The 72,089-nt window shown below is 42.0% G+C and overlaps 1 protein-coding gene across 1 annotated transcript; it reads right to left on the bottom strand.

Annotated features, from left to right (window-relative positions):
- Positions 1-25,054: 25,054 nt before the first annotated feature.
- On the bottom strand, positions 25,055-71,807 carry NUAK1 (NUAK family kinase 1). Its single transcript, XM_041416610.1, has 7 exons — positions 71,519-71,807; positions 48,554-48,674; positions 37,903-38,054; positions 36,555-36,620; positions 30,617-30,736; positions 30,194-30,326; positions 25,055-29,116 (listed from the first exon to the last, which is right to left on the bottom strand). The coding sequence occupies exons 1-7, from the start codon at positions 71,804-71,806 to the stop codon at positions 27,963-27,965; spliced, it is 2,034 nt and encodes a 677-aa protein (XP_041272544.1). The 5' UTR covers position 71,807; the 3' UTR covers positions 25,055-27,962.
- Between the last annotated feature and the right edge of the window lie 282 nt (positions 71,808-72,089).

The following is a 72,089-nucleotide window of genomic DNA, read 5'->3' as shown; positions in this document are numbered from 1 at the left end:
GTGTCTCCTTGGATCATTTACATCTGTGCAAACATGAGGAAACACAGTGGCTGTGACACAGGACCAAAAGTGAGTAGCTGTAAATTGACAAGGGACATTTGTCACACTGCCTCCAGATATTTCCTGTGTCACAGCTATTTTTAGTTCTTCACAAATAAAGACTGTAGTCTTCAGTTTGCTCCTGCTCACATCAGGCTTGACTCAAGGCTCTGACAAGGAGAATGACACAAGGAAACTTGCCTCAGCACAGGTTGGAAACTGTACCCTACGTTCTGGACAGTTTTGAAATTATTACAAAACATATGTTGGTGCTGGAGTACTAATCATCATAAGAAACTAACGTGATATTAACAGTCCCTTGTAGACAGATTGTGAAAACACTATTGACTTGACTATTTCAGAAAGACTGGATTCTAGGTTCAGGGTTGGCTTTTCTTCTTCTTTTTTTTTTTTTTTTTTCTTTTCATTCACAAATTTAATGCTATCTAACATCAAAGGAAATACTTTCAAGCATTATCCCAAACAAATCTCTGCAGCTAAGGCACAGCAGACATCAGACAGGGCAAAGTGCAGTAGCCTTGAAAGTGTGTGAGCCATCTGGACCTTTGACATTAGCCTGAGGTTTGCTAAATCACCTATTTAGATGCATGGCATAATGCTTTACACTGAAGCAGCTCTTAGTTGCTTTCCACTGGCAATTGATGGCAAAATAATTTGTGTTTGTGTTATTTATATGGAAGGCTTTTAAAATATGAACAGGCAGGATTTCGTTAGGACTAGGGGGAGTGTACTTGTGGAAGCAAAATTTAACCTTTCTCTCAAAATCTTATAGTACATTTTAAATTTAAATTGAGAGCTTTACTAATTAGCATTTGGTTTGAGATCCCTAGACCACAGAGTACAAATGTGAAGACAGAGAAAATCAGGATTATTGTTCCTTCATATAATAGGCTTCAGATTAGGCAAGCCTGGCATACATTGAATTGCAGTGACCTGGAGCCCTTATCTACCTCCAACAATACAGCACAGCTCAGACTAATAAAGGTTTCTCAAACTCAGGCACCAAGTACTTGGTGAGACAATGATAAAGAAGGCGCCAGGACATGCCTCATATATACCAGGATCATTGAGTCACAGGAAGGCATAGCAGAGTGTTAGTGACTTGGGTTTACAGTCCCGTGGTTACATTCACCTGCTCAAGTGATAGTCTTCCTTTCCTCAAATGACAAGTGGCCTCTTGTCAACTAATGACCGTAGAAAGAAAAACATCTCAAAGCGGGAACCCAAAAGAAAAATAGAATAGTTTCACTCAGTGCTTTGGGATCTTGGCTGAAAAAAAAGTTCAGTGAACACTCCCAGGATTGAAAGAGATCAGATGAAAATCAGCTAGTTCTGTCTCTTACAGATAAAAGGGATTCTTCTTCCTCACCAAGGCAATTTAACAGGTTTTTTAGAGAGTCAATAGAAAATTGTTTTCTAGAAATGGCAGTTTTCTGGCAAAATACTTTATTCTAGTTAATCACTCTTTATGTTCTCTGGAAATCTGGTGTGATATCATGTCTGGCTATAGCTCTGTTTTTTTCTCTCTCTTGTGAAATACTGACACTGGCAATCACATCCACAGCACCAAGCAGCATCCCTGAGGGATTCATTCAGTTGTTCAGCCCAGGAGCTGGCTCTCAGCCTCTTCCCTCTAGGACTCCAGCGATTGCATGGCTGGTGGTTTCACCACGCTCCTTCCAGGTAATGGATTATCTGCCCAGGTGGAGGGTCTGAGAAGTTAAGCCTCAAACAGATACATCAATACAATCTGCCTGTGTGGTATACACATATTCTTTGAACAGAGAGAGAGATTCTCTCCCTGTTTAATTCTCTCCCAGGATTTTCCTGAGAAGCTGTGAGAAAACTCAGAGAAGGGAATGATAAACAATTCTTATCTTCACTTTCTGCATCTCTTGTTTGGCGCATGTGCAATGTGTTATGGAGTTTGTTTACCAAACGGTAGTTTCCTAATTGGACACCAGTGATGGTGGTTTTGATTGATTGACCAGTTAGGTCAAAGCTGTGTTGTGACTGTCTGTAAGGGTCATGGGTTTTTCTTTAGTATAATATAGTATTAGTACAGTATGTAGTATAATATAGTATAGCTTAATAAAGCATTTGTTCAGCCTTCTGAAATCATGGAGTCAAGGCTCTTTATTCCTTGGCTGGGAGTTGCCCTGCCACAATACGCCTGCACCCATTTTGTTGTGCCTTTAGCTGACTTTGTACTCAGTGGTTTCTCCAGTCACCCCTTTGAACTTCCTGTTGATGCCTGAAGTGTCTACATGTCAGGCATGTTTTCCAGCCAGTGTCATTCTTCTTCCTGCGCCTATTTTTAAATTTTCTAGCTCCTTTTGGGCATAGTATCATTCAGTGCAGTAATGTAATGGCAAGAGGAAGACACAGGCAAATGAAGCATCTTTGTGATAAAGTTACAGTAACTAAACCGGACTGCAGTTCCTTTGCAGCAGTTGTTTAAGGTCTTGGCCTCTCCCAAAGTATTCTCCAGGAAACCATAACAGAGTAAGATGTTGACTTGGCTATTTATGTGACGGTCCCCAAAATCCTGGTCACTAAGGGTCCTATATTTGGGCTTACGCTTGGCCCATCAGGCAGGACAGTCACAGCATCCAAGAGATGCCCAGGGAGTAATTGTATACTCCTTGTGCAAGGAGTATGCATATAATTATGTATTCCCAAAGTGTACAATGCTTGGTAATTATACACAGTATACCCAAAAATACCATTTAACATGTGTGCTGGTTTTTAAGGCAAAAATACTGGTGAATTTATTTAGCGATTATATGGTCCTTACCACATGCACTTTCTTCCAGTATTTGATACTTACTATGCCATTAAATGGTCAGCAATTGCTTTGGAGGCAAAGACTGCTTGGAAAATTGTTCTCTGCAAAATGGAGCATTATTTAAAAATCATTAACATTTCTCACCACAACATTTTTCCTGAGGAAAAATACACAAATCCTGCAATTCGACTTCAGCCTACATTCTTCTAGAGATATGTGTTCCTGTTATTCTGAGAAAGCATAATGATGTTGCTCTCAAACTTTTTTAGTCAATGTTTCTCTCTATCCATTTTCCTCTTAAGGTCCTTCCCTCCTAAGACAGAAATAAAAATTTAAAGCTGATTGTAATTTTAAGCAAATAATATCCCTGTTCCTCCTGAAGCCAATGGATGTGGCATAGTTCCCACTGACTTCCCGTAGTCCAAGTTTTATTTTAGGGACTCTTGCCATGTGGATGGAATAACTCCACCAAGGTCAACAGGTTTGCACAGAAAATGCCTGGGCACAATTGGAGCACAACCCATCCTAGTGGTAGGAGGATCTCTTCCAATTTCTTCTGAAGCAGGCATATCTACAGATGCCTGCACGCACGCCAGAGTGGAGCTTGCAGTTCACAAGCTCTCTTTATTTGCTAGCATGGTATGTTATTTTGTTAGATTGCTGGGCTGCAGCACAGAAACACAAATCAGCCCAACTCAGCCTGATTGAAACTTAAGGAAAATGTAGCCTGAAAGAAACAAAGAGGTAACTCCAGTCAGAATATTCTATATCAAGACTTACAGGGCTCTAACTAGAGTAATTTTATGGCTCCCGATGTAAGGACTAAATTCCTATTTAGCTCTTCTGCTTTTGCTTGAGTTTTCTATTTCTTCCAAGGAGCACTGAAAATATTGAAGCCTGACACCAGTTAAGTTCTGAGACTGGAATTCAGTCATTTTCAGAGGACCAGCAGAATGGCTGTACATTACTGCATTGTCAAAATAAAGCTCAAAGGAGACTGGGGTCAAGCACGTACCCCTTTCTGGCTGCCTACACAACAGAGAGTTTCATTCTAATTTGCAGGTCTTTGCCAGCATGGCATTCTTCAGGACAAACTGTACCCAAAAGCAGTGTGAGCATGGAAGACATGACTCTCTTTAGCTTCTGTGGTCATGGTATCCATCTGGGCAAACAGGATCTGTTAATTTATGATGGCTCCTACCGCATCTTTTTTTCAGTCCTGGTAAAAGCAATAAGTGGTTTATGGAAGCCAAGACCAGACAGCTAAGGACAGCTTGGGTGGAAAAGGAGCATAGGAACACAGCACCTGGGCCACAGAATTACTTGCTGGCTGGTAGGTGCAAACAAGTGACTTTAATAACTACAGCACTGGACCACATGGTACAGTTCAAATGCTAATTGTCAGACTAAAAATATTTTGGGGACTGGATTCTTTAATAATAACAATAATAAAGTATTTCTCCTCTGAAAGCCACATGCTTTCTTTAGCCATTTTCCTTTTGAGGAAAACCACCCTTTTTCAGATGTTTCTCAGCTGACAGATTGCTACATCGCCTGCCTTAGAAAACGGATGCATCCTGCCTGTGCATGCCTGTGTCAGAAGAGTGAGTCTGAAAATAGCTGTCCCTACAAGAAACACTTCTGATCATATAACAATGCAAAGATCATTCAGGGGTTCAAAGCAACTATACCCCTCAGGCATCTTTGTTCAGGACCAAGCAATATCATATTCATTTTCTCCTGGAACCTCTATTTTAATTCCTTGGGACAAGCATTTTTCTGGGGAACCCAGTACGGCCACAGCATGACTGCCCTCAAATGCTTGTTATCAGCTGAGATAAAACCTAGGGTTGGGGCACCTACTAAAAATACTACGTGAGCCTTTGGGTTTCAGCCTTTCCCAGGTCATAACATCCTGCTCTCCCACAGAGAACAAAGTGTGCCCCTGTTTGACCAGCAAGAAGATCCAAAAAGCATCTCTGCAACCTCATCTAGCAGCAAAGCCAGTAGATCTGCTCTGAAAATAGAAGAAGAGAAAGAGAAATTGGTTATGACTCACAACTTAGCAGTGCTCTTGTTTATAGTGGCATAAAACAAGAGTAACTCCCTTGACATTGGTGAAGTTAACACCCCTTCAAATAGCCACACTTCTTGGGTAGTTTTAGGTCAATCTACACTCATTCATCATGATTCAGCTTTTATATTGGATTGACTCAACTGGTGTACAATTCAGGGAGGCTCCAATGCATCTGATCAATCAAGAGTAATGACAGAAGCTGAGTTTATTGGTACAAGTGCAAATCATTGCTTGGGTGAGACAGGCCTTGCATCATGTAGTCTATGACTTCCCTGGAGAGAAGCTCCCCCGCAGTCACTAGACAGTATTAGTTTAAAACAACTGGAAAAGAGTGGGAAGAAAGCTTGGCTGAGGGATGAACGACAGTGTTTGTTGGTTTCTTGCATTTCCTTGGCATTACACAACACAATTTTTGCAGACATGGCTAGATTACTTCCTGGAGGAACTTGCTGAGCACAAGGGTGGGCTGAGGATTTTGCTTGCCTGTTTGTTTTCCTCCAAAAAGCAGGAGGTTTCTCATTAAGCGTTTACAGGAAATGCAGTTATATAAAGGTGTTTCTGTTTTAGTGAAAATATTTACTGGGGAAAAATGTTTCTCATCTGTACTTTCAGTTCCTGAAAAGAGATAAGACAGGTGCCTGACCTCCTGTGGGAAGTCCCAAAAGAGGACGGTATCACATATGCAAAACAACCCCAAAAAAGTTTGGCAACAGACATAGGGCAATCAGAGGTACAAGAAAAGCCCTAAACAATGCCCCAGTTACTGAGATATCTATTGTCCTTGCCTATGTAAATGCTGATGGAGATCCAACAGTGTGCTATTCTCTGGCCAGACCCCCCACTTAGATTTCTGGGCCACCCCACAGCAAGCAAGAGAAGTTTTCAGACCTTGTTGATTGTCCACTGAGGAGTGGAAATGAAAACAGCTAAACATCTGCTATTCTTCACAGCAAAATTACGGTGCAGCTATGCAATCCACCTAGCTCACTTCCACGCAAACGAAATGTGGTGCCAGAATTTCCAGTATTATAAATCAAGGTTACAATCTGAGGTGCTGTTAGAGATCCTGTAAATAAAGATAAGTATATGTGGGGTGGGGGCAAAGATAATAAAAAAGATCCCACATGTGTAGGGATTTGTGCTGTTGCTCAAACAAAGGGATAGGATTCAACAGGCACAGCTGTTCCTTGCCTGTTGCTGCCTCCGCCCATTCATCTTAAACAATATCCATATTTAATTGAGCAATCTCGATATTTTCTCAAGTGCTTTTGAAAGGTCTGTTTAGTTCATTTTCCTTGGCACCTTTATCTTCCAGCTGCTCATTTCCTTATTACTAAGGACCCTATCACTCACAGGAGGTCTGGATCTTGACTGGTCCTCCAATACAGATTTTAAAGCTGACATGGCAGGATATTATCCATTGTGATATAATGGCATTTTTGAAAAGTAATTATAGTCAGCCTTTAAAGATGCATATGGGAAGTCAATGCCTAGCTTTTGTCCCCTTTGGAGCAGCAGTCAGCAGCAACCAAGCACCATGCAAGTGCTGTTCTGTGCCTGCCTCCACACCGCCTTTTGGGTTCATCTCTGCAGTAATTTGCTGACAGCAGAAAACAGCAACTTTTGGCTTTTGCTGCATTTGGATACTGCACTGCGGAGCTGAAGCCTAAGAAAAAGGACATGTGTGGTATCTACCCAACTGTGTGCAGAGCAGACAGGAGCTGGGACAGAGCACCAGCTTGTAACTCCCAAGGAGGGCCCTTGGCACAGGTTGCACATGCTGGATAGAGGGGGCTCGATCTAAGTCTGGGCTTTGCATTGCATGGATCTGCTCTGACATCCTGGAGGAGCCATGGCAGGAGAAGGAGAGCCCATGGGGAATTAAACCTTCATATATCTTCATAACTTCTGGATGCTAAGCCATGCTGCTAACTCACTTTAAAGTCAGACATACAGGGAGTATGAAAGGCAAAGGAAGCCAACAACATGTGGGAAATGAAGCCGCTTCTACAGTTTAGGGTTGCTTTCATTTTTGCTAAGGCACTGTTAAGTCTGGTCTGTGATCCCAACTCTAGGCATCAGGGCACATTAAGTTCTGGGGTGAGCACTGCTCCCCAGCCAGCTCTTTGGAGGGAGGAAGGTGATGGGGGACTGCTGATATATCCCAGAAAAGGGAAAATCTGCTACCCAAGACATGTGGTGCAGACACCCCAGTGTCACTGCCAGTAATCAGCCTGGGTCATTCAAGCTCAGCTCCTGGCAGGTTACCTGCATTTGGGACTATCTGAGCCCAGCCAACAGGGGCTGCCCCAAGGGCCCTGGCCCTGGACTGGGGAGGTTACAGAACACCAGCAAACAGGATGAATGAAGCATAAGATTAGCATAGATAAGTGCAAGAGACTGTCTAGTGCTCCTTAGAGGTGCATTGTCTTTGTTAAAACCAATTAAATTTTGCTCGACAGAGTGTACAGTTTCAGGACTTGTTCTGGGATGACTGAATAAATTCAAACAGTGGAAAGGAATCACATAGCAGTTGAAGACAAAGTCAGCATGAAGGTAACAGATTCTTTTTATGTCTTTAGTCTCCTTTATGGCTCTTTCCATCAATTTCAAAGCAGTTATCACCTCTTTGAAATTCAGTAGTGCTGAAGGGCATGGTCGGGCTGTGGCCAAGCACTAGGATAGAATTTTAAGGGGAATGAAGACATGAAGCAATGGGACAGAACTGTTCAATCTGCTTTGTTTAATGCATTTCTGCAGGCAATAGAAGTATCTAATGCAGATCAGAGGTAGGGGAAACATTTAAAATCTGTAAATTAAATATTTATATTAAAATAAATATGCTGTGTGCCACAAAGTATATAATTAAGAATTGCTTGCTAAAATGTATGGTTAGCAATGCTTAGATGTAATTGCTGTGGCAGTGTTATGTTCTACTTGCAATACAATTACATTCCACTTAGTTTCCCAGGGAAAACTTGGAAAGTAATTTATTGCTACCTAGATGAACACAGGAGAATAAATTTTTTTCAAAAGCTGGATGTTTTTAATTACTCAGAACTAAATGCAGTTTGTTTAATTTTTAAATGCCACATACTAGGAAAGCATAGGAAAAGTTACCTGATAGATTTTGTGCCTGTCTGCAAAGGAAGACCCCTCTTTCTGATGGTCTAAAAACCCCCAAACCCACTCATAATCCTAAAATAGGATTGTGCATTTAATCTAATTATGCACTAGACTCTGGAAAATCCTGAGACTTTCCTGTTATGCTGTTTGGCTTTATCCTTCATCGGCTGAAACCTCTGAGCTCACTTTGAGTCTCTGTGACACCATGGATGTGATTCAGCAAAACACTTAAGTATACTCTCAGCCCAAGCACTTTGAGGACTTGCATCCTTGCTTGGCAGCACTTTTAAGCACTTACAGGATTTAAAGACTATACTCAAGTCCCTTCAACTTCATTGAAGCATAAGATCTACTTAAGTATTTTGTTTAATGAAAGTGTAAGTGATTAAAATATCACCAATGCAAATATATTTTTTTCTGGTTTGCACTGCTCACTTCTTTTTCAAGTAGCCCATCTTATCAGACCTATTTGTTTGCACTCACTTTAAACGCAGAGCTCTGTGTGTGGGAACTGTACAATTAATTTCTCCAATCTGTTTGATTTTCCCTGCAGATGTAGGGTTCCCAGCTTTTTTTGGGAAGTGCTGTGCTGCAAAGTATTTAGCACCATGCTGAAGTCAGAGCAGAACTACAAGTCAGGTTCACTGCATGTGACAGAAGCAGATGAGCAAGCCAAGCTTAGTTTCAGCCCTCTTAGGCAAGATTTGTGCATCTTTGACTCTAATCTTGCAAGCCACATATAAGGAAATAATCTTCATCCTCTCAAATATATCCTTGAAGTTGGTGGAAGCAGTTGATGCACAGAAAGCTTGCAAGGACTGATTCTTATTTAAGCCAAGAGAAGAGAAAACAGTGCAAACCCAATTTGAAGATCACGTGCATCTGCCACTGGAGTTGGTGGCAATGCAGCACCAATTTCAGCTTCAGCAGGCACGGTGCTAAGGGCAGGGCTAGACCTTTGCTGTCTGTTCCATCCACAAAAACCAGCAGAAAGATTGCTTTTCCCACGTTATCGTGGCATGATATAAATGAGCTCAGGCAAGACTGTCTATAAACCCTCTTCTCTGCAGTCTCTTTTATAAGGCTGGGTAATCATATAGGAATTACCTCTCAGCCTGATTTTTCAACGACTCCAGAAAAACACAAGGAATGTATCTGCCTCCATCAGAAAGCAAGTTTTGTATTGTACAACTATTGTGTTACATCCATGAGAAGAGCCCAGGCAGCACAGCCTATGTGTCAACCAATCTCCCACTAGTCCTTCCCTTTAGCAGAGGAGACCATCCTAATTTCTCTCTGACAAAAAGATACAGCTTAATTCCTAAAGCTGCAAGATGACATGCCAGCTGCTGGGAAATTCTGCATCTGTGATAAAGCAGGAGGAATTTTGGCACTGGATCGTGCCCCACAGGAGACCAGTTCTGCTTGGCAGCTTGGTCAGAGAGAGTTTTCAAGTGGGATTTTTTTCTCAGGACATAGTTAAGAGAAAAGCTATCTTAGACGAGGTAAATGCAAGTAGTAAAACTGTACCAGGTTTAATAAACTATGTTGACAGAGACATTGATCTCAGCACCAAAATGAAAAGATTAATCTAGCTTTGGTGATGCTAATGCACTGGGGAATCAATTAGTACAAAGGGACTGGAGAAACCCCTAAAAACTGTCACAATACAGAATTCTACTCAGAAGGTTCTTTTCTAAAACATCAAAACACCCAGGAAACCAGCAGCTTTTAAACAGAGAGAGGTACACATACAGAGGTCAGCCAGAGAAAGAAACACTACTTTTTCTCTAAGCTTTGAAGGGTTTTACCCTTGAACAGAGCTGGTCAGCAATACCAAACAGCATCTGTAAGAGGAAGAGTAGCTAAGCACAGGACAGGCCTCAAGGACACACAATTTTATAACCATCATCTTAAATAGGATGTCTTAAATCTGATTTAATCTCAGGCATCTTGAGTAATTTATCTGAACTATCCATATGAAATGTTTTTATGGTCTGTGATCCTTTCATAGTCAGGAGAGAAGGTGATTCAGCTCACCTGTTCTTCATGTGCAGACAAAGGTGATGGTCAAGGGCATCGCATCAGAGAAAGGACTTAAGCCCTGTGAATTGGGACAGGGATGTTTCCTTGTCTTACATTCTTCACAATGAATGATAATAACTTAATAACTCTTGATACTACTCTTCCTTTGATTTTTTTTTTTTTTATATTTGGTTTTGATGCTGCTTTTTTCCTGCCTGAGACTAGGTAATCATTATTTTTTAATGTTTACAGTGGTGGGGCAGGGGGTGGAAGTCCTCAGACAGCACTGCCATAGAGTGGATAAGCTGTCCTTTCTCTGCTCCCCTCAGGGAGAGCAGGAGAGTGGCAGGGCCTGAAGCCTGGCTTCCTCTCCATCCTGTGTACCCTGCCACTGACCCCCAGGGCCACCAATCACATAAAAACCTGCTTTCAGAACTGCCTGACACCTGCAAGTCCCCAGCAGGAGCTGCCAGTGCTCTCCCACAGGCAGGTTAAACATGAGGCCTGCAGCAGTGGTCAGCTCCAGCCTGGTGGGGTTGGCACGGTGGTGTACCAGGTAAAACCCTGAGTATCCTTCCTCTTTTCACGAGGAGAAAAAGAGACAACATAGGGTCCCAAGGCAAGTCCTGAAAATGCCTGTGGAACAGCGGCACAGCCCATCCTGACAACGGCTCACGCCAACCCGGCCCAGCCTCAGCAAGGTCCCTCCGAGGTGCCACGAAACCCTCGGGCCCACCTCGTCCTTCCACTCACCTGCTGCCAGGTAAGGCCCCCGGGGCTGAGTTTCTGCACCTCAGACACTTCCACCGCAGGTGGCCATGGGCTCTCCAGGGCGAGCAGAGACACCCAGTGCTAGTCAGGACCCTTCCCCCTGGCACAGGTGCCCCTTGGCAGGACACTGTGGGGTCCCTCGTGGCATGCGGCGGCTCTGAGCAGCCGTCAGCCATCAGCGCCGAGACGGAGTACCTTATTTAACCCTGCTGAGGGAAACACCAGCTCATTCCCCTCTCAGCATTTGTTTTCAGTGGCTAATCCACGAAACACACGTCCTTTCTATTTACTTAGAAAAGAATGAGTAACAACCACGTTTCTCCCCGGTTCTTTCCCCCTCTCCGGCCCTCTCCTCGCTCCCCTCCCCACCTTGTTATTAAAATGGCAACCTCTGTGCTGCAGACATCGCCGGGCTGCTGGAGCACTTAAGCAGCGCCCTGTGAGCTGCAGCCATTTACTACGTGCGATTGTTTCTGCGAGACCTAATAATTCTACCATTGTTATTACAACACTGTGCACTAATACAAATGAGCTTGTAAATAGGAGTCCAACTAAAATAAAACCATTATAATCACAGCCCAGGCTGTAAATCACAGACTAGTGTATTCTGCTGTGGTTTGACCCTGAGCCAGGCAATAGTCAAATAATCAAACTGCAGATGTTGGGATAGCAAATCTGCTTAAATTTAAACAGTGGCAAAGATCCAAACAACAGGGGGGGAGAAAAAGAGTCCTTTTCACAATGTAGGAATTTCCCCCCCACCACCCTTCTTGTTAACTGGGTCTATAATGTAACCGGACATGTTACCCAATAATAGCGGTGCTCCTGGGCAGCTTGTGCAGCCAGTCCTGGCTCACAGGAGCGATGCTCTGCAGGGCATCTACAGAGTGACTGATAATTAGCACTATCTGCCAGGCTTGCAGGGACATCCCTCCCGACAGTCCGATGGCCATTGCCAATGGTGAGATCAAGCTCTCCAAGCCTTCCCAGCGGAGAAGCCCAGGGGTACCAATAATGCTCTGTACCATGAACTGTGTTAGAGTTACCCCAGAAATAAATGATGCAGAGTCATAGATAGACTCCCTCTAATTTCATGAGCTTCTTGATATGAGTAAATCATCTTCCTGCTCTGTCTCACTCTCAGACATCCCTATTCCCCCATGATAAAACAGCTGCAATCTGGACTCTTGCTCAGGGGAGTTCACGGTGGGCACTTAGCACTCTATGCTGGGCCAAGGGCTCAGGTCTCCTACCTCAAAGCATCCTTGGCCAGGGCACACACAGAGACCTGCCTAGAAGTGCCACGCCGAGGGTCATTTCACTGAGCAAAGCAACATGCAGGGTGTAGCAGGGGCAATGTGCTGCAAATGTGGAGCAGCTGGGAAGGAGATCCACATGAGGCTGTCATGCTCTGCCAGCTGTTTCTGTGGCTGTGGGAGGTGCGGTGTGGTTGCTTTTTCTCCAAGCAAGAAAGCAGGATCTGTGTTGGTAGTGCTCACAGGCAGTGTGTTTGTCTGGAGAATACAAGAACCTTGGCTGTTGCCCCATGACATTTAAAATGCTGCTATAATCTTCTTCAAGAAAAGTCCATGGTCATTTGTTTGTCTGACAGCCCAAGGCAAACAAGTTGGATGGGTCCAGTGGCTCACCATGTTGTCACATGTGGTCGCAGGACTGTTAAACGTGAGAACCTCCTTGATGTAACTTTAACTTACTAGGAAGGAATTTTTTTATGCTCCTTGTTTTTTTTTAAATCTAATATTTAAGCTGCTACCAAGCAACAAGTCATAAGAACAATCAATCACACAAACAGGATGCCATGAAAATACATCTTTTAAGCAAGTAGCTCAAGAAGTCATTCAGGGGATAAAATAGTGATCTCTCCAGGGAAAAATTAGCAAAATGAGCTCGCCAGTCTTGGATGAAGGCTGGACAGGACATGAACCAGCCATCCTTGTGAATCTGCTTCTTCTCTGTGGCACTGACACAACAGCTGTGAATATTAATTTTATTTCCCTAAAACCGTTTGACTAAGTTCCACTATTTGCTGTTAAAATGGCTTGAAGGGAACATGAACCAAGCTGGAGGGACCCCAGAAGGAGATTTTAGTTATAAAAAGCTCATTCACTTTTTTGGAACATTTTCCTTAGAAATTGAGAAACCAACTTGGATGAAAGTTTTCTTTCCTCATTTTTCCTCTATTATTGGCTCTTTTTAAGGGACAGTTTATCTTCTGGAGGTGGCAAACCTTTCTTGGCCTCAGTCTCCTCCTGGAGGGAATACAATGTTAGAAGCAGAAAATGTGCCACTCCAAGGACGTACTGCAAAATTAACACCTTGGCGTGCACCCTTGAAAAATCATTCTGCTGCATCCGAATTTTCACAGGTTTTCCTGCTCCATTTGTCAAGGGCAACATTTTTAAAAAGTGCTATTTTTTTAGCCTTTGATTTACAGTAAGCCCATTGCTCAGAGGAAGCCTGCAGAAAGAAACCAGTTTCCTTTGATGCATTCCTAAGTGTCTTAGTGAGAGGAATTGTTCTGGTGTGTGAATCAACTTTGCTTCCTCTGCCTGTCAGAAAAACAGTGCAGCCTTGTACTGCTGATATATGCCACGCTGCACGGGATGTGGTTGATCTCCTCTGCTGCTGCTGCTCTGCAGATATCTGTTTCACAATGTGAGCAGTAACCAGATTAAAATCAATGCTGGAGGTTGTTGTGAACATTAAGCATTAAATAAACTCCAACATTGTACCATAATTCCTCATGAATGATTAGATCATCCTGCTGGGAGTGCTACCATTATACATAAGGCAAATGTCACTGGGTGCCTCATAAATTTAGTATACAAGTACTAAACATATTAGGTTTGATTCACTGCTGCCTAACTTCAGTTTATCCTCGTATGAGGCAGAGGAGTTACTTCGGTATAAATGTGCAGTGAAACACTGGTTCCCTTCTCATTTTAATGGCTCAGCTGTTTCCACTGACTTTCATAACACTGATGCTAAGATTCACAGTTGCTCCACTCCAGCTATGTTAAGTTTCAGCTCTGGTAGATCATGCAGGGGATCCAGTCCTGGGGAAAAATATAGGCTGGTATATCTGGCATAGAAATGCAACCCCTAATAGTGAAGGCAGGTATAGATTGCAAAAAAATAATGTGCTCTGGAGCTGGGCTGACAAAATCAAATTAGCTGATTTAGAAGAAAAAAACAGATTCAAGGCAGATTGGCTTTTGACACAGGATAGCTGCTCAAGTGCAAGTCCACCACAGAGCTTATTTTGAACAGGAGCTACATACATGATTGTCTCCAATTCCATGGCACTCCAATGAGAGCACTCCTATCAGCTGCACTGAAACTTTCCTGGGGGCAGGGAAGGTTGGCACGACACCATTTCAGTGTGTTCCACTGCTCCCATTCCAAATATGGTGACTTTTCTCTTGATGTTTCAATTTTTTCCATAAAAAGAGTAATTTCCCTCAAAAAGAATTTCCCTCCACCTACTGTTTGGCAGGGAGAAAATAAGTCTCGTGCCTCAAAAACATGTTGGGAAAATCTTTACAATAATATGCTATTGACAACAGCAGCAATAATGGAGAGAATGTGGCTTGTGAAACTCCCTGGTCCCTGACTTTCTCACTGAAGGATTATTCCCTGCAATCCCCCTCAGCGCATGTTGTCCAAGGCATTTTTTTTAATGAGGTGTTGACTAATTCCCTGGGGAAATTTTTCTGCAGTCTGACAGGTCTCATTGTTAGCATTCTACCCAGCCTAAATTTTGCTTTTCCAGACTTTGTCTCAAACTATTTCCCTCTTTCCTTGGTGTATTATGCATCTTTCAAATATTTGTAGGCAGTTATCATATCCCCTTTTTTAGCTGTCTGTCAGCCAAGTTAAACATAATTAGCTTTTTTAATCTTCCTCCATAAATCCAGCTTGCTTTCTTGAAACCCAGTCCCCTTCTCCTACTTACGTGTCTTTTTGGTATGATGAAGCTACATATTTTGTGGTTACTTTTCACACACTATCACTGATACCAGAAGGAAGAGGCATCAGAAAATCAGACAGTAGGTCAGGGATGGTTTCTAGTCCAGGTCATTTTTTTTTTGCTTTTTGTAACACAGACTTAGCTCCACTGTCAAATAATTGAGGATTTCCTTCGAATTTTTATATCAGTCAATATTCACAAAATTCAAACACTGTAGAGTACTTTCCAAGCAAATTTCTGTAAGAGATTAATTAGGAATTTTTTGCATATTCTATGAGCAGACTTGGAACAGTAGAACACTGCTGGAAAATAAAGTTAATTGTCATGACAATGTGTTAACTGATGTGGAAAAAATTACTTTTTTTTCCAAAAACAATTAGAAAATATTATCCAGGAATTCTGGGGGGAGGTTTGTTTGTTTGGCACTAGTGAAACAAGTGTTCCAATGTCCCAGCACACATTCCCTGAGCATTTGCTACAGGATGCCAAAACCCCATTTTTCAGATCTATGTAAACAACAAGGAAACATTTCCCATCATATGCATCCCACAGGACTGTATGGAAGCTTAACCAGAGCATTGTTCTGCACTTTCTGATTCTGGACACAGGCAGTTTCTATTTAATCATTCAGTTATTATTTATATATATTTATTATATACATACATACATATATATGTGTGTGTGTGTGTGTGTGTGTATGTATGCACATATATATGTGTGTGTATGTATGCATGTATGTATGTATGTATCTATATATATAACCTTTGGGAAGAAAGAGATGGGACTAAATACACCCAGCAAATATTAACTCAGATCAAAAGACTTCAGGGGCTTAGTAGCACTTTAATTTCAGGTAGGCTTCAGAGGTACACTATCAAAATACTGAAGAAATTCCTCCATATGGAGATTTTAAAGATGAACTGCCTCCAGGTCTTGGTTTGCTCACTTCTCAAGGTGATTCTGAAAATCTCAGCTTCATGTATTAGTAATAAACGACTGAAACAATTTCCCAAGGAATGCGATTGATTCTTCATCCACTGGAATGCTTGTACCAAGGCTGGTTATTTTTTAAAAGATAAGTTGTAATTTAAACAGACATAGGTAGTACCTGGTAAATCTGTACAACTTCTGTTTAGCAAAATGGACAGATTAGAATGTAATCCTTTGTCTGCCCTTAAGCATATTCTAACACCTCCTTCCTCAGTTGTATGCAAGCAGATTTGTAGATTTTCACTTCGGCTCCCTCAAATACCATAGCTATGACAAAAATTGTAAAGAGGCATCCTACTTGTCAAAATGCCTTCAGGGAAATTAGCAACTGAAGCAGGAAAATCCCTGCTGGAAGAAAATCCCCTGGAGCAGGGATAGAAGCATGCTCAAATGTAGGCCTCCTTCAATATTAATATCCTTCCTGAGGGCTGATGTCTTTGTTCTTCAGGCCTCTTATGTACAAATTCTCAAGTCTCCTCTAAATACAATTGCAGAACGACTGATCCGTATGGCTGCTTGAAGTTTTTAGTATTTTAAAATTTATATTAAGTGCTCTAATTATAAATTGAAGGGAAGCTGGGAAGAAAGATTTTTTTTCAGTGTCTTATAGTATTTTCACAACTTTTCCTATGAAAATGTGTCTGTACCCAAAATCACTGAGACAGTGATTGTGTAATGTAGGTCTCCAGTTTCTCTAGTTTAGCTCACAGTAAATTCATAAGCAATTCAAGTGTGGAAAACCTGAGAAAAAGATCCAAGTCCAAGCAAATGAAAATTAAGAGAGAGCTGCTTTTTTTATAAGAATAGCTCAGAATTTCCTGAACTGCAGATTTTGCTCACTGACAGAAGCCAAAATCCTTGCAGATTTTAATTTCTTTTGCTGATGATGGTACTTTTGCAAGTTCTCCCCACAGTCATCATGAAAGTGGAAAAAAAGGCCTGAAAGCCACCATGAGACATCTGACATGAGTAATCGTGACATCAGTGATCAGAGTTGTGCCCAGCGAAGGACTGTGGGATACATGCACATTAAAATGGCATAGCTGTGTACACAGTGTACTGCAGTGTGCCCCACACAGACAGCAGCGATCAAACAGCATGGGAGATGCAGCCTGCAGTTTGATTTTCTGGTTCATATTTTTAAAATAAAAATAACATTACTGGTTTTTACATATAGGAAAAAAGCTGGATGAGCAGCCAGGAGCAGACGCTCAACTGAGTGAAGTCCACCTGGATGCAGCATGTGGGGCAGAGCCTGTGAACTCTGCAGATTAGTGCAGGTCTGCAGCACAAGAAGTGACTCTTCTTTCACAGAAAGCAGGAGAGATTTTGTTCAGCCTGATGGGGATTCCCAGCACAGAAACCAACTGCTCCAGTCCCCACTGCCACTCCTTCCTTCCTGAGCTTGGTTATCTACTTTTAAAGCAAATTGCCTGTGCCGGCAGAAGGTGTGAATTAGCCTTGTCTGAAGGGAGGGAACTATGGGGTGGGATGACCAGTTAAGAATCAGTTCTGATGCTGTCCCTGCAAATCCACAAATCAAATTAGGTTGAACAAACCAGAGGAAAACACATGGTCCAGGCACCCTGGCCCTTGAGTAACAATGAGCTGCAGCAGGCTATATTTCAAGGGGGCAAAAACCAAAACAGTGGTGGAAGTAGGTACAAAAACACCCTTCGGGAGATCCCTGAAGTCATTCAGCTCACGGTGTGTGTGGCACACAGGATATTTGCAAGGGACAACACAACAAGGATCCTGGAGGTTTCCTGGGTGTGATGGCACTTTTGGAGCAAGGTGTGAGTTTGCAGGGAGGCTGCTACCAATGTGCCCAGCCTGTGCCAGTGCTAGAAGTGCTACACAGCCCATGGGGTGTCAGGGAAACCCAGTACGGAAAGAGGTGAGGAAACACTCCTTACAATATCCATTTGCTTTGAGCACTGACTTTGCATCTTCTTTCCTTCGAAGACTGTTCACTTTATTCTGGCACTTAAAAAGAAATCAAGCAGGTTAAAGGTCAGCTGTATTATTTTTCTTGGGTTAAAGAAGTTTAAGCCATAACTTAAGGAGCCTTCCTATGCCATTTGGGAAAGAAAAATCAGCACATTAAAGCCACTTTTTTTTTTTTTTTTAGGTGTCCACTACATAGATTTTATGGGCTCAAAATCAAATATAACAGTGACCCTGGATGTACTGGAACAGCCAGCTCTTCAGTGTTTGTCTCCATTCTAAACTTGCTGATTTAATTCCTTCTGAATCCATAATTATATAAAAGAAGATCAGGGTTATCATTATTATCTTGCCAAAATGTTCATTCTTTATGCAATAACTCCTATAATGATTCTACCAGAAACAGGGAAATACTCTTCTGGGTATAGGATAGGCTTATGAGGGGCTATCTGTGGAAAAAGAAAAATAACATCTCTAGGAGTTTTGCCAGTAACTTGAACAACAGTAGAGCTAGGCTTATGCTGACTGTTTTTGAAAATTCCATGTTTGATTTGTTAATGACCATTTGTATGACAGAGAACTGCAAGCCATTTGTCTGCAGAAATAAATACTCAAAATAGAAGAAGAAAACAGGACATAGCCAGGCAAGCTGTGGTTTGTACCAAAGCTTCATATTTGCAGAAAGACAGATATATAATATTGCTCAGTTTTTTCAGGAAAACCAGTACTGAAGCATTTTTGCCAACCTTTTTGAGTTCATGTCAAAAAATAGTACTGAAAAGTGACGTTTGGGGATTTTCCTGGGTAGCATTTCACTGTCAGATAGAAAGCCATGGCCCTGAGTCAGCAAGGAAGAGGCAGACCTACCTTTAAACACGTGAAAGTTATTTATAGGAGTAATTTAGTGAATCAGGGTTCATATGAGAGAGATAAGGGGGGAAATTTCATAAAAAAGACGAAAATAAAGGAAATCCTGACAGAGTTACATTTGAAATGTAACATGGGCCCTCTTTCTACCCTCCTTTTAAAATTAATGCATTTGTTGCAGCAAAACTCTTCCTAATAAAAGTGCTGGAAGATGGGCTTAACATGGTTGCTTACCAACATGGTGGTAAATTCACATTATGGTGGAGTATGATATGCAAGCAGTGCCTCCAGATATCAACAGAGAACTGATTAATGGAGATCTTTCCTCTGCTAACAGCTAGCTGAACTCATAGTTTCCTAAATGCTGACGGGCACCACTCAAAGAAGCAACCACCAAGACCTGCAAGGCAGAAGAGCGCCTACATTTGCTGTGTCCTCATAGGAACCACTCATTCTCTAAAAATCAAACCTCCCCAGGGTGCCTCAAGTGGGACACTCAGGAATCGTGATAGCTAAAGCTTTTATAAAACCTCTAGCCTGAAGCTACAATGAATTAGTCCAACACAAAAAGAGATATTTCTAACAAAACCTTGTCCATTCTGATGAAAGACAGTATTTGTAATCACTGGTAAGAAGACCACATTTGTTTATTTTTTCTAGTTCTTCCTCACCCTTCAAAACAAGCTGAAATGACCTTTCAACAACAGTTTGTTTCTTCTTGGCTTGATCTGAACAAAGGCTTTCTATTCACATGGATGTGAAGGAGAGTATGGATGCTTTAGTGGTGAAAACCCAAATCTCTCCTTTGAGCTTTGCAGGCTTTCTACTGTCCTCTCAAAAACCAGTCAACCAAGTATTTGTGTGTGCTGAGGACTGTATATACCAGAGCAGGGGGCTAAATTGATTTACGGCCTTCTGATGCTTCCAACACACTTTCATTCAGTGGACAGTTAGTCAGTATAGCCTCACAGTATTTCTGGGAATTTGGCACTAGACATGGAATGTTCATGCAGGCAATGTGGACAAGCTTTGACTGGTCAAAACTGATGCCACTTTTGTTCCATTCCTCAAACTGACTTGAGCTTAGTTTATATAACTGGAGGACCTTGCTTCAGCTTTTGACCGAGGCTTCTTCAGAAGAAAAGGTTTAAAGGGAGAAGGCAGATAAACTAATGCAGGAATTCCTGTCTCAGTAGTACCAGCTTTGGCAGAAGAATAGCCAGATAACTTTGTGGTGGAACAGTACAGCTTTAATTAAGGTTTAGTGAGTGTGTTGACAAAAAAGGCTTTTCTGCTGTTTGAAGCAATCAGGTCTGCTCTCAACAAATGTACTTTCTGAAATATTTTTAGAGATGCCCTCTGTGGCTGGGGTGCTTTTGCAGGTGTTTGGGAGCGTGTTGATGTCAGAGGGGAAAATATGCAAATTTTCCTTTGTTTGCATGGCAGAACTTCAACAAAAGCTGTCCCTGACAGCCCCCATAAAGCGCATTGAGGGCTCTGATCCCTCTCTCACGCTAAAGTTGCCTTTGTCCCAGGGCTCTCCCTCAGCATGTCAGCCAGCAGGATCCCATCCTCAGTGCAACTGTGATCCCACTGCAAATGGTGACAAGGGACAAATCTGCATCTCTTGTGAGCAAACCTAACTACTTGTACTTACCCAGGGAAAAGAAATAAGGGAGGGTCCAGTAAATCTGCCCCAATTTCAGCTTGGAACAGTAGGAGGAAATTAATTTATTCACTCATATCCAGTGCAAGAGAAGATTGTCCCTCTATTCTCTCACCAAGATAAAATGTTGCCCTTACTCTGCCATGTTTTCTGTAATCATCAATAGTTTTGTTTATTCCAGAGTTACCTGCCTAAGTCATTGCTAGATCAGGATAATAATTTGGAACTTTTCAGAAAACAACATTCTGGCTCTAGTAAAAAGCAACCGCAGTTACTTCTTCATAGGCCAGGTGATGTTGTTCACATGCTACTCATCTGAGCTTTTTGTGACTTCTCTATTAATGTCAGAAGAGGACAATTTCCATGCCCACCCAGACTAGTCTGGTGGGATACCCTGGGATAAGACCACACCAGAAACTTGACCAAAGTGTCATTTCCCTTAGGAAAGGACAGATTTATTGAACTGTAACACTCAGGTTCTGGGCTGTTGAAAGTTTTGCAAGTGTTTAACACTCAGGTTCTGGGCTGTTGAAAGCAAGTGTCTTGTTTATCCAAGGGGCTGAAGCTTCCTGTCTTCTATGCAGTACTCACAGTCATACACTCCTGAGAAATTAAAAACATTTTGGTTTCCTAAAAAATCACCGCTAATGATAAAATTCCTATTCAGCTGAAGAATTGTACAATTTCCCCAAAAGTTTACAATGCCCTGGTGTGTCAGTATTTTGGAAGACCCCAAACAGCTAAGGAAAAGCTCAAGATTTCTGGGTATCTCTGTTTTGAAATGTCCAGCCTGAGGTCCAGTCAGCCTTATCCTTGTAAGCACATGGGACCACAGCTCAGGCTGAAGTCACAGAGAGCAGATGGTGGCCATCAGTTTCAAAAGTTCAGTTGTAGGCAGCTGAAACTGGCTTCTCAGAAACAAGTATTTCTAACACTACTTTTGAAAATACAGAATTCCTCATATGGAGAGATCAAAACACAAGCACATGGGGCTGGAAGCCATTCCCACTCAATCCAGTCACAGTTTCACAATGATTGGAATTTGGTTTTTAAGGCTGGATGCTTGTCCAGGTTGGGTCACCATCAGTTTGCAGCATCTGGGGATGTAATACTTGTCTGTTACCCATTGCCTCTTTCCACCCTGAGACAATTTTGTCTTGGGAATGCAAGGGTCTTAACTACCTTGGGGTTTCTAAGGCCTGGAGCTAACTGAACATTCCTTGTGGCACTGAGTTGTATGGGAATTTAGCAAAGATCTCTTCTCAGGCAGCAGACTCCTTGTCTCAAGAAATCTTCTGATTAAATCGTCAAGCTGTGGGACGTGCAGCAAAAGAGAACAACAGAGTTTGAAGGAACACTTAAAGAAATATTTTTGACAATTCCCAGTGCAGCTGGGATGATGACACACACTCTGGTCCTAGCATTCTTGCCTGGCAAGCAAGGGCTAGGGCTTTATATGTAAATAAAAATATATTATTTACATATTTTCTAACATCTGTTATGAATTTGTTTTCCCTTTGGTTCTATTTAAAGTATGTCTTGTCCTGTTATCTCTGAGGCTGAAATTTTGAAGGATTTCTTAATAAACTATGTGTACTACAGAGCTACAAGAAATATTCTCCCTCCTTCCTCGTATTTCTAAATGCATTAGCATCTCCCCAGCCTATGAAAGGAGCACAATTTTCTTAGTGGATTCCTGCTGGAAAGGGTATAATCTCACCACTAACTTCCAGGGATTTATATTGGGTCAGTCTGACCCATTTGTCCTGGCAGCCCAGCTTTGCAATTGTCCTGCAGCTTGGTGCCTGTTTCAGAGAGCTCCCTGCTCTTAGCTCAGGGTTCCCATCCACAGTTTCTGCATCCTGGAAGAAAAGCTGCCTGTTGCAAAAGACCAGTGCTGGAGCCACCTCTGCAGAGATGGCCTCCGAGGGCAAATGATGCCACAGCTAGGTTTAGAGCTGCAGAAGGACCTTGGGAGCAAAGTTCCTTCAACACACTGTCCTGACAGGAGATTTATGCAGTCTATGGAGCAAAGCTAAACAGGACAGCAAGCAGGATTTGGACTACATGAGAGAGAGACACGCTTTATTTGTGATAAGTAAATAGGATAAAGTGAAAAGGGAAAAGGCAAAAAAGAAAATGTCAAGGTGGGTCGATGCCAACATTCCCACATGGTCTCTGAAAGTAAAGGCTTCCATGCAGGGTGCTCATTGTGTGTCAGACTGGGCATTGATTTTCAGAGGTGCTCAGTGTCAAAAAACCTGAGTTCACACTAGCAGTCAAGATGCTCTGATGAATGAAGAAGTCGGGTGATGTCCTGACACAGAAGTGCACCTATAGCCAGCAACCACAGCTGATTTCCTGATTTTGAGAGCAGTCACCTACCTAACTCCTTTGTGGCCCTGGGCCTGGTGCAATAGTCAGTGTGAACTTGAGCTGGGATGAGACTTCTGGAGATTTGTAGAATTGTCTTGTGAAATACTTTTCCAAGGAACAATTAAGCATAAGTGCAAATAAATATAATTTCCTTTAAAATTCAGGGCTTTGTATGGCCAGATGACACACAAATCAAAGGGTTTTCTGCACTGATAAAATTCCAGGAAATATGGAGCAGGGAGTAAAGGAGAGAGATAGCCAGAAAAAAAAAAAAAAGCTCAGATCATCTATCCAAAAAACTTGCTTCTCCAGCCAAATTACTCAGTCTTTTATGAGAAAGATGTCTTGGTTTGGCAAGGAGGAAAAAAACAGCTACACCAGACAATTAAAAAAGGCTCCTGTTGAATTCTACATACCAATAATGGCAATGGAAACCCAGCTTGTTCTGTGCTGTGGTATAACTTTCAGCTGAAACCCTGAAATGAATAACCCTCGAACAGGTACCAGAGACCTTGGGCTGATGCTAGCAAACATCAGAGATTCTATAGGCTCCACAAAAGCATGCTTGCAGATTTGTCTCCAGAAGCAGCTCATTAAAATGAGCTGTGAATTACTGAGATAAATGTCGAATCAAACTGATAAGCTTCTTATATATACCAAATTACATGAGTATCAGGCATCTCCCTTCATTAGGTTGGTTACAACTTACCCTGTAGCTATAACTGAGGTTCTGCTATTGCAAAGTTTTACTGTACATGCTTATGGAGTCAATAACAAATTTATCTGCAAATTCGTTTGTCTGCAGTAACTAAAAATGCTCCTCTCTTGCTTCCTTGCTCCTGTCTTGCCCAAACTATAAAAACTCAACAATTTCTGAGAACCACTGGAATGCCTATGCAGTAAACATAAATGAAGACCAGCTCTGTCTACAGATTTACTGTGTGACTTCAGCTAAAGCATATTGCTCTGCACTTATCTTCTGTAATAAATAGGAAAATTAAAACTCCGAGCTCCCAACCCACCCCAGAGCTGTGCACTCTCAGAGCTGTACAAACATGTACATAATTACTCCTCAGACCTTGCCACAAATGCGCATCATTCCCAACCATCCAGAACTTTCTAAAAGTCATTATTTTTTAAATGAAACAAATAGTTTGCCCTCAGCTTCATTTTTTAACTAGTGTGTTAAAAAGAAAAGTTGTTTCATAATTGCTGTTACAGAAGAGACTTGCAGTATATTTTCCACCACCAGCACAATTAGACCTTATTCATCTCAAGTGCAAGAACAGGCGTGCTGACTTTGACTATACACCTCATAATTCCTGACTCAAGTAGCACACAGCAGATAATCATTCCTTTTGTAATGTTTTAACACCTGCCTACCCTTCTGCATCATTGGCTTCTTCCCTTTATTCCCACTGGGTTTGAAGTGGTCGTAATCTAGCGGCTACAGCCATGGCTTCTTGTTTTAAAAAGCTCAAGAGAGATAAAATTAATTAGAACAATTAAAGCCTCTTTCTTTTTTCATAATATCCAAACCTTGGATCCTAATCCAAACTGCCTGTAATTTAAAAAAGCAGAATATACACCACAGGTATCTTGGCTGGCTGCGTCAAGGCTGAAGCTTAATGGTGTCTTGCTCAGAGCAAATACAAAGACATTGCCAACCATTTCCTTTATTTTAACAAGTCCTCAGCACACACAGCATACCTAACACCCAGCTTCCCTTATGATGCCCACTTGTTTTCCAAGAAAAACAATCTAAAGCCTTCTTGGTGGGGATTCCAAAAAAAATGAAAACTGACTCCCCTTTTTCCCCTCTCACCAGCTGATTATTCTGTCTGTTCAGAGCCATCTGACCAAAATCATTGCACACTCAACAGCAGTGAATGGCCATCAGTCTTTTTTTATCTAATTACTGCTCAAACCCCCTAAATTTTACCAACAAAAAACACTGTCAATAAACTGTCTCTTCCCAGACAGGGAGGAGAAAAGACCATGACCATCTGTCTCTGAGCTACGAATGAGTTGTGCTCTGTCTGCTCAGCCAGCTCTGTCTCACCTACAGCACACCTGGCCCACAAACATCATTTATCTTCAACAGAAAACCCCCAGCCGGTTCTCCACCAAACTTTTCTAGAGCTGAAAGCTCTGTGTGCTTTGCAGTGCCAAATACTTCACAGCAAGGGAATCTCTGTGGCCACCCACATTATATTCAAATGCACAAATGAGCCAAGGAGGTTTGCATAAACAACTTGGTACAAAGTGCTGAGATGCTGCTGTATTTCTGCATGACAAGTTCATTACCATTTGGCATTAGCTCATGCTGATGTACAGTGAAAAAGGGGAGAGAGAGACTCTTCATAGTTACAGTAATTTCATTTTATTTAATAAAAAACAGTATCAGATTAAAAATACAAACACTTCGGGTGATTATCCAGCGTTTTTCCCTGTGTGCCTCGTAGAGCTCAAACCAATCAAGGACTGGGAGAAAAAAAACAAAGAAACCCCAAAAAATAACACCAAACAATTTTGGCCGGAGCTGTAAAATAATGTTGCACCAATTAAATTACACCAAATATATTATTATAACTTTGAAATGGCTTTCAGACCAATAAATAAAAAAAAAAGACAAAATCAAATACAAAAGTTGACTTTGTATTACAAAAAAAATTAAATAAGAATCACAACACTAATAGTAACAATGTGCAGTCAAGTTTTTTTTTCTTCTCTTCTAGGAATGATAACATGCCAGTAAACATGTAACATGCCAGTAACATGCCAGTAAACCCCTACGTAACATTTCCAGTTTGGCAGCAAGCAGTCACTCACTCATTCACATTTGTACACAAGGAAGCAGGCCTGGGCAAAAGCCTCACAGATAGGAGCCTTCAAAGTGCTCCTCACTTCCCTGTCATGCCCAGCTGAGCTCCCTTCCCTTCGTCCTGAAACATCTATAACTCCACTCAAGGTTTAGTGCCAGATGTGCAGGGAAGGCGTGATGCACTGGACAGAACTGCACAGGACAGCACTGACTCACACCAGCTGAGGATGCAGCTATTACACCCCAGGTCATGAGTTAAAAGCCGTGGCTGCAAGGCACATCCACCCTTTTTTCAGAAAGGCCATGGAGGCTATGTTGAATTGTTTTAAAATGCACCACAGCAAACCTGTTAAATCAACACACTGCAAAATAAGGTGCTGGTTTGGGATGGGGTAAAAGAGCACATGCAGGGCTTGTGAGAGAAGATGAGATGTCTGAATATCATACAGAGAGGTACACATCTGTAGAGAAGTGACCTGCAGTTGCCCTTCCTGAGCAAACAACAGTGGGTCAGATTTCACTTGACCACCTGAGAGTACATCTCTGAGAGATTTGATGGTATTGACGCTGTATATTTCAGAGTCAAATTTGGTCCAGTGTAAGTGGATAAGGAAAAGGTAAAGGCTCTCCACAGATTAACTGATTTAGCAAACAAGCTGGTTCATCTTTATGCTAGGTAGCTCACTTGATTTTCAGGAAGAACCAGCAGACTTAAGTACCATGACACACTGAATAAAAGGAATCTGCAAGTGAAATAGCTCCCTGTCCCAGATGCCAACGATATATGGACTTATTCCCAATTCCCAAGGAATCCCCAGAGGAACTCTATATTCAGTTTCTGCACCATCTCTACAATTTGGGACACAGTGGGTCAAACTCTGCTTTCAGTTCCAGTTACAGGGCAGGAGTGAGACCAGAACTTGCCCCATGCCCCCCTGCTCTGGGTATGAGTATGGATACAAGTTTTGCAGCTGTGGATCATTTGACATCATCAGCTGAAACCTGTGATTTAATCACACCAGTGCACTTCCAAGAAAGCCAGGGGCTATGCTCATGGAAATGAGACTGAAATGGGCCTGAAGATTCCAGTTTGCCCAGGCCTGTCAAACACACAGTGCCTTTCTGACATAGGCTTACATTCAGGTAATCCAGTAGACCCATGTGGTACCTTTATGGGAGTTGAAGCCTTCGGTCTGGATAGCTGGATATGTCTGAGAACACAAACAAATATCCTTTTGTTTTCTTCAAACTGGTATCATTGCACACTCAGTACCAGCTACACTAGATAGAAGCAGGCCCACAACTTTATGCTAACTCTGTTATTCAATCTACTGTTATCATTTCATTACTCAATTCTTTCTGCTCCATTAACACCAACCTAGAAACATTTTGATGTGCAGAAAGGCATCTTCCCATTAACTTTCTGACCTCTATCCATTTCCTACATTCTACAACCTTTTCCTTACCTAACATTCTGGTTGCAAACTACTGTCACCCCCAAATACAACAAGCTAGCAGCAAGGTGGCACCATTTGCTGACAGTGACTGAACTCTAGATTGGAGGGTCAGTTAACCCTTGGGACCCTTTGTCAGATCCATCTTTGTCTGGGCATTCATCTGGCTAACCATTTTGAAAGAGTCACAGATTGAACATATGGGTTGAAATGCCTTAAAAGGTCATTTAGTTGCTGATAACACCCATTCCTTCCAGTTGCCATTATCATTTCTGTGGCTCTGTTTTTGCTGATAGTTGGAAACAATTTTAGAACTTTCTACTCACTGAAGAGCAATGGGTCTGGTCACTGTGGGAGGTCTAGATATGAATGCCTCCTCCAATGCTTGTCCACAAACACCTCATGAGGTTTTTCCGGGGCAAGTCTCTCAAATTACCTTAGAACATATTCAGAACCCCTCAGGTTACTCTGGTGGAAGGGACCATGATCACCACTTCGGCTGGTGTCCTGCATATTGCAAGCCAAAGATTCCCACTAAGCAATCACTGTACCCAGACAAATAACTTCAGGAAGACATAAAGCCTCTTGTTCTAAAAGGCATCCAAATCTGACTTGAAGAATTCAGCTCATCTCTTCAAAAAGTTTATCTAATATTAATTACAAACCTCTCAAAATGTGTGTCCCTCACTTCCAGTTTTAATTCTGTCTAGCTTTGAGCCATCAAGTCTTGATGCTTTTGTCTGCTAGCTCCTGATGTGCTTTCATCACAGATACAAAGACCAAAGGTTTTTCTCTGGTCAGGAAGGTAATATTTTGAGGACACAAATTAGAGAAGTGTGAGATGGCTTTGGGGTAACTTTACTTGGGAGTTCAGCTAAGCAGGTACAGTCAACTCCTCTGAATCAAAACCTACCATTGTCAGCAAATCAGTGACCTGGCTTACTCCATCATAAAGGTACACAGAATAACTCCCTTCCCTCCCTTTTCCATCTTCCCTCTGCTAGTTGAGCTTGTTGCAGATCTCTAGGGCTTTCTTGTAGACCTGAGTCACATCATCCATGTCTGTGAGAAGAGAAAAACTGCTGTCCCCCAGACGGTTGCGGTAACGCTTTAGATACTGTGGCCGTGGGCGGTTCTGAAGTCCTTCAAAGTCTTGAATCTGGAGAAAATTTTCAGCAGAGACACAGCTCCGTATTCTCGGCCTGTTTGGCCTGTTCTCTTGCAAATCCAGCAAATCAAATGAGTCACTGGACAAAATACTGTCATCACTAATTACGCTCGAAGGGCGACTGTAACTTCGAGGTAATGCGTCCCCAGGCAAGACCATTTCTTCCATGGCCTCCAGCGTAGGTGTGTCAGGGCTAATCAAAGCAGGTTCAGTGCTGTTGGTAGAATACTTGCTGTTATGTTTCAAGATGCCCTTACGCCTGCAGGAATGGCTGTAAGACCCATTTCTGGACGGCTCTGTGACCCCTGGAGAAGTGTCACTATTTACTGTCTCATCATTATTGTCCAAGAGTTCAGAAGATTCACTTCTTTCTGGAGAGGAGTAATAGCCAGACTCCCTCTGCTGAGTCTTCTTTAAGATTCCTTTTTTTGGCATTAGTGAAGACTGCTTAGTGCCATATTTGCCAGCTACCTCTCCCTCTACAACACTTTTTATGGCCACACCAGTCCTACACAACTCTTGCTCCATCTTAAAAGCAGAGGGTAACACTGGGCTGACAACTCCTTCAATGAAACCTGCACTGTGAGAGCGATGTTCACTGTTGCTTCTTTTCTTCAGGATGCCTTTGGGTCTCTTGGAGGTCGGTTTGGTGGCATTTTCAGCTCCTCCTTCCTGGATGGACTGTGCAATGTCATTTTCTTTTTTTGATTTTTTCAGAGACCTTTGTCTCTCTAGTGTGACTTCAGGACCTTTGGGCTTAGAAAGGCACTTGATTTTGGTATCAGTCTCTGGTTGGAGGCCAGTAGAACGGTGATGCCAATCAATGAACCTTGCCAGCAGTGGGGACTCAGAGTCCCTCATGGCATCACAGTCACAGACACTGCTCTTGTAGCCCCAGTTAACCCACCAGTGGTTGGCAATGTCTTCAATGGTTGCTCGGCGTTCAGGGTTCACCATCAGCATCCACCTGATAAGACCACGAGCATCTATGGGTGAAGAATGGCATGTAACATTTTTAGAACATGGGCATTCTTAGGTTTGTCAGTTTAAATTGAAAGCATGAAGACAATCAAATGAGCAAAAATAATGCTCCATACTACAGAGAAAGTGAAAAGGAACAAGGCTTTGACCATCAGTAAATGATGGAAAATGCCTCTGAGCACTATTTTGTCAGAAGAATATGATTCACTCTGGAAAATTAACTCTGGGTGATCCAATAAATTAATGTTTTTACTGTATTAGACAGTGAATAGTTCCATATTACTGAAGGAAGTCACCAACCTATTGACTCTAATGACAAAACTTGGAGGAAAATAAAACAAAATTGAGGTATTTTAAATTATCTATACATTATTGCTTCTGTATTTACTTTTTCCATAAACAATGTAGTCTTCTGTGTATTGTAAAGGTTTATTTCCATACAGAGAGTGAGAAGACAGAAAATTGAAAGGAATGGCAAACAACTAAAACAGGATAAATATTCATTTAAATATAGTATTTGCATAGATATTTAAGGTGGCAAGGAGTCATTATAATCAATGAGCCAGACTTAGCTGCTACTCTTCTGTCAGGTGACTGCTTAATGTGCTATCCTAGAAGCCAATGTAAACACAATGGCATTAATTCAGATTTTGGCCTGCTTTCTTTAGTAAGAGACTGTGTTGCTCTGACCATTCACCCTCTCTCTGCTTGTGGTAGCCCACAGTGTAATGAGAGGACTGATCTGTACCAGTATGTTGTACCAGTTTACAGCTTGTCTGAACAACTCCACTTGCAATAGCTACCAGACCTTCCACTGCCACAGAACTACTTAAAAGAGCTCATTACAGCTCCCCAAGGCAACAAAATCTATCTGCTACAAAACTTTAATTTCAAAAGGGCTTTTGGAAAGTGCTGTGCCCAGATGGGAATTTATAGCAGATGAACTCAGAGGAGAATGAGATTTTTTTTTTTTGTGTACATCATTCTAAAATGACACTGTAAACTGTTGGAAGGGACCAAACAAAATGCTCCATTCTGAACGGCTGTCAGCTCAGTACACGGCTCTCCCTCCTTTTTCATACCTGAGGTCTGTGTTGGCTCACGATATTCTCCACTGCTGATCTGCCTGATGAGATTTTTGTGATCAAAGCCATCAAAGGGCATCGTTCCATAAACCAGAGTGTAAAGCAATACACCGAGGGCCCAGCTGTCAACCTGAAATAGAGACACAATATGTGTGAAGCCCAGGAAAGTTGATCCCTGCCCTTCTCCATGCCATTAGCCCCACAAGAACAGCATCATGTCCAGCTGCACCTACTGCTGGGCAAAATGGTATCTGACATGTCACTAACCACCCACAGGCAACATAAACAAGAAGCAGCTTAAGAACTTCAAATACGAGACAGACCCAAGAGAACTCACATGTACAGTAACATTTGCATTAAGACTCCCTCTCAAGAACATTATCATCCCCATATCACCACAGAAAAACTGACCCTTCTTACCTCTGGGCCTCTGTAAGGCCGTCCATTAACTATTTCAGGAGAAGCATACAATGGGCTTCCACAAAACGTCTGCAGAAACTTGTCTTTATGATAAAGGTTGGAGAGTCCAAAATCAGCAATCTGTAAATAGAATTGAATAAGGCATTTGTAATATTAATGATATCTTAAAGTAACAAAAAATCCTTTATCAGGAAAGAATTAGCTGTATTTGTCTCTGCCATAAGGAAAACTCAATGTGGATTTTAATTTTCTCTCTAAAGATCCCTCAGAGAAGAAGGGTTCCCAGGTTAAGTCTTCCTGATTAGCAACAACGATGCTTTGGGTCCACTCACAGAGAGGCCACCAACTGCACAACCATCAGATGGTAATTTTATCCTGGATGAATTATGTATGCTTGCAAAGACAATCCCATACTGGAAAGTCGGCTGTCCACTGACTACTCTTCATCTTGTATAGTGATTAATACCAGAGGAAAGCAAGCAGAAAGTACCACCCTTCTTATCACAGAAATGCAAGCCAAAAGCCACAACCTTTAAATTCAACAGGAGGAAGAAGGCAGCTTGCAAGAAGCTAAGCATTACTAAAGAAAGTGATTTTTTAAATCATCTGGAATGTAGCTACGCCTGAATGAGGGGCAAAGCGAGGCAGTCACTCACTCCTCCAGATTCAGGGACATGGGGCTGAGGAATCTGAGCTGTTAAGCCCACGAGATGTCTATCGCGAGATAATAAACACAGTCTGGTTCCTAACTGGAAACAATGGGCCCAAATCCGGCTTGCCCAACACAAACAAAACTTCCCTTGGGACTATTGGGAATATTGCCCATGCAGGAATTGCAGGATCAGGTCCAAATATTTTGTTTACTTCAGTTCTCTGTTCTTGTTCTTACAAAACAAAGGCTGAGGACAGCAACACTAAATACTCCCACAACCTCTGCATTTTCTTTGTTTGTCTAGCACAAGGCAACCCATCTCATTTTCATCTCGTTTAAAACCCAAATGTTTCTGCTTCCCAGAGATACTTGTATTACTGCCTACATAAAAGACATACAGCACAGGCATAAAAAACGTATTGTAGATATAAAAGATAGGAGTTTTCTCTGGGTTTTCTTCACCTTATTAATGTCTTTTCTACCAGAAAGAAATTAAATCCCAGGAATTTTCACCAGAGAAAATTCAAGAAAACACAAAGTGAGTGGGAAAGAAAAGGACCTGCCAGCACCATAATTCACTCTTGTCTTTCTAAAAGGTGTATCATGGATGCCTCTAATACCTGCTGAATTACAATGTTCAGTGAACTCTTGGAAGAGGTAAAGTCTTTGTCTCTACTACCTCAACTAGTACAGTTACACTGAAAAATGACACAGCTGAGACCAAAACAGGAACATATATATGTTTTATGAACAGATAGAAATAGATATATAGTTGTTAGATACTTTCATGTTAGAAATACAAACTTTTTATATATCCTTTTTACACAACTTTAAAAGTCATAAGTCAGATATGAGATTTCATGCTTCACTCTTCCCTATTTTGATGTTATACTTGTGCAGGTGTTTCACTGACAATCTGTATTCATCCTGCTCAAAGAGCAGCTGATTTCTGTTCATTAATTTTAATTCATCTCAACATGTTCATTCATAGATTGAATTCACTCAGTCCCTCAGACAGTATATTATCAACCAACAGCAGAAAATTCAACCCTTAAATAAATGCGGTTTGTAAAGTCTTCATTGTATGGTTGGAATGTCATTGAAAACAGCTGGTGTAGAATTGCAGTCTGCAAACATATTCTCATGGCTCAGATTGCACTTAATTGCCTTAAATTCCATTTTCTTATCAAGTCACTATGCCTGGCTTGCAGGAAGTTGGTTTTAAGCCTTATGAAGTGTGCCCTGTCAATCAGGGGAAGAATGGGATCATTTCAGTGTTAAAAATTTGTGCTGGTCATTGATTTTTATTTTAGTTCAGGATGCAGCTAAGACAAGGACAAACACTGCACAGTGTGATTCCTTATGAAAATACATTCCCTTAACACCATGGAATGTATAAAATGCATGTGGATGTGCATGAATATACATATATATATATATATATATATATATATATATATATATATATATATAGGGATACATACCATTGTTCACTCTAAGAAACTCTCAGACTTGGGCATTCATGTTTTCATTTTGACCATTCAGGAAAAGAGTATTTATGTTACAGTCCACTCCCATGCTAACAGACTGATGTTTATCAGCTTTTCCCATTAAAATTGTCATGCCCCCCAAAACAAGATTAATAGAAGCCAACATTACTTCATGTTCTTGGCACTTAAATGGAACTAAGTCAAAAAAGTCAAAAAAACTTCCTAAATTGGGAGGAGCAGAAAAGTGGACTTCCATTCCTCTTGCTTCTGGAGTATATGTTTCATATTTATTGTTAGCTGTGTTAAACCAGATGTAAGTTATTGTTAAAGTGTGGAATATAAATTCCACTAAGTTCACACTCATGGAAATTGTCAGCTTTATTCCACTTAAGAATCTGTCTCTCTGTAGTGCAGATAGAGAAATAATTACGTCTCTTAAATCAAATGAAATATACGTGCTGTTGGTGAGACTTCAGCAAAGTAAATCCCAGTTCCATACACTTAGTCTATATATACAAAACCCTTGTGGGTTTTTAGTGGTTAGTCTGATTGGTGTCCCCTTACCAGCCCAAGAGAATGTGCAGTTAGGAGGATTATGTTACTGTTATACTTGCATTGTTCTATTCTTCTGTCACATTGGGGTTGATCATACTGTTACGTCAACCTCTGCTAGACATCTCTTTTAGCTGCAATTCCCAGCCCAGGAACCGTCCTCATCCCTTCTGTGAACAAGGATGTTCAGTCTCACAAGTGTTTAAAGCTGATTTGATTCATTTGCGTCTGCTGCATTTAGTGGTTTTCAGTAAAAGTCTGCAGGAAATAGTACTGTATACAAGTCCATGAAAAACCTAGTAATACACCCCAGATTGGATCACCTTTTTCCTCTCATTGCACTCCACCTCTGGCCTGTAGATATGCAGAACTCATCAAAATGTGTACTTTTTGTTGCTTCCAGACACTGGTGTTTCCTTGTTGCTGTATTCTAACATGACTCTGCTTCCAGAGGTTTTTACTCACCATTACAACTCTTAAAAACAAAACAAACCCCTTCTTATGTCTTCACACTGCTTCATGACCTTCGTTTAATTATCTAAAGCTTAAGAATGGTTTCCAAGTTGGTATAGTAACAAGCAAAATGGTTTGGGGCCCTTTTAGGTTGGATAATATTTTCTAATGGATTACTTGTCCTTTTTATTCCCTGTTTTAAAAGTATTGTTTAAGCTGCTGTACAGGGATCCATTTTTACAACATCCTCTTTTTTCTTCACATTTTTATGACATGTTTTTGTAAATCAGAATGCATAGATCACTGGCTTCATCAGAAACATGTATTTAATTGCACATTGCACCCAAGAAAAAAGAGATTCTTTTAATTTTCTCATTCTTAAAATCAAACCACCAATTTTGTGTTTGTAATCCACTGAATGAAATATAAATACTAGGAAAGTACAGATAAGACTATCAATCTGTTTCTAGAAAATGCCTTCCCCTGAGTATTTGAAGCCTTCAGTCAGTACCAAACCCCTGCATTTTTTTCTGCCTGAACAAACCACATGTAAATACTCTCAGAATGAGGACCTGATAAATTTACTCCTAATAAATAATTTACAGTTCCATATGTGTTTCCTTGCCAACGGTTACTGTTTAGTGAAACAAAGAAAAAGTGGGAAGTAAAATTCTGTGCAAGTAACACAGCAACCACAGCAACATATTCAAAGCTTCAGCATCAGGGAAATAGTGGCTGTATGTTTACCATCAAGTATTCAAAGCTGACCTTAGTCACAAGGTTTAGAAAAAGCGAGCACAGAGAAAAAGAAAAACCATACCAGAAGTCACCTCTTGAAGCAACCCAAATTCAAACACTATCGACTGTGAGATGTATGAAATATCAATACCTTCCCGAGTTCAGTCTGTTTTTCAGTTTCATGAGACCCTTTGCACAAGTAGTGACTAGGGTACAGCCAAGAAGCCACTTGTCCATGCCAAGGCAGCCTTGCCTGCTCAGAGGCCTTAACATTGAAGAGATGTAGCTGAGGAAAGGCTGGAAATATGAAAAATACCTACAGCAGTTTAAACACAATGCAAGTCAGGAAAGGGAAACCCTCAAGAAAAGCACGTCCAAATGACTGGAAGGTAAATGAGGAGATAGAGCTACCTGCATTTCTTCCACAGCAGTGCCACTCGCTATGGCAGCTGAAATGCATCTGTGGTTCTGAAGCCCTTGGGTCAGCTCCAAGTGTGGACCAGACAAAGCCACCTGTCCTTGCTCCATCCTTCCACTCTACCCGCAGGAGAACACCTCCCACAAAGGACAGAGGGGCAGGAGCAGAGCTGTCTGACAAAGCTCAGCTCCCCAGAGGCTTGAGGAAGTGATTGGTTTTGCATATGAGGAGCACAGTGCAGAGATCCAGCCCTCCACAGCTAGCGAATTCCACAAATTCCTCTTTTCTCTCAAGAATTCTCTGATTAGCTGGGAAGATAGTTTGGCGTGTAATGTGGGAAGAAAGGTCATCCTGCCTGCGGAAGCCTGATTCTTATACAATGCCCTAGAAAGGCTACTTTTTGTTTTCAGCACTGCTGAGAATGGCTCTGGTTGCTGCAGACAGAGTCCCTGTAGGAACAGGAGAGGGGAGGTCTGCTCCAACGCTGCATGCTAACAGCAAAACATCTAAATATTGCACTGGATGGGCCTTCTGTAAAAGCCTATTTTTGGAAACCACATATTTATGTGCCTTTAATCCACTAGCTGATCCAAGTTAGCTTCTGTCATCAGCGTTACACAGATGGCAGCTACCACATGTTACTTTCCATTTCCATTGCACATCAGCTCGAAATGAGCACAGTCTCTCCACTGAAGCACAGAAGCCAGTGCCTACAGGCTTTTAGGGGAGACAAAATGAAGACCCAGGCTATTTAGGTATTGGGCTAGGCAAGTAGCTCCTTGATTACTTTTTTAATTAAATAAGGATGCTCAAGCATCAACAGAAACTCTTTGGTGTTCCTCCCTCTGCTTGTTTGTCCATGGATGAGCACATTCAGCCACCCTTACATCCAGCAACCCAAGGAAGAACAAAGTTGAAAGTGAAACAGATTCAGCCACCTGGAAATTACTTATTTTATAGAGGAATATAGATAGGATATATATAGGAAATTACTCTGGAAATTAGATCTCTGCATTATTTAACTTTGTGCTACAGCTATAAACAATAGAAGAAAAAGACAGGAAAAAAGGTCATTCTCATGGTTTCACTGGGGAGAAATGGCATGGAAATTACATCACTGACATCACTATCCAAAGTATACGTTTGTATCTGAAGTTCCAAGGCCATTTCCTAATGAAGCACATGTGCTTTACTAGGTTTATTTTGAAACTCTATTTGCTTATTTTCCAGCCATGATCAAAAGAACATTCAGACTGTTCTGCAGGAGGCACTTGAACACTGTAGACCAGATCGGTTTTTTCCTAGCCCCAGAAGCAGCCAGCAATAATATCATTTGTACAATATGCCCGATTGCACAAAATGCTCTGCTGTTTTCTACCAGTGGGTAGATACCGCATTGGGATTTGTGGCCTTTGCATGGCAGGACAGGGCTTTCACCTCCAAAGTATACAAAGCTTCATTTAGTGTGTATTACTGGGAATCAGTGGTGTCTTCCCCCAACCTCCACCTCTGAGCCTCTTGCCAGGTGCTGTTGCCTAGTAGCTGTTACCATAACAATGGCTCTTCTAATACCTTGGGCAAAAATTTTATAAAACATGCAAATCCATTCTGAGAAACTGAGAAAAAGAATCCTACCTTAATATTAAAATTGTCATCAAGAAGAATGTTTTCCAATTTTAGGTCCCTGTGGACAACACCATTCTGAAACACAGAAGAAAAAAACGGGGAAGAGCATGAGAAAATATTGGAAAAATTAAAGGTGAGCTGGCAGGGTGGTCTTTGCATCTACATTTCAGGGCTGATTTCACTGTCATAACACTCATGGCCCAGTGACTAGTGGCAGGCGCTGTATTAGTCACTTGGTGTGTGGTTAAGGGAAGAATGACTGGAATCTGTCCTCCCACAGACACTCTGAAACAGCAGGGGGTTGGGGGCGGAGGGCTGGGGGGTGTTTTTTCGGAACTTAATTTCATCCTGGATCCTGCCCCCACTGTGTGAAAGCAGGATATTCTTCCCAGGCACCAGAAAGGCATCTGTCAATGATGTCAGCCCCTACAGAAGCCCTCATTCCTCCAATGAGCAGCCACGCGGATGTGGATCGGAGGATTGTAAATGTTAGGGATGGAAGCAGACAGACTGGGTCTAGGTCAGAGCCTTCTTTCAGAAACTTGGGAAAATTAAATGCATCAGGAATGGCACTGCAGCTTTTCAGCACCATGCAATGAGGACTTTGAGAAATCCCATTTTTATCAGAATTCAAGTAGAGACTTAAGTGTTTTAAGAATTCAAATTAAAATTGTGTTAGCTGGTCATTGCCTTTAGCTTCACACAAGTTTTGGCTCTATGCAGTTGTTTCATAAACAGGGATAAAAGGTCTATGATGACAGCCAGTCTGCTACCTTGGATTTAATTACTTGATTTGTTATTCCAAGTGGGTACCATGATGGATAAGGTCATTAGCAAATGGTATCTTTCCTGCTACATCTGGTAAAGTTACTTTTACCTATCCAGAATGAGTACATACTAAAGCTCATGCATTAACTTCACAGCTTTCTCTTGGCTTTTTCTTTCATATATTATATCTCCTATTCTAAAGTTGTTTACTAGTACATTCAAATTGCAAACTAACATTTGTTTGAATGTATTAATATTAATGCTGTAGAGGTTATATGGGATGCCTTCTTTAGTTGATGTTGTAATTTTTGAGTTTTTAAATGTCAGGAGAATTATTTTAAAGGCAAAAATGCAAGGTAGGCGTAAAGTAAGGGTGTGTCTGGTATCTGTCATAGCACAGGAAAACATCATTAGTCTTTAAAAAGGCACTAGTTCTGTGTAGTGCTTTTAATGAAGCTGTCCTGTTGTACTGATAAAATCATGTACTCTGATATTTAATAATGAATGCTGTTGCCTCAGACATGCTTTGAAATATATGCCAGCAATCAGCCTTGAAACAGCATTTTTTACCGTGAAATCCTTAGCTCACCTTGTGGCAGTAATGCACAGCAGAGACTATTTGTCGGAAGAAGTGTCTTGTCTCTCTTTCGCTCAATCGCCGCCTCTCACTGATGTAATCGTACAACTCTCCTTTACTTGCATACTCCATGATGATCACAATCTTATCTTTATTTTCAAACACTGCACAGAAGAGAAGAAAAAAACACCACAGTTGATTCAATACATTTGAAAATTGACACTTGAAAGAGTAAAGAAGACTCAGAATGTCTGATCACATCCTAGACCAGCACTGAGGCCTGCAAAGATGTACTAACAAACCCCACTGCAAAAAGCAAGTTCCAAAGCTACTTTTTACCAGAGGAAGATTACAACATCTCAGACCAAGAGAAGGAAGTTGAGTTTATCCTCTCTTTCATATGGCTACATGAACCTCTTTGTCTCAAATAATATGGGGTCACAAGGTGGTCAAGTCAAATTATCCTAGTGAGGTGAGGTGTGGATACTTGTGCCGGTAATACATTAATATCAGCTCCTGCTCCAGCACAGAATTCCTTGTACAAGTAGCCCACTTGAGGCCAGAGGACAGAAGCAGACAGGAGCCTTTATATCATTTGGAAAGGGTTCATAGAAGGCATAATAAATTCTTGTCTTCAGTAACTGATACAAGATTGTCATTTGGCTTACAATGACTGTTGGCTGGCTTTCACCTAACACCAAAATCCATAAAGTATCCAACTGATGGATGTGCCTTCCTCTATCCCAACTCTGTGTAACAGCACAGTAGGCATGGACACCCGAGCTTGCTGTGGCTGCAGCACCTCCAGAACAGTACAGCTCTTGTCAGTGTGGCTCCATACCCCGTCTCATGCAACCAACTCTTCCTCAAGCTTCCTTACCTCCTGCTCCTATCATGTGTCCCACTGCATGTCACAGACTGCATGCTGTAATCCTCTGTCGCTTGTGCAGAGCCGGCAACAATGCACAACGCCAGCGTAAGCAGAGCAAGGAAAATCATCTCATACACGTCACAGCCCGACTCTCCTTCAGGGCTGAGATTATGCTGTGTCACATGCTGTCAAGGACTTCGCTGTGAGCGGCAGATAACTAATATTTAATCTAGTAAAGCAGGCTGTTAATAGTCTGGAATTGCTGTAATGTCCTGGCTGCTAAATAGTTCTTTTTTGTCAGCAAAAATCCATTGCAACCCGCTGGAAACTTCCTGCACCTGCCATAAGTAACCACTGTTATATGAAAACATGGTGGTTTTCCTTTTCTTTTTATCTGTGGCAGCCCTGGTCATACTGGCAGCAAGGCGTATACAAATTAATGAGGTTAAAGGGTTTATTACAAACAGATGCTAGTTTTGACCAGCCCTACTGTAATGATGCCTTCCTATATCTCTTTATCAAAGCTTAGCCAGTAGTCTTTGGTGATTTTAAAAAAAACCCCAGAATTAAGCTTCAGCTTTTGCAGTGAAATGTGAAGCTGCCCCTCTTAACACACACATATTTACTTCTCTTAGGCCTTGTATCATGTCCGCTCACACCTTGTCACTGAAATCTACAAGCCAAAGCCTCTGCAGTTCACTCTAACACCCCTGAATCCCAGCCAAACAGCTCTGATAAAAGAGAGAGCAAACAGCCAGATAAAATTGGCTGCTTACTTGTCTGCTGGCCTCACTGTACCCCGAAGCAGAGGCCTCTGCCAGCGATTACATCCTATGTGCATCCTCATTAGCAATAAACTTCGGAAACTGGGAAAGCTGTCTCTGGATGGATTATACATACAGTATCCTCTCCAAGAACGACAGACTGATACTGTCTGGGAAAAACTGAACATGCCCCATGTCATACAGGGAAGTGCTGTGATGTGTTACCAATAAAACAGTAATGCTCACATTCGCTTCTCTAAGCTCGGAAATGCTTGTTAGGTACAGGCTTGTTTAAGAAGGTAAAAAGAAATAGTAAGCTGAGACAAATCACTGGAAATGCTCTCATATAGGATATATGATTTAAAACAAACACATAAACCACACAACAACAACAACAAAATTCCCCCAAACTCCAGCTGATTCCATGAGTCAGCAGTTACTGTATCACGCACATACAGGTGAAGTTGCCACATGGCACAGACAATCTCAGTGTACTTTCATGGAAATGCATATCCCAAGCAGTTCCAACTGAGGACCACCCTCAGCTCACAGGCACATTTGCCCTTGGCTCTTCTTGCCCCACTCCCCCAAAAGCTGATGCCCCACCAAGCGTTCAGTGCTGCTGATGACAGCAACAGCAATAACAGCCCTGCCACGATAGAGCATTCTTCCAGGCTGTGCTTTTATGAAAACTTTGCCTTCATTACTCAGTCCTAAGAGTTTTCTCAAATCATCCTTGATTTTCTAAAGTTTTAAATCCTAAAATGCAATTCTTTTAGACTCAAATTTGCCGTATTAATACAAGTCCTGATCCAGATGTATTTTCCAACATTTCTACAGAAATGAGGTGGAAAGCATTTGGTTTGGAGGAATGTGCATTCAAAGGCACTTTCCATTTCAGATTTTCTCTTACACCCTCTAGGAAACTGAGATAACACCATCAAGCTGAATTTAGGAAAGCATAAATCCCTGTTCCAAATTTCAAATTTTTGTCACAAAGCCACATTAGAATCAATGGAAACAGAATTATTCCAAAAGCTCGTATTTGGCTTTCAGTTTACTGGCACACTTTTCTTCACAAGGAAGAATTTTGAGAGGGAAACTGTCCTTGAACTTAGGTAACATTACAGAGGCCTCCACACCATCATCATAGCTGAACAATTACAGAATTAAACAGCAAATTGTTTCTCCATCCAGGAGCAGCGGTGAATAGGGAGGTGTTTTTTTACAACTGCACCATTTCATGTCAGAGTACCTCCACCGTATCAGCTGAACCTCAGGAGTGGACACGCAGCTATTTCCTGCAGAGAGGGAACTGAACAGCAGACAAAAAAATGAGAGCTCCAGCTGAAGAAAGAGGAGGTTGAAAGGCAGTGGGATTTATGCCTATACACAGGAGCCTTAAAGAGGAATTTAGTGGTCATGACTATCAGGCAAATGACAAGGTGGTATTCTGGCAAGTCTCACACCATCAGCCAAGTACACCATGAATTTTCACAGTAGTATTAAGATGTCAGGCAGGTTTCACACAGGCACTTCTGAATTTCCCTTCTGAGCACAGCATGTAGTTTTATAAACATATGCTCAAGAAAGCCTTGTGGCCAATGGCTGCAGGAAGAGAAGAGGGCATTAATTAAAGGCTGGATTGACTTACTGCAAAGAATAATGAGGCAATAAATATACTGCCCTGTTAGCACCTGGGCTGTAACCTGTGGGCTGATGACGGACGGGTTGCCTCCATATAGCTTCTGGGACTGCTTGGTTCACTCTTTATTGGCTGCAGATTATTTATTACCTGCCATCCTACTGCATATTCATTCTGAAACTCACCCCCACTTAGAAGTGTGCCTGAACCCTGGCTGCACCTACTGCCAGCAGAGAAGCATGGCTCTGGCAGGATGCTGAACCCCAGGAACCTCCCAAATCTTGCTACTTCTGGGACAGCCATGTCATATAAGCCTGCTCCACAGCCCTGAGCAAGGTCAAGGGATGAAGACCATGTGTGAGTAAGGTGGGGCTGCTTTAGCTCCTTTCAAACCATAAGTACTCTGTAAATGGCTAGCCAAATTAGACAAGCAGAGAACTGTCAGCATCAACACCCATACATGGATAGCAGGGCCGGTCAATTAAGACTCAAGATGGGGGGTTGCTTAGATACAAGGCACAAGCTTCACCTATTAGAGGGGACAAGAAATGCTCGCTACCAGCTGCCATCTATTTCTGAGTCACGGTGTTTATTTTCACCACTCTGCAAGCTGACATTCTCTGAGAGCTGCAACAGGACCTTGATGTGACGGGAGGACTGCTGCACTGCCTCAGCCATAGTGGTCAAGTGCTGCTGCAGAGTAGTGCTTGCAAATCACTACTGCTCCTTAGCAGACAGAGCCTGCCAACTGTGGAGATGGCTGCACTTTATGTGGCCACAGGGGAGGAAGCAGAGACAGCAGTGTGAGAGCACATCAGGAACCAGGAGCAGGAACAGCATGAACCTCATGGTGTAAGGAACAGCGTGATTGTGTTCCCAGGAGATGAGCAAAGGACTAGGACACTGGCCACAGCAAGGTGGAGAAACAGCATTTTCGAGGGCTACGAGTCTCCTTGGGCTTGGTCTGGTCAAAACCATTTGGTTTTGGTTTCCAAAAGCCTTGGGAACCCAAGCAGCAAAGGGTGCTTAACATACAGTAGTCAAAGACTTCTTACTTTTCTTTAAATCCCACCCTTAACTCTAACATGTTTGTTTCTCTTTTAAAAGTGACAGAGAAAAAGTCTATACCTCCGGGCTCATATTTGAAAACAAATCTTCTGACTTCAAAGTTCCTTGAAGAATATAAATATGAAATTGGGAAAGAATTTCACTTTTCACTATCAAAGAGATATCTCAGACAAAGTACACTTTGTAACGTGAACAATCTGTCCCTCTTTCACAGGTGGTTCTTCTATAGTAATAGCTCTTGCATATAATCTCTCCACTTATTTATAGTTAGAGGCTGTGAAATTATGAACTCAGCTTCTATCTACAGCCTTCCATTTTCCAAATAGCACTGGTTGACCTCTTGCTCATCAGCACTCTTCTTTTCAACACTACTGCCAAATTCATCTCTCTAGCTACACCAAAGTCACCTCCTCTGAAACTCATGGGACAAGTCTGACATCAAATGAACACACTCACTATATTTCTTCTCTGCTAAGATGCGCTTCACTATAAAACTGTTGAAAGCACAGATGGGCATGGTTTGCAAACATCAGTGAGAAAGGTTTAATGGCACACTGTACACCTCTCTATTAGGACAGTTCATTTTGGACTGACTTGCTACCAAAATAAAAAAAAAAGGCAGGAGGCTTTTGCCCTTCCTCCAAGCTCATAGAATACTAAAGTCAGAGTGAGTGCTGAGGGTGGTGGATTCCTTCCCCCCGCCAAAAGACTATCTCCTCGTGGGCCGATTCCATTTGGTTTACATGTAACCCTGTGGTAAGGATTTTAGTTTGTTAGTTTAAGAGGGGCGGCCAATCTCTTTGCACTGGAACCATTTGAATTCTCCTCATGCCTTTGCTCTCTATCAGAGCAATCTCCTAAATTAGTTCCAGTATGTTGACATTCCTTCCATCTGGTGTCTTTCCATTCAGCGGTATTTTTATTACTCTCCTAACAGCCGCAGACAGAAGTACCTTTCCACTGCTACAAAATGCTCTTTTATTAAAGGTCAGCCAAATCAAAAGAACAAGCGAGTTTGTTTTTAATTTTGGAGATGCAGACTAGAATAACCTTTTCATTCAGAAAATTCATGTATGACCCACTTACCTCACTTGTGCAATAAGCCTTGAATTATTCTTCAAAAAGTCATGTGAGTATCGAAAACTGTCCTTTACCTTAGAAATTCAGCCTGATTCAGCTTTTGTGTTTTTGACTGTTTTACAGCCCCCTGGCATAATTTTTATTTCAGCTGGGTTTTATCTCTGTTTTTAACAGAGAATACAGCAGACATTAAAATATCCCAGATCCAATGAGAAAACCACATATATGCATACACATAAAATTATGCATATGCTTAATTATAATTGAAGATATCAAGATATAAAGTATGTATTTTAATACTAAACTTGAGTTAAATTGTTTTCCTGAATTATGGCCTTATTCAGCCAAATTGCATCTCCTTTTAAATTAAAGGAATGTAGTTAAGATCCTGCAATAATCTTTTTAAATCAGAGAGCGTGCTATAATTTACTCCCCAGTGAGAAGATTAAATCAGAATGGGAACTATTATCCTTGGTGAAGTTGTTTCTCACAGAGCAAGACTGAGGATATGTAGATTATGATGGTTTGCTCTTTAGAAGGAAGCAAAAATGACAGTTGCTAATTTGGCCACAATAATGTTACACTAATTGACTTTGCTTCGGCAAAGAATACAAGCACTAACTCCCTTTTATTTAAATATTATTTAAACTGTCGAGGAACTTCAGAGAGGAATATTTACATTGCTATGGTAGGACTGTGTAAATGGGAAGATGGAAATAAATTTCACCGCTGCTGGAAATCAGTTTGACATTTAAACCAGACCTGCCCGTGATCTCACACATTTGAGTTTATGTCACGTCCGATGAAGTTTGTTTAGGTGATCACCCTGAATGGCAGGAAATTCATAAAGCTGGGTTATGGTAACCAAAGAGTTAAGTTTGTTTATTCTTGTTTCATTAGTATCTCCAGACACTTGAAATATTACTTGATGTTCTTGGATGTTATCAACTGAAAACAATGAGAATAAAGCACTCGAAAGTCAAAAGCCGACATAATCAGAGGAAATCAATTAGAAATGTGGTTAAACACTATCACTACTGAAGTACTTTCTCTTGGCCAAAAAAAAAGAATTCTTTCAGCTTTCCAACTTCCAACATTCTTGATTAAAGCCCAGTCATCCACGTGACGTTTAAAGGGACTCGTGGCTTTTTCAGGTGTTTTGCACACAGAACGGGTGGGGTCATCAGGCACCAAAGTTTGTTTTGATTATGTCTGAAAACCAGGAGATAGCAAGGGCTTGGACAGAGGCTGGGATTGCTCTGAACTGTCACAGCCTGAGATAGGTGACTATTTTGTCACCCTGGCCCCTGGCTGCTGCCCCACCCTGAGGTCCACATGCAGCTGATGGCAGGAGACACTTGTCTGAGCCAGCGCTGCTGCAGGGATGAAGTTCCTCAGCAATGGCTTGTGTCCACACACCTTTAACAGCTGCCACACAGGCAGATTTCTGACAATGCAGCTGGTTTTGCTGATGATATGGCGACTTGACTGACACAGCTTCCCACACTAGAGACAGGCCTATGTGTGCGTGAAACACCAAGTGTGTTTATGCTTTGTCGCATGAAGTCTGGCACAAAGCGTGAGATTGAACATGTATTTGGCAAGTGCAGTGAGTAACCTGGAATACTATGCCACTGCTGTTACACACTGTCAAATTATCTACTGCCTTTGGGGTTTGAAAGCAGAGCTGAACCAGTCTCCTGATTAAGCACGCAACCTAGCTCAAGCCATTGTGAACTGGCAGACACATGATGGAGAATCTCTCTGCTTTTTCTTAAGAGTACCAAAAATGCAACCTAGAAAAAAGAAGGAGTGCATCTTACTTGGGAGATCCGTATTTTGTGCCTTGTTAATGCAAAGTGTGCAGCACTCTTATAAGCATCCTGGCCCCAATTCAGCAGAGCACTTCAGCACACACTTTCCTTCAGTTATTCATTTACATTAATGCCATCATGTTCCATGAGCACCAAATTTTGATCCTAATGTTTATTAATTCTCCAGGGAAGATCTTCAGTAAACTATTTCTACAAACATGTTAGCTAATAGTCTGCTTACCTTTAAGTACATTTTGCAAAAGGGCAGACTTTTCTGTATGGTTATGCTGACCAAAGACAACTCTTTCAGCACAGAAAGTCATGCAGACAACTATGATACGGCACAAAATGATGACACAGACACTGCTGCTCTCGAGGGGAACAAAAAGGAAGAAGAAGAAGAACTTTATTTTCTGACTCCAACATTTATAGTTTTCCAAAGGTGACAGTGGATTGGAGGGTGACAGTGCCACCTCTCCAATGCCACTGGACAGACCAAGGGTCCATCAATTCTCTCCAACTCCATGAAAGAATGCAAAACATAGGTTATTTACAGAACTGTGTGTGAGAAAGTTTGTTGAAAGAATGCAAACATCAGAAGGCTTAACAAAGTCTTACAAAATCAGGGCGACATCAGACAACTGTACTTCACACTACAAAGACTCAAGAGCTCACTCCTAAACGTATCAAGTGTAACTTCACCCTCATGATTGGCCCAACACGTGTTTTAATGTTTGCAGAATGTTCCTTCCCTGGTTTAACTTTTATAAAGTATTGCCAGATGAGGTAGATTTTGCACTCAAGCTATCCCTGGAAAAATATGTTAGCTCTCAAAGGCTTTATTATAAAATCCTGAAGTTTTCAAGGCAAAAAAGCAATAGGGCAATGGAAGGGTGAGGGGCAGGGGAGAGACAGACAGATGAATGGACAGAGGCATTATTCTATAAACTAAAATTTATGTGCTGAAATCAGAACACTGCCAGCGAAGGCAACTTTGTTTATCCAGTCCCTTTCAAGGAGTTTAAAGTCACTTAAAGGAGCACTTCTCTCACAGCCACACTCGGCAGATTGCCAATTACAGCCCTGCTGAGAGGATGGAATTTCTTTAGTCACAACTGTACATCTGCCCAGGCAGTAATGGGTAAGGTACACGCCTTATGATTAGGTTACAAAGAAGAACCTCTAAACTGGAAATCTTGGTTTCCACACATCTGAATTTGCTTGGTATCAATAAAAAAAGATAAGGTTGTGTTTACATCAAGTAGACAAATTCAGAGGTTAACTGCTATTAGCAGGAAGGTCAAAAGATCTTACTTAAGGAAAATACATGTTTGTAAATGCAGTACAAAGAGCTTTCAAAGGTTATTACAGGGATATCCGGCATTGTCCATGGTACGTACATCTGTGCAACTTAGCACCTACAGAGAGAGCTGTCAGACGTGCAGTGGCACGTCTGGAAACCTGCAGTAAAAATTTGTGAGATAGGAGTAAAATATCTGTAATTCAGTCTTAAAATTAATCTGGTCTAAGTTAGTCAGCAAGACTCCAACAGGAGCCTCCAATATGTCATTTAGTCCACTTATCTGAAAAAAGGTCTCCCAAGGAGGGAGCCAACCACCCCGGGAAGATGCTGAACTCTCTTGACTAGACAGGGACACCAAACTTGTAGCATACACCAACTACAGAAATGTTGGATTGCTTAATTTCAGTGAGATTAAGCCCATCTCTTAGGATTTAAATTACTTCAACATTTTTTGTCAGGGGATAGCAATATTATCACTCTTTAGGAAAATCTATGTGTTTAAAGTCCAGCTTTGAAATTATACAAATACTTTAGTCCTTGATGTAGTAGTTCCTTAACTTCACATCAAGTACTCTTCAGCTTCAAGAGAAGCACACACTCAAGGGCCCCTGAGGTCACACCGTCACCTCTGGGCAGCTCCTGTGGGTTCAGCTGCACAACCACACATCTTCCCAGTGCTACCGTATCTTAAGTTACAGCATTGGCTGCTACAGGCCAAATACTGACTCTGACTGCTTGGAAAACACACCAGAACCTGATATAGATGCTCATCCTCCGCAGACAAGATGAATTCTCCATCATGGAGCTCAACTGGCTTTGCTGCAGAAGCATTGCTCCTCCCTCCGCAGGGCCAGAGAGGGAAATTTTACTCCCACAGGACTTAGTGTCTGCTTCCTAAAAATGCTGTCATCTTTTTCACTTTTACAAATATTTTAACTCAGGAAAAACTATTTTAAGTAAGGATGAGAAGGGCAACTGGTCAAAGACCCACAGCGTGCTTAATATTTTTTCCTCCTGAGATCCCATCCGTATTTGAAGTAACTTTTGTTCCATTTGCAACCTACATGCTGACACAGCATCCCTCCCCTTTTCTGTTCCTTTATCCGAGTTTATTCAATAAAAGACAGATACTCATCTCTTTTCAAGTACAAGAACATGCTTTTGAATAACTCAATATGAGATAGTGTAACAGTATGCCAAGACAGCCCTTGTTTTAATCAGTCGTATCAACTCTCCAAGCAGAGCTGCCATACACATCTCATCACCTTCTGCATTTACCTCACAGCTATGGAAATGTGTAGGACTACATTCAGGTTTCCTGTTCTTCACAGTGGAAAATAGGTGATCCCCAGGGATAAGACTACCTGACCCAGTTTCCTCTGAACCTCTGGAATCTACATCCCACATCCAGCATGCAGACTCCCTCCCTGCAGCAACAGGCCTTTGGGCTGGCATCTTTTAGCATGCACATGGCGTGACCCATTGAGCTAGTGCTGGGACATAAACAAACTGGCAAATCTTCCCAGCTGTGTCCCAGGAAGAAAGGAGGTAGAGGAGGAAGACAGGATAAGGAAACAGGAATGATAAGCCAGCCACCAGACTGACAGGAAAGTGTGCAGAGGTGGACAGGAAGCAGATGCTGGGATTCAGGGGTAAAAGCTGCAATGACAGAAGTAGCAACTTGAACTGGCTGGTAAGGGAGGACCAAAGTCCTAGAGCAGATAAGAGCAGTCCTGTGCAGTCCAGGGAAAATAAAGCAAACAAGGACTGGTCTAGGGGCTGGGAACACAAACAGACATCAGGCTGGCTCATGAGTGAGGGTGAAATGAAACTGAATTGTACAGTGGGAGCAAGGACATGAGGTGATACATGCAAGCATCTCCCACCTGTGACTGACACAGTGAACTCACACAAGAAGAAGCTCTTCCAAGCAAAGGTTTATGCATCTGTGAAACACTGGTAGCTCAGAGGGAAGGCAGTGCTCAAGGAAGTCTCGTTGGTAAGGGACGGGTTACACAAGGAGTAAGGGTTAGTTTGGTGCACGATCTCAAGAAACATGAACATCAGGTCTGCAAGAACGTAACAGAGCAGTCAGGGAGGAAAATCACATTCACTAACCTTCATATATGGTGATGATATGAGGGTGGCTGAGGGATGACATGATCTCAATCTCCCGTCTGATGTGAACCATATCTTGTTCATCCTTAATTTTGTCCTTACGGATGGATTTTATTGCAACCTATAAATGCAGGAAATCAAGCATTATTCTTGGAACTGAACAGATGCATCTAATCCACTAAGAAGAGTTAAAAAATAAATACAGATGTTAACTGTTGGCAGAACATGGAATGACCAAAACAAACCTTTAAAATACAAACCTCCATGCCCCAGCTCCCTTCACTGTATAACAGTAAATACACTGTCATTACAGTGTAATGGCTGATACGAAATTTTGGGCTCTTCAAGTCTCAGGACTTTACTGAGGGGGAACACAGCATTTTTCAGAAAGATTTCTGTGCTAGCCTAAGCACTCTCCTTATGCAAATGGCAAAACTCCTCAAGAGATTTTGATGGGAAGCACGTTTGCTAAGATATGATTGTATCTGACAATTTCAAAAAGAAACTTTTGAGACAATTTCTTTGAAAAAACTTTGAGATCTCTGATGAAACAGAGGTAGGGAATCCAGGGTGCTGATTATGTATTGATATCCACATTAATACATAAAGAAACCCATTAACACAGATTAGTCCATGGTTCTCTAAAGCAGGCAAACTGTTCAGGAGTTATGACTTATTAAAAAATCAGAATAAATAAATCTTTAAAATTTACATCTAAACTCGTCCTCATATAAACCCAAGACTTCAGGTCCGACACAACACTTATGCAGTCACTGCAAAACCGTATCCTTCCTGCATCCTTCCTCAATCAGCAAGTTTTTTTACAAGCATATCATGTGACTGGATGTCTTTCCAAAAGGCAGGGTGGGAACAGAGGAAATGATAGCGGAACTTGCAATATAAATTCAAATTATAACAGTCCTTGTGAGTGTGTGTATGTGTGCTGCCTGTGAAAAAAGGGCTTATCTGAACACCCCCATAAATAATCGTGGAGGTCATCTCATGTCCTATAAGAAATGAAGAAAGCAACAATGCAGAGAAGCTGGTGGGAGAGGGAAGGTGAGGGCATTGTGCATACTGAATGGCAGCATGGCCTTTATTATACTCAATATTTACCCTGCATTGTTTTTTTAAGCTACAGTTCAGGGAATAAATTATCAGCTAGCTTAAAATCAACAATACGTCTTTGAAAAACATCACTGACCTGCTGAGATGACCACCCTTTTATGGGTAAACCAAACTTGTGTCATTCTTTCCAGGCAACTACTGTGGACTTCTCCTGGGAAAACATTTGTAAATCTATGATTTATGTTATTTCCCCAGTTACCCTAGAAAAAAAAAATTCACTGCCTGCTTCAGTAATTGCAAGTGGCATGACCAGTATTGTTTTCATTATATGATGTAGCATTGAGGATATTGAGGAAAGAAGAGAAAAACTTACAGTATTATAAAATTGAAATGTACATAAACAGGAGCCAATTTAAAGGATCAGGTTTCCTACAAAGCCTTCAACTCTGAAAAGCAACATTGTTCAAAAAAGCATTAAGCACATGCCCCATCCCCTTGAATTCCCAAAGACTGTTGCACGTGCTTAAAATTAAGGTCTTGCTCAAGAGCTCCCCTACTTTGGGACAGCAGAACAAAAAGAAGTCAAGGGACAAAACAACTTGCATGTTAAAACCAAAACAATTATTTTTTTTCCTCTTGACCCAAACATTTGGAATAGAGATTTTAAAAGTAACAACACAGCTATAGTCTTCTTCACATGGCACATATTTCTAGAAAAGGTAATACAACAGATCTTAATTAAATGAGCGACCAAGATAGTCTTGAAGTAATTCTAGAGATGGAAAAGGCAACCAGCTCTAAAGATGACACTGGATTTTTCCCCTTCCCACGTTTGCACTGGGACTGACTGCAAACGCAAATACACCCCATATACAGAAGGATGTGGGTGGCTCTTGGAGCAGTATGTGCATTCCTGCAAGAAATAAATATAGACATGGGTAAAAACACATTTTTTCTTAAAAGACAGCCTTGTACTTGGCTCTGAGGAAGAATTTAAGAAGGGTTTCATTGTCAAATATACAACGGGGAGCAAATTCTTCCCCATTCATGGCTGGTAAAGTAATAACAGCAGCCCAGAGGACATGCCAATCTCCTGGTAACTTGACTGCGTGCTTCACAGACAGGACTTTTGCACATCTACCCATAATTACTGCAACTGGCCTCTGCAGAATAATTTATATAAGAAAATATATTTTTAGATACAAAAATGCAAACATGATTGAAAAGTGTGGTGACACTTTGTAATTATATGTTTAGATCAATATTCTAATGCAAACAGATGTGTTGGCTGGGAACGTATTTTTTTAACAGGACCAGAGAGTTTACAGTCTCACAACCCATGCTGAAAATTAAGGCACCTTAATTTATAAAGGCTGTTCCTAAAAGTTCACCCAAATTTCAAAGATGGTACTTAAGCTCTCCTGAAAGCATCACTTCCCAGTTGCAGGGGTAGAATGCAACAGCCCAGCCAAAGTACTTGGGATTCTGTCGGTGACATCCAGGCAACGTCTCATCACAAACATAAGGAAAGAATACATGCTGAACACATCTCTTGGGTTTTAACATTCCAGACTTTCTCTTCCCTCACTTGGCACTTGGAAACAAGGAAAGACAATTAGCAGGTGTGAAATATCTTTACTCCAGTGGTGTCAGTGGAGTCAGGGCAGCTCTATTCATCCAGCTAGCCACGGTCAGCCCATCCCCTGCAATCCTGACGCACAGCAGCAGTGCTGCGTGGGAGGCAGCGCCCCTTGCACCTTACCAGTACAAGCACTCGCACCCAAGAGAGCTTTACTCACATGCACTAACAGAGCAGTATCACTATTTGCACAGCACATAAGCTGTAGCCATTTATTAGTTAAACCTTGATAAGCAAGTGGTGAAACAGCACAATTTATCCACTTTCAGAAGATGAGGAAAACGAAACAGAAAGGTGACATGACTCCTAAAGGAAATGAGGACAGTAAGGAAACAAGGACAGTATCACCCCAGAAACTGCTGCCTGCCTCTTCCTCCCAAAATGTGCAACACACCACAGAAGAACCTTATTAAACAAACCACCTGGTTATTAAAGGATTATTTCCTTTCCCCATGTTTAATTGCTATTTTTCTCCTCAAAAAGAGTGTCAGGAAAGTGAAAGGTTCAAAGGCATTTCAAAAAATACTTTTCACCCCATGCCATCTGCCTGGTGGCCTGCACAATCCCCAAGTGGATAGGTTCCACACTTCAAAGGCTACCAGCCATGCACAGCCTTGCTGGTGACCTGGTCTGAAAGGCCAAACAGTGAGTGATTGGTGTCAGCAGACTGTCACTGTCAGAGGTGGCATCCCAGAGCAGGATTAGTGGAGCAGGACAGCATTCATTCCAGCTCTTCCCTTCTAAGAAACAGATTTCTGCCAGTCAAGTCTTTCACATACACCAGTCTGCTCAGTCCACATCAGCAAGAATACTTGGGCTCAAGTCTACTGATGTGAAAAAAACAACACAAACAAGAAAGCAGCCCAGTTGGGTTTTATTCAGTATTTCATGGAAACATTACAACTCACAATCACATTCCAGGTATTTATTACATGTTTCATTGTGTTCATATCTCTGAGCAAAATAAGACCTCTAGCTGTATGTTATGGTATCGGACTGTAAAAAAACAAGCCTCCCAGGTATTCTAAAATATCAATAATATAACGTCTCTCATGAAATTTATTTATTTCAGAATTATATTCCAAAAAATACATTTTCAAAGAGCACTTATGCTTTTAACACCAGACAGTGCTGGCTCAACTTTTCTAAACCCCACTTACAGGACTGCTGCATGATGGACCTGAATAACTTCAGTATAATAGGAAATAATGTCAATTGAGAAATACCTCATGAAAGAACTTGTTTGTTCATTCTTAAGGCACCTTTCTTTCTTTCTTTCTAGCCTGCTTTCTTGCTTTCTCTGAAAGCAGCGGCTTCACTGAGAGCAACATCAAAATTTATTAAGGGTCACAGCCTATGAATCACGAGTACAGAAAAAGCAACACGCTTTTTACATCAGCTACATTAACTACTCCAAATATTCCAGCTCAATATCTGCAGAGAAAGTGCTGTTAGTCCCTTTGGTACTCTCAAAACACTGTACTTATACCTCTACCACACTTTTCAATATATTTTACAGGGTTTAAGACTTAGATAATTTAATTATAGTATTTTTAGTAACATTACTAGTGGAGGAATTTGTATTTTTCCTAGCTTCTTGTCTTAATGAGAATTTCAGATAACTCCAAGACCTTGCACTCAGAGAGAGTAACATATTAGATTCCTAATACTGAAATCTAAAGCTTCTCACCCCAACAAAACAGGTTCAAGTTCACCTAAACCCCCTATAGACATAGTATCCAATCTGGCAAAACACTTTAGCACATGCCTAACTTCACACATGTGAGCAGGCCATTGACTTTTGTGGGACAGCTGACACATGCAAAGTTAAATACATGCATGAGCACCAAGGTCACAGCTCAAAACTAGGCCATGTGAAGTTTCCCTCTGGGGATCATTACTGGCTGTGTGCACCAAAACCATCCCCAGTACTTTCTGCAGCTCTGATGGCTGCATGGTCCCACACATGGGTCAAGGGGAGGCAAAGACCATCATAGATGGGATGAAATCACCTCCACCTGCGCTACCAGTTCTGGTACCAGTCTCTGCTCAGAAGGAGGTAAAGAGAATACCCTCTCAAAATCTATGGTACAGGCAGGGGGCTGTGAGCCTCTAATACAGCCAGGCACCTCCAAACTGCTCTGCACAAGCACAGCCCCAGCTTCACTGCTGCTCTGCCTTCCAGAAGCAGATAGGAAAGAGAGAGCAGAACTTTTGGCTTCCCATCCCTCCATGAGTCAGATTGCAGAGTATGCTGGGCAGGAAGCATAGAGAAATAAATTGCTTTCTTCAAGGCTGCAATAAATTACTGGAAAGAGGATTTATACTCACTCCCTGAACTGGTGTAGAGAGATTATAAAGAATTTCCCAACACACTTCATGCTTCTTTGCTTTTGTTTCATACAAATAACTGGAATTGAACTATAAATACTTCAAAAGTATGATGGTTGCATGGTTGCAAAGGTTTCTGTACATTCAGTCATATCTGTGAGAGAAATGTCTTTCTTCCTTTTCAAGCTTCTTGGCTGCTTAGCAGAGCAAAATGGGTACAATTTATTTTTACAGAGCCTGATCAAGATCACTGTGTACAAAAAAGTATTTCCAGGTCTAAACATGTGGCAAAGGGCATGGCAGTAGGTGCCCACTTCCATATCAAATATCCACGTCTGCTGAGTCACTGCTGGCATCATCGTTTACAGCCGAGCAAAAAAAAAGCTGTGTTTTCACCAAAGTGAAAATCTGTTTCACTTGATTTCAGGAAGTTGGCTCATGTGTTTGTTTTAGTCTAATGAACCTAAGTTTGCCTCATTTCCAGCTGAGTTGTGTGAATATAAATTAAGGTAGAACTAGCCACACTGCAGAGTCAAAGATTTTTAAGTCGGTGAGTGCTGCAGCTGAGCCTGACTACTTAAATGCCACAAACCACTGACCCTTCCCCAGCAATTTCTGCATGCAGTACATTCAGACCCATTGAAAACAATCTTCCACTCTCTATTATCTACCAAGGCTATTTTTAGGACCATAGTGAGATATGAACTGTTTTTTTCCACCGAGGGAGGCTGTGACTTTTAAGCTGGTTCCAGTACTTGTACATATCACCCATGCTCGAACAAATTCCAATGGGCTCTTGCAATACTATTGTGGAGAATCAAAAAACCAACATCAGGACAGAGAGCAAAGTTCCCTGAGAAAGGGAAACCAGCTTGTTGCCACTGAGCAACATGTCAGAAAAGCCGCTTAAAGAAAATTATTAAAAAATGCTGTCTTTGGATGAAGAGGGAGGGGAAGGTTAAATACACATAAAACTCTCCTTTCTGAAAGCTGTGAACTGAATCTATCTCCACCCAGTAATGGGAAGTGGGTGAGCCCAGCCAGTTTCACAGCTCTGCTTCCTTTCTTTGAGATTCGAAGGTGGGAAGTGCAATGTGCCAAGTGCCAACGGGGTGTGGAGGTAAAGAATAGGTTGATCAACCAGGGGAGGTAGAGAAAGGGAGAGCAGAGGATGTTTGGGGGTGGGGAGAGAAAATGTACATTGTTCTTTCTCCAGCTCCACAGAGCCAAGTAAGAAAGAATAAAGTCTGGCACCATATAATGTTTTTTCCAGGGGAGTCTCTGCCTATGGTTCTTGGCCCAGACATCACCAACCCAAGAGGAAAAGAAACAAAGCTACAAAATTATGTGGTCCCTGAGGTGGCTGCAATCAAATGATAAGGAGGGGGATGCTGGTAATGTAGTGCATTGAAATGGCACTTCCAGAGGTTGCACAAAGGAGAAAAAGGAAAGGCAGGGGGCGGGCTGAAAAACTGTCTAATTGGCCTCTGGACCTTTCAGGTGGGAAGAAGGATCCATGGACAGATATTCTTACGGGGAAATGAAGCATCCAAAGGGTTCTGAAAAGGTATGCTTATGAGGACTTCTTTTTGTAAGCCTCCTACCACATGATTATACCTTTGCTGTGTCCATTTGCTGAAAAAAAAGTTATCTTGAGATTTCAGCCCTGTGCCAAATGCAGTACTAAAGAGCATCATGCAGGATGTGTAATTCTAAGAACAAGCTTCTGCATGGTCACAGAAAACATTTCATGCAATCACTGAAAACTTAACAAAAGGCCACTGTGAGCGTAAGCAAAATTAGTGCTTGGCGTTCTGCAGTCTGCTAACAGATCTCTCAGAGCTCTCCCTTTCAGGGAAAGAGTAAGGTTAACACAATGCCATTGTTTCAGAGATTGTTAGTTTTCACATCCTAAAAGCCAGATCATCTCCATGGTGATACTGCCTGGGAGACAAGCATTCAACAAAATCCTTATTAATTATTTATCAGCAGCCCAACTCTATTGTTTGATACGCTGGCAAACTATGCAGTAATCGGGAGAGTTGCTCAAAGCAGTAACCGGTGCCATCTGCACCCAAGTGAGCCTTTGCTGATTTAAATCTCAGCTTCTGCTCATTACTTTGTACCATCACATGTTTGTTCATGTCATGGATGTTACCAAGAACAAAACATTGTTATTGTTGTTGCCAGCCAGCAGCTGCACACATAAAGGGCAATGATGCACGTGCCTGGATGCACCTCTCAGGTCCATGTGCTTGTGGGACATAAAGGTATTTCTTACAGCTGCTTCACTCTGCATGGTAACAGCATATAGCAAACATTAGCATCTCCCTGTTTCATTCCCCTTTTCACAATGTACCAGACAGATTATATTTCTAAAAACCAAAGCTGATGTCACTACTTGTAGAGAAACTCACTCTTGTGCCAAGGCACTAGAAGTCCCGAGTCAGTGTGATAAATGTTAAATCAAAATTCTATTGCATAAGCTGAGGTACAATGTGCCACTGTCTCTGGGAGAATGAAGGTATGATTACCTCAGGTTTAATTTTCCTTTTCTGGTTCTGCTGGATATAGCTGCTGCTATCATATCATAAACGATGATTCACCAAGTGGAGAAGAGGAATTAACTATTCACGAACACTCAGTACGGGGCTTACAATATTCTCTCTAGTTCCTCCTTTATTCACAGAGAAAGATGTTTGTGGAATCAAGTTTTTATGAACAGTAGAAGGTATCAGATGAACACATTTATACTGTACGTATATAAAGTGGGTGCCAGGAGCAATATACAACACCCTTCCTCCACTTCTTTCCTCACCCCCTCATATGGTGCTTGTTATCAGGATTTGTGAGCACATTTCCTGAGTAACTACTGCCTAACTGGGAAATTTGCATCCCTTCATTGTCTGGTACCCACTACCCTCAGCTATGTCTAAAAAGCCTGGCGCATTTACACCATGCATTCTCTGACAAATTTCCCTGGCAGGCCTTTCTTCATTTAATGCTGAGAATCCTTGCCTCAAGTCATGTGCGTCAGAAATATACCAAAAAACTTCTCCCTTCCCAAAAGATTTTTACACCATATTACTGAAGTCCTAAGCCATAGCACTGTTCAGTTCTAGAAGAAAGATCCTACAAATAACCACCATCCTTAGCAATAATGACGTTTCCCTTAGTGATACTCAAGTTGCCCCTTCTCACCCCTCCCTACTGTCCCAACAGCATGCAAATTTCATCCACGTCAATACTCCCTAATCCACAGTACACCAAATTTGCTGTGGTAGGAGCAGAGGTTGCAGAAGATTGGTTGAAAAGCAGAGATCTTACATGACCAGGTTATTAAACATGTTTGCAGCTGTGTCCTGTCAGGACTGGAGCCCAAGGCTGATCTGGCATCCTGGGGGAGTCCCTATCATGTGCAGACTTCACCTTCCTGGAGAAAAGAGTGGGACTACTTACATCTTCTCTAATACACTTTTAAATGTAACTCCATATCCTCCATATCATGCACAGATTGATGGAAGACCATCTCCTTTCCAATGTCTAATAACTCACAAATATCCCATCCAACTACTTTCAAACTTTGAAGAAAAGTTCATGCTTCGGCACGTAAGAAATTAGGTCTGGAAAAAAACTGGAGTAGGGGATTTCCCCAAGGCAATGGATGTTCATAACTGTAATTAAAAAAGAAAAAAATGCTTTACAGCCTCAACTATGGATCATTCTCCTTAAAATATGTTAACCAGCACTGAATGCCATATTCACTCAAAAGATGAAAACTGCATTTACAGTTAACTTCTAGTGAAGTTGCCAAGCAGATGTTTATTTTTGGCTCCCACATTTACCAAAGCCAAATGCTACACAGAGTTGGGATTTCACAAAAGTCTAATTGCTTTTCTTCCAGGTTACAATTTTGTTGGAAGCAAAAAGGGGGAAAAAAGGAGGAGGAAAAAAAAAAAAGCAGAAAAAAAAAGCTGACTTCATTTTTAAGTAGGAAAAAAACTGGTAGCATCCGTTTCTATCATGTCTGTTTATACCATAGTTTAAATGAGGTTAGAATTGCGCAATCATTATTGATCGACTTCCAAACACAGCATAGCTCCATCCAGCACATAAGCAAAAAGAGGAAAAGTCACTGAAAGAGAATCCTGTGTCAGTCTTTTAAATTCTGCAAGTCTGTGTGTAGACTCTTTAGTACTAATTAAATTACTGGCAAGTCGGGATAAAGAGGACTGAAAGAATTCACAAGCCTCAAGTTCACTGTTCTCAATGTTACATGGGTATTACAGATTCACTCCCCAAAACCTGGAAGATAGATTTCACAGTAATTTTGGGGCTTGATCTCACAGCTACCACAGCTGCTGATGTAATGCAAAATGCTAAACTGAGGCAGCAGAGAGGAACTTTAATTCAATGTTGTTTTTTTCATTGTGAGTAAGCAGTGAACCACACTGAAGTAATCCTCCAAAGGAGTGCACACTGTTCAAGGCATCAATTTGGGGATGAAACATAAAACCAAGATCTTGGCTATGTCATTATAAAAAAAGCCCTTTATGACTTTCTTAAGAAGACAGGTATAAAGCCGTGGTGCCTGGATCTAGTTCCAGTTTGAAAATTACACGGTCTCCTGTAATTCCTCCAATAATTTAAATTGGAAATGGGTTATTCACACCCTCTAAGCAACTGCTGCAAACTGTTCAATGTGCTGCTAAATAATGGTAACCTCAGCAGTTACGAGAGTCTCTAAAGTGATTTTACAGGTGTAGGCGAAAGGTACTACATCAGTGCAAGGCTGTAATTCACATTAAGCAAGGAAGAGGGTTAGACATTGTTTGAACTCTTAGAAGTAGTTTTTTTCCCAAGAAGCCACCTCACAGCACATTTTCATTCATTGGTATGTTCTGCTTGAGAAAGTTGTGGATAAATAAATGCAACTTGGATTATTTTCTCTCTTTCACTGAAGCTTCTGTGAGTTCAGAGAAACCTCAGAACCACTGAAAGCTTTGCACATCTTTACAATGCCTCTCCCACCACAAATGTGAAGTCAGCTGGTATTGTGGGGATCTTTTGATTCCACTCTCTGCTCCTACAGTCCTTCAGAGAAAAAAGGGAAGTGCTGTTTCACCATAAGAATTACAATAGCACAAGGAAAAAACTTGGGAAGAGTCTTTTTAAAAAGAAATGTCTGTACTTGCATGCACCACAACACTCATTAAAACCCAAAACTATAGTGTTTGACCACCTGAAATTCATAATTAACAGAACGGAATTTTTAAGTGTGAAAAGATTTTTAAAGCTGAATTTAGAGACTTTAGTCTTCTTGATTTACATTGATGAGCAAGGATTCATTGTGCAAAGATGACGGGCCACAGAAATTATATGATGGAGGGTGCACAGATGTGTTTAAACAGCAGAGTTGGAAGGGTTAATGACATGGAACTACCAGAAGCACCTGTATCTAGTATACTTTCCTAAACTGATCTAAGGTGGATCAAAATATAAACACCACTTCCTGGTGGGAATCTAACAAACCATAAACCCATATCCTATCTGGAAAAATACTCTTGGAAAACAAAGCCTCACCCAGATTATTTTGCTCCAGGGTTTATCGCTTTGCAATATTAAATTTGTTTTTGTTAACACACCGCTTCAGTATTACATTGTTCTGCCTGGACATTACCTATTTAATGGTCCCTTTTGGGAAGGCATCGTCTTAGAATTTATGATGGAATGTGGTGGAATTACTACAGCGGGAGGAAAGGAGTTTGCTAAGATTTCTTCCCCATCCGTCTCTGATTTCTGAGAAATGTTTACACCCCTGAAGGTAGAGGAACCTCCTGTTGTTCCGTTCTATTTATTGAAAATAAATTACCAGGGCCACCCCAATGGCTCAGGAGAGAGAGTAAAACAGGAATGGGAACACTCTTGCTCCCTGCAGCCAGTTGGGCTTGGAATGGATGTGAAAGGGTGAGGAATGAATTACACTTTCCTACAATTAAGTGGCTGGCGATCCAGCAATTCTGCACCCTTAAATGCATAATTCCAGCTTTCCCTGCTAGAAGAGCATTTCACAACTGCAGGCAGTTGTTCTAAGCAGCTATGAGGAGACTTAATTTTGGAGGGGAAAAAGCACAACGCAATTATTTTTCAGGATGGAAAGCTTTTGCCTAGGAACTCTCCCAGACCCTGTGAGCTCCAGGACTGTTGCCCCCTTCTTCAACATGCACAAACACCTTTTTTGGCATATGTTTTGGCTGGAGTCAGTTGAACAAGCGAGAGTTAGAACTCAAGTTTCTGGGATCCCCTTGCCAGAAGCTAAGCTGTTAGGCAGTGTAACAACAGCAGCCCAGGCTTCCCACTTCACCCTGCCAGTGACCTTCGCACACACTTGGACATACCCCCTTCCTCATTGTGAGGAGCAATTCCCTTTCATGCTGCTCGGTCCAGAAACTCATCTCAGCAAATACCACAAATCATGTCAGACCAAGCAGGACTATTAAAGCAGTGCTGCATAATGTGAATTGCTGTCCACAAGGGACCGGACCAAGAGACTGCCTAACCCACTTTGTTTAACTTTTTAGTTAAACAATCCTGAAAGGGGAAGCTGCATTGCTACTCTGGAAATTACAACTTTAATCGCATTTGAACCACACATTCCTCAGTTAAACTGCAGAAATAATTCAAGAGCCAACTCCCAAATAAGACATTTTTCTACATTTCCTGGAAATATATTATTTCCGATGCTGTGAAATAAAAAGCAGACTTATTAATTTATCCAGGTTAAAGTTCTTCCAGTAGCCCTAATAAACTCTAATGTCAGGCTAATTACATGCATTTCACCAGTTTTGCATATTCACATTGCTCAAAGCAACACCACACAACACCAGTGGAACACCGATCGTTTCCAACTCAACCCCACAAACCATTTGCACATATTGCATTCATTGCTCACTCGTGATGCACTGCCCACGGCAGAAATCCATAGTGCTTCCCTGAACACAAAGCAAGCTCCATTTCCCCACCTTGGGCATGCTTTAATACAGCTCTGAGGTGCCACTTTTTACTGGGTTATTTAAACAGCGTCTAGAGTTTTGCTGGGCAGATAAGAAGAATAACTTGGGTGTGCAGTAAAACAAAGATACAGCTCTTTGTGCCAAACATTCAGTTTATGGCAATACTTCATAGGAATTATTCCCCATAACAACTGAACTGTCATATCCTACAACTACATCCCAGGCAACCTCCCAGATGAACTCACTACGGCTGCTGCCTGATGTGCTCTACATACAAACATCCAGAACTAACCAGATGTTCTCTATGTAAAACATTTGGTTTGAAACATGCAGTTCTTCTTTCCAAAAATCCATTACATTTGTTTAATGGACTCGCACAGTTCAACTAAAATATCCTGGAGCAGACATCTGACTGCAACTCTACTCTACAAGCCCCATCTGCAAAAGGAAAAAAAGAGAAAGAAAGAAAAGGCAAATGAGAATGCTTTACATGATTTATGCTGTCTTTATGATCAGCCAGTTCATAAAATACAAGCTCTGGTCTACAGACAATAACACAAATCGCTTTCAAGTGTATTGTTTAGTCCTTGCCTGTGTTAAACAAATATTTCAATTGAAACAAAGAGCCGAACTCTACTCTTCAACTTACAAGTGTTAACACAACTGAGAGCAGCATTTTACCCACGTACATCACAGGGGATGCAATTTTTTTGGTTTATGCTCAGTGAGTGAGTAATGACATCCAATAATGATAACCAGTTACATTCACAGTTGCAGAGTTTTCCTTTCATCCAAGAAAGGCTTGAAGGAGGTTGAAGTACAGCATGAAATCCTTCTCCCTGATGAAGTCCTTGTGAGCAATGCATAACCCAAAATGAGGCCTATCACAGGTTCCCTTAGACCACATTTACATAATAAAATGCCAGACAGAATGGAGGAATACTTTGTTTTACTGAAACACTGGTATAAAATTCTCAAAGTGTACACAGAAAAAAACCCTGTAGTTGAAAAGGATGGCTAATCTCTGCCCTGGACGCAAAAGCACTGCACAGTCCAGCCTAAAGGCCCTCATTCCTCCCAGGCTGTGCTGACACAATGGCAACCAGGCTGTATCAGGTGGTGCTCAAGAGTGATGAGCTGCCTCCAGGGCACAAGAGATGGTGGACTTTTGAAAAATTGGCACCGTCCCTTCAAAGTGTGACTGAAGCCATGGAAGAGGACATTCATTTTAAGAGCAATTTTCCTGAGATGGTTATACTCACACAAGGAATGGCTCAGCACAGTGCTGGAGATGTTTTCCACCTCAGCTCTCTCCCCATCGCTGCACCACAGACTTTCTGGATGAACCTCAGGGAAACCACTCACCCTCCTGGAAGCCCAAAGCATGGCTGTAACAACTGGATCCTACAAGAACTGGAGCTTAAACCCACAGATCATAATTTAATTGTTTCACCTCCTTTTGGTGCCCTGAAGAGAATAAAGACATGACAAAGGAAGTAGCATGAAGGATGCTATTGCTCATGTATAGTCCTGATTAAAAAGGTATCTTTCCAAGAGGGCAATGTGAACATCTCTCAATTACACCCCTACACAAGTCAGCTAAGCCTGCATTGCCTCCAGCAGGTATTTACAGGAATTTTCCAGATTCCAGGCCACATGGCATTATAGTACATACCAGATGGGAAGGCTGCACTCTCCCCTCTTCTCCCAAAGGCCACTTTATTTCCTCACACCAAAACAACAGCCCTCAGCTCTGCCCTGTGGAATCCACTGCACCGGCCATCCCCAGGCATCTCCAGGCACCTTTGCTCCTCCTTCCTGAGCTGCACTCTGCTGGGGAAGCCATAATGTTTGATTTGTTCAGAGTGGCAAAAATATGCAAATAAGTGACAGCTCTGAACACGTGCCTTGGAAGCTATTTCTTTAACAAATGCTTTGCTTTCCTCCCCTCTCAGACTTGTGTACAAAGGACTCAACCTTTTTGTGTCAACAACAAAGCACCATTTAACAAAAATAAACATTTGCTTAGTTACCACACAGCTCAAAAAAGTATTTCTACCCAACCCTTATTGCTATATTTTGTGATTAAAAAAATATTCACACTCATTTTTAAAGTAACACTTGTACCTCAAATAAAAGGAGATATTTTTCAACATCAGGCATTTAATAGAGATTAGAAATACCATCAGAGATCAAATGGCTTATTGTGTACAGGAAACATGATATGAAAGCTTTGAGATCGCCATCAACAGCAGGACCCCAATTTTTCTGATCTACCAAGGAATATCTAATTTTAGTCCCTGAACTTGGTATCTTTTCACAGGAACAATAAATCATTATTTTTTAAAGCCTAATGTCCCTTAACTAGTGTCTTTATTCTGAAGCCATGCTGCTCAAGGCCAAACACGCTGACTCAGCTCCACAGCCCAGCCAGACATTAAGATAATTGCAAGTCCCTCAAGCTGCCAGACCTCAGAACAAAGACACTGCTCCAGCCTTAAGTCGTCCCACATGTGGCTGCTGCGCCAGAGCTGCTGAGGGGCCCTGGGATCACCAACATTTCCCAGGAAGGTGCAGCAACAGGGGAAGCACAACCTGCCAAACACCAGTGCTTCGTCAGAGAGGCAGCCAGCCCCACACCAGGTGCAGCAGACCCTCCCCTTCCCCAGGCTGGTGAAGGTGTCCCAGGGACCCAGCAGCAAGGGCTCTCAGGCACCATGCTGAAGCTGTGGTGAGGTGAAGTGGGAAATGCTGACCGTGAGAAGGGAAGGCTGAGGAGGAATCCAGAAATTAACAGTTACATTAGCAGCATGTTAAGCTCAGCAATCTCAGCTGCAGTCTTCTTAATACTTATAAAAAAACAAGACCTGCATTTATTTTGTGATTTTCATATTCATCTACAACTGGCCAGGATGGTTTCACACAGGCCAGCCATGCCAAGCCCTTGTCCCACAGCTGCTCTGTGACTGGATTTTTTTCAAGTGAAAGGAACCACCCATTAAAGTATTGTATTGTCTCCTCCACTGGTAAGGATAGAGCCTGGAAAAGTCCATACTTGAGCAAGACCCAGGACTTCCATCACATCATGGACCAATGGCAGCTTTAAGGACTGATGGTTCATAAACCATCAGAGCTAAGGAAGTTCCATCCGTCTTTGGAGAGCTGAGGAACACAATGAGCTTATACCATACAATAGTTTAACAGACTGAATCAAGGATTGGCCCATGGTCTGTGGTTGAAAATAGAGAAATTACAGAGCTCAAACAAGAGTACAAGAACCATGGAAGATCAAGGGGTAGTTACAACCTTGTCCCCTCCATGCTTTGCAGCACACAGCAAAGGTTACAGGAGGGTCTCCACGTCTACTGAACATCTGGCATTTTTGGTGTGGGTCCAGGATGTTTGAGGGGTATGGCCAGACACAGTACACAGACAGAGTACCTCACCCAGCCTTAGAATGTTCAAAGGTCTAGGATCCCCTAATTTATACAACATACTATGCTGCCTGTGAAGACACGGTGATAAAATATATTCTGTTTAAAAGTAGATACTTCTCAAATCATAACTTGCAGATGCTTGAAGTCTTTCATGTGGGTAAGACAAATGAGAGCCATAGAGACTGATTTTGTAGCCAGGGAGTACAGGAAGCAACAGCAGGAGAACACTATTGAAAGCCTGGATACACTTATGGCTTTAATGAATTGGTCATCAAATATAACAACACACATATGTGGATATGTGGATTTTACCTTGCTTTGTAGTTTGCTCCCCGCCCTTTGTAGTTCCTCCCCCAGCTATTCCCCATATATCTAGCAAAGTGAAAATTATTTTGAGTTTAGTTTATTAAATGGACACACATGGTACTCACATCTGCTGGAAGATATTTGAGGGAAACACTGACAAATATCATTTACATATTTAGTTGGAGACCTTTTCATCTGAGACATTTCCTCTGACATATCAACTATCCTAAGTAAATCGACCCATCAGTGCTAATGACAAGACGTTTTTCTATAAAGTGTCTGGTGCACACCTGAGCAATTTAGGGACAAATACTGACTTATGGAGGAGGCAAGAAGGACATGCTCTTGTAGGTCAGAGGTTCCCATGCCAACGTGCCCATCACTGGTGGCATGCAAACCGTCAACACAGAACGCCCAAGATGGGCACTGGCTGCAGCCTCCAGCCTAATCCAGGGTCAGGAGCTGTTGAGGCTCTGGCCAGCACTCTGAGGAGCCACCAATGGCTTTTGCTGTCTGTGCTGTGAGCTCCTATCCCACCCCAAGCCTGGAGGCAAACCTGCACCTCTGGCTTCAGAGAATCTTTCAGAGCTGTGGCAGAAAACATTGTTTGGTCCTGCTTTTTAGAGGAAAACATACAAGACAACAGTAAGGAGAATAGTGTTCTGCACAGCAAGAGGAGGTGCTTTGGCATCAGCATCCCAGTTCACGTAGATAGACAGTACATTAGCGTGTACAGGAGGGAGAGACTAGAACCAGGCAGATGCCCACGTCAAACCAAAGGTCATCAGCCAGTTTCCAAATGCCTGGTACGTAGCTTTTGAAAACTTGTCCCATAGGCTCTCCATTTGGATAATTGTGGCTGTACACATGTTCACCTGCCAGTGTTCAGGGCTGATGTATCCAGAGCTAGTTTTCAACCCACACATTTGTCATTCTTCCTTAGGACTGCTGTGGCCACCGGGTGCCTCCTCCCAATTCCTCACTCCAGCAGAGACTCTCTAGTTACTTATTTACCAGACAAAACACAGACTAACTACAATTACAGTTCTGTAAAGAATAAACAATTGTTCTCAAGAACGGCACATTCCACATGGTTTTATTCAACATGTATGACCCTGAACTACAATATATACAATAACTGTCTCCACATGGCAAATCCACACTGTGGTTCCTAAAATTAATAATAATTTTTAGAACACATGTCACTAAAAAATGCAGTACATTGTAGCAATATCTAATGAAAGACTTTGTACAAGCAATTTCCATTCTCTTGTGTTCTCTAGCACATGGTGCTGTGAAACCATTTGTAAAAACACTTAGGCAATTTATAGTGTTTTTAGTTGAAAGCTGCATTAAACACATTGGCTCAAATTCTGTTGTGAAATTTCACATGTAGAGGGAATCACACTATGTATGCATCAAGCCCTGTTCATTAGTCTAACTTTCCCATATTAATCCTTCCAGAAAGGAATACACTGAGACATGGGGAAGTTAATTATCTGCCCAAAATTGCTCAGTCCAATGCAGGAGAAAAAAAATAAGGCAACAGTCTCTTGAAAACTTGTAATTTCTTCACCTATAAGGAAGCGCAACATCATTGAGAGAATTTCACTTGATCTTTACTCAAAGTTCAAAGAACATTCTGTTCTTTAATTTAATAAAAGACTTGACAAACAAATATATTCAGATGACCCCTTACTGGCTAGTCATTAATTCAGACTTTCATACCATTGACCCATACTTCCCTGAACAAATCTGCTTCTCCCACAGAAATTCTCAGTGCAGAAAACCAGTAATCTGTTCTAGTGCCTTTCTCCTGATGACCTTCACGCTGTAATCAGTTATTTCTGTCTGCGCCCCTTAATGTTAAGGTCTTCTTTGGCATTTCAATTATCCAAGTGTTTATATGAACACTGCAGCAATTTGATACAACCAGGTAGTAACTCCTATGGTAATAAAGACCACAATATTCACTGTGAATTACATTAGAATAATTCCAGTGGATTTCTTTCCATTTGCTGCTTTTTTTTAAACCACAGTCTTGGAACACATCTAATAGTTAAGGGTGGAACAAATAACAAATTAACAGCAAAACTATTTTCAAGCCCATATACTCTTTCCAACTTCTATTCATTCCAGATCTAGAATTTCCATGCATGCAGAGGATGACCTGAGTTTCACTAACATGCCTTCAGCACCATGAAAACACTGTCCAGATTTAGTCACATTACGAGTCCCTAAAGGAACTCGGTTTGAACATCTTAAATAAATAATTAAATACATACATACACACATACATACATGCGTAAGATCTAGGTCATATGTTTTGCAAGAATCCCTTTTGCCCTGAAGAACCTCAGGCCCCGAGTGAGTGCAGCGTGGCAGGAGAGGTGCCCGCAGCAGCCACCGCAGGCTGCACAGATCCTGCTGGCAGCTGCCAGCCTGGGAGCAGGGAGCAAAGCCGCACGGCCTGCGCGGGTCACCGCGCTGGCACGCACAACAAAGCGGGAGGCAGCGGAGTACAAAAGGGAAAGGAATGGAGACCGAAGCTGGATGTCACACAGGGACAAAAGACCCGGGTTAAAGAGAGAGGCCAGGAGGCAGGACAGGTTGAGCTCTCCAAGAGGAGGGTGTCATCCACAAGACCCTGATGTTACATAGTCTACATGTCTGGACAAATCAGGTACTTGGTTGTACACTCAAAACTAGCTGAAACTTCTGCTGATTTTGGCTTTAATTGGCAAGTTTTTCATTTCTCATGTATAAAATGGGGTAGTAATACAAGCCATTGTTACTATAATTGAAGTGTACTATTAGAGCTGTGGAAGCCACCTTCACAAATCAGGAACCTGCTAAGCGAAGTACTGTACAGACACTTCACATCACATCAGCATTGTGTAGATACTTATTCCTGTATCTGCCACAAAGGAAGATGTCTTAATAAGAGCAACAAAGAACCTTAAAAGAAATAAACAGATTCTGTGTCAGATCTGGACATTATCCTGCAGAAGATGCACACCAAGCAATGAAGATAAAAATCAACATGAAGCAGTGATCCAAGCACTAACTGAAGAAATTCTTGGGGGAACAAAATGGAAATATATTATTAAGGATAAAAAAAAAAATCACATGCACCAGAGGGATACTCACATTTTCTGTTATATTCGCAGCACAGGTGAGAGAACAAATGTTTCACCTGGCTTTCACTGCCCTCAGTGATACATGAGCACACTTGTATCCTGTTATAAGGAACCTTTAAAAACCACACTCCAAACAAATGGTTGTGTGGCAAACAAGGCCTTAATTACTGCCACGACAGAGCCATCATTGTTGATACTCATGTTTTGTCATGATATGGAGAAATACAATCAGCAAAGCAAAAGTCCTCCTTTCATGTAATCTGTTGATGTTCCAGGTTTCAAAGACCCTGTGCAACCCTTCAAACTCATCAAGAAGCAGACCTGTTTCAAAGCAAAAATTTGCACTGCAGTAGTAAATAAAAAAATTGGCTGCTTTAAAGTTTGAGGGTTTTTTACAGGATTTTGATCCAGAAACCAATTTAATTTGGTAACATCCTTCTACCTGCACTTATTATGCAAAAGAGATAAATAACACACGGTAGCCACCACACATAACATGCCTGTCTAAATATGCACCATGTGCCTGTTCTTCATGTTGGGCTGCTGCTTGTCATCAATTCCCAAAATAATTAACTTTCTGGAGGAACGGCTGGAGGAGAATAGTGCTTCCTCCACCTGCTGGTGAGGAGGAAGAAAAGATGTCGTGGCTCAGGCAGAAAGAGGGAGATGAAGGAGGAGGGGAGGCAGGCTCCTGCAGCTACTCCCCATCACCTCCCAAGTGCAGCCAAGGGAAAGAAAGGGAGACAAACTTCCTGGTTTTTGCAAACGGCAAACAGAAAACGCCTATCTGTAATCTAAATTTGCATTCTAATGACTGTTTACTCCAGTAGAATAATTTACTCAAAGAAGAATCCAGCGGCATTTACCATCTTCGTGCATCATGCACAGAATCAGCCAGAGGTGGCCAATACACACCTTAAATAAGGCTGAAATAAGCGTAACTGTGGATTTCTTGGCTAACAAACATTGAACACGAACAAAAGTTCCGTTCTTTGGTTTAACATGTGCAAGATGACAAGTGGAAAAAACACCCACAGAAACATCAACATGAGTGTTACTTCACAGGCTTGAGATATCATCTCTTCATCCTTACACTTGCTAACAGGTGCCTTAATTTAAAATGTCGTAAGTTACAACTCTGCATACTGAGACAGCACTAATGAAGAAACCTTGCTGGCAAAATTAGGCACCTCATACATCATATACTGGGCAATATTTTAACTGCTCCATGCAGTATGCAATACTGTCTGTAGTCACTGTGGTAATTAATGCACAAATTCACCTAAGTTGTTTCCAATAATCAACCAAAGGTATCATACAATCTACCCTGGAGCTTTATGGCAGGAAACTTTATGATCATGTCCCACTGCATTACAAGGCAAGACAAAAGTTAAAGTTAAGAGGAATAACAATTTTAATAAACCTGTAACCTGCTAACACGTGCCAAATACTACTTTCATTTAAGTCAACAGTGTAGAACTGTCTTCTCACCTTGGTTTTACTTTATTTACCCAAACCTGCCAGTTTATTTCATTTCTCAGCTCTGTTTATACAGATGACAACAAATCCAAAGTTTGTGCTTCACATTAAAAGCCTGGCTAATCACGCAAACCTCTTTATTAAATTCCATACAGCTAAAGAAATTCCTGACAGACAAGAGAAGTGGAAAGGCTAAACAGGAGAATTGCTTGAACAAGATTAATGAATGGGAACACAAGGTCCAGCTTTGCAATCTGTTACCATTCAGCTTCAAACACCTGCTTACCACTGAGTAAGGAAAGCGATGATCAGCTAAACCAGCAACAGAGTAGGAAGCAAACAGCCTGGACAAGAGCACCTTAGGACTCTTTCTGCCAGTTGCAATAGGATTGGCATTGGATGTGGTGCAATAGACAGTGTCGGCCACATCCCCTGCTCTGTGCATCCCCTGCTGGACACGGCAGCATCTGGTCCAGCCTGCTCATGGACAATGCAAACACTGCCCCTAATGAGAACTGAGAAGAAGAAAGGGAAGAGAAAGAGGGGTGGAAAAAACAAAGAAAAACTGCCCCTCTCTGGTCAGTCATCTCCCGTCAGTTCTCTTATCTCACCCATAGAAAGGAATCAGTGTTCACTGTAACAGCCAGACAAGGGAACTGTCAGAAAACAAGAAGCATTTTCCATTCACCAAGACCTGGCTGGATTCCTGACGACTAGCTTTTATTCTGCAAGCAGACAAACTGTGGCTATTTTACATACAGTCACAGATGTTACAGTTCAAATAGACACGTTACACCAGAGCTCGCCTGCAGACTAGTTAATAATTACGAAGTGCCACACGCCAAGGCTTGCATTACTCCAGTAAAAAACACACCCTGGTAAGGACTTGTTCAGCTTCTACATACCAGCTGATACAGCGAATGTTACATTTTTATTGCATTTAAGATTGCATAGGTATTCTGATTTTCACTCTCTCCATTTCAACATGCCATTAGCCATATAAATTTCGTTCAGACCATAACATCAAAGTATCCTTTAACTGTGCAGCTGAAGAGCTTGACAGTTAGCAAAATATGGAAAGACCTAGCATGTTGTTGTTAGATGGGACACACATCTATCTACTCCACATCCTTTCCTCTGTGAGAGCTCTTTCCAAAGCCAAATCTCATGGTACATTACTGCCACCCTTTTTTTGTTAATTTCTCAACTCCTTGAAAAGAGATGTTTTCAATTTATTTGCTTATTTACTACATTTTATAATGCAAATCAAAACTAAACTACTTTTAAAATAATAGTTAGCATATAATATAGCCCTGAAGCTTTTGTTAGCCTGAAGTTGTAAAACAGCCAAGACAGCAAACTTTAAAAATCATGGCCTTAGAGTGAGCATGTGCAGAGATGTCCATCTCTGGTTTCTCTTTAGCCAGCCTCCAAATGAGCTAATAAACTGAAAGCATATAAGATATGACTCTACAACTTGGCTGGAACATTCATTTTCACTCTCGACACAAAGACATTCAGTTGCAAAGTGTTCCTTATTAAAGTCATAGCATCTGAAATTTCATTTTCTGTTTTACAGATCCTTCTGCCTCTGGGTGCATAGTGAACTCCCCAGCAACCAAAACGGAAAGGTAAATGTAACATCACCAGGGAAATGCCTCACTTTTAGATGAAGTCTAGTGAAAACTCATATAGTGCACTTCAGGACAAAGACCTCTGTAGAAAACCCCCTACTTCTTTAACACAACAATACCTGCCTCTCATTCCCCAGTCCTCTGTGGATAGTTACGTATTTCTGGGAAGGAAAAATGACAATAATTCTGACTAACGTGAACATGGCTTCAGTTGCATTTCTGCAGCCGGCTGGAGCACTGAACCAGCGAGGAAATGCTGAAGCTGAGTTATTGCTGAACAATCCCCGGGCTGCTTGAAGTCTCAAGCCAGCCGACACCGCTGAGCAGTGAAATGGATCATAAAAACCAAGGGGGTGGGCTGCAGTCCCTGCAATTTTTTTAGGTGTCAGCAAAGTTCAGCTCACAAAAGTATGAGCGAATCACAGCATTTTTAACCAGAGAAGCAAACGTTTTCCCTTCTGACAGTACTTTGTGAGCTGTGCTGGTTGGCCAGAGGATGTGACAGGTTTGTCCAAAACGTGAATTTCCACTGGGCAGAAAACTATTCATAGTGGACACACATGTAAAAAAAACCGCAGAAAAAAACAGTAAGTCACCCAAATCTTCCAATAATAACACATCCCCCCAAAATGTACCAATGCACTACTGCAGTGCCTCTACCACTCCTCTCAAATATAAGTCTCTCTGCAGGGCTGGCACTCTGAACAAAGCCGCGGACCGCAGGCACGGGTGGGATGTCGAGCGGGTCTCCGCCTCGGCACCGCCCGCCAGCCCCGTACACAGGACGGGGCTCCTAAGGGGATGCACCCGGCCGGCTCTGTTCCGAAATCGGCATTGGAATATGATCTTATATATACCTGTATATAAAAGAGTATATATAAGAGAAAGAGGCAGAGAGAAGCCGCTCTGTTGCCTTACCACTCTGCCAGAGAACCTCTCGATGGCCCGCTTGACTTTGCCATAGGTGCCTTTGCCCAAGGTCTCCTGCAGCTCGTAGCGATGCTTCAGGTTGTGCTTGTGGTGATGCCGTTTCACCCCCTGCTGCTTCCTCGCCGCCGTTACCTCCGGAGACGGAGCCGCCCGGACCGGCTCCTCCATGGCCGCCGCCGCCTCGCCGCCGGGCGGGCCGGGGCCGCAGGAGGAGCAGCGGGGCTGCGCGGGGCTGGGGCTGCTGCTGCCGCGGGCGGCCGCCTCGGTGCCCTCCATGCCCGGCCCGCCCGCCCCGGCGGCGGCACCACCACCGGCGTAGGGCGGCCCCTCCGCCCGGCCCGGCCCGCCCCGAGAGCCGCGGGGCGGGGGGGTGGCGGCAGCGGCGGGGATCGCTGCTGGGGGCGCTGCTTTGTGCGCCGAGGGCACGGGGGATCCGCCGAGGCTCTCCCAGGCCGCGGGAAGGCGCCTCAGCGCGGCCGAGCCCCGCGCCGCCGAGCCCCGGGCTGAGCCCCTGAGCTCCTCGGGACTGGGCTGAGGCCAGGCGGAGCACCGGCCCCGG

The sequence above is a fragment of the Onychostruthus taczanowskii genome, unplaced genomic scaffold, assembly GCF_017590055.1.
Source record: "Onychostruthus taczanowskii isolate IOZ18803 unplaced genomic scaffold, ASM1759005v1 scaffold53, whole genome shotgun sequence".
Taxonomy (NCBI): domain Eukaryota; kingdom Metazoa; phylum Chordata; class Aves; order Passeriformes; family Passeridae; genus Onychostruthus; species Onychostruthus taczanowskii.
The sequence above is the reverse complement of the archived record's forward strand: the minus strand, read 5'-3'. Positions and strand labels throughout refer to the sequence as shown.

What these genes read in the sequence shown, in the direction of transcription:
- NUAK1 (XM_041416610.1), bottom strand. Translation starts at nt 71,806, where the DNA reads ATGGAGGGCACCGAGGCGGCCGCCCGCGGCAGCAGCAGCCCCAGCCCC. An exon ending in ATGACAATTTTAATATTAAG is followed by an intron (nt 30,737 to 36,554) that starts GTAGGATTCTTT and finishes TTCTATTTACAG; the next exon opens with ATTGCTGATTTTGGACTCTC. An exon ending in TGAGCCAACACAGACCTCAG is followed by an intron (nt 29,117 to 30,193) that starts GTATGAAAAAGG and finishes CTTCACCCATAG; the next exon opens with ATGCTCGTGGTCTTATCAGG.